The 53,856-nt window shown below is 37.5% G+C and overlaps 1 protein-coding gene across 1 annotated transcript; it reads right to left on the reverse strand.

Moving 5' to 3' along the window:
• Nucleotides 1-49,404: 49,404 nt before the first annotated feature.
• Nucleotides 49,405-53,310, reverse strand: LOC114099372 (patr class I histocompatibility antigen, A-2 alpha chain-like). Its single transcript, XM_071613503.1, has 6 exons — nucleotides 53,232-53,310; nucleotides 52,692-52,958; nucleotides 52,190-52,465; nucleotides 51,304-51,579; nucleotides 51,063-51,177; nucleotides 49,405-50,221 (listed from the first exon to the last, which is right to left on the reverse strand). Exons 1-6 carry the CDS (start codon nucleotides 53,302-53,304, stop codon nucleotides 50,185-50,187), a joined length of 1,044 nt encoding a protein of 347 aa, XP_071469604.1. The 5' UTR covers nucleotides 53,305-53,310; the 3' UTR covers nucleotides 49,405-50,184.
• Nucleotides 53,311-53,856: the final 546 nt, after the last annotated feature.

Genomic DNA, 53,856 nt, shown 5'->3' on the forward strand with positions numbered 1-53,856 from the left:
ATAGTGAAAAGCTGCATATTCATAGGTAGTGATGAATTCTTTTAACTACAAGATCAGAAACAAATGAAAAAGGAAAAAAAATATTTAAAATGTTTTATCCTTTCAGAAAGGAAATAGGCCAATAATTATATGTAAAAGGATAAGAACCAGAGAGAAAATATTTCTTTTCTGAAAGAAGAAAAACTGAGCAACAGCCATGGGAAATAGTGGGGAAAAGTATTGCTAAGGAGAGCGTTATTTCAAAACTTTCCTTGCGTGGCAGATTCAAAATTCTCATCACACTCTCAGAGATTTAAATTACAGTAAACATTTTTTGAGTTATGTTTGGCCTTTCTTTTGAAAAGTTGTGCTAAAATACATTGATTTGCTGTGAGAAGTTCAAGATGCCTAGGATATCCACATCTGAAGGGTATTAATTAGGTCATGCGCACCAGCAGGGGGAGACTCTGCACTTTAGGAGTTCCAGGCGCACTGCTGCTCTCCCTTCCCCTCCCAGGTCTCCCTGGGAAAGGCCAGCAGATCTACCCAGAGCCTGGCAACCAGGTCAGCTGATTTCACTGACTATTCCAGCATATTTTTAGTAAATGACGCTACCTGACCTGTGGGTTTGAATGTTTGAGAAGGACTTCAACTCTGCTTTTGCTTGAAGACTCAGAAGCTAGGAGATTGCTTATATAAAATTACATGCTTAGAAAAGAAACTTTACTGCCTTCCCTATAGTGCAAACCCAAACCCTTTTTCGTACTGTTTTCATAATTCTTTGCCACTGTCAAATGAATTCTTGATACTTCAACAAGTCATATTTTATTTTATAATATATATTTAAAAATTATGAGAAGAATTCATATAGTTTAAATATTAAAGAATAGAGAAGAGTTTTAGTAAAAACAGGAGACCTTCATACATACATAATCATAAAAATATTCATAGATTCTTATTTTCTTGGGTAATTTAAACATGAATGGAATCTTAGTTATGTTAAATGATTCTTTGGGGTTTATCTAAAGATCAATGAATTTGCAAGGATTGAAATTATACAAAGTTTGCCTACTGACCAAAGTGAAATAATATTAGAAATAATTGCAAAAATATATTATTAAATATTTGAAAACTAAAACCCACAGTGCTTTTGAATAAAACATGGGTCAGGGGAGAAAATCAGAAGGGGATTTAAAAAATTATCTTGAGATGAATGGAATAAAACACAATATATCACAATTCATACATCTAAAGCAGTGTTTCAATAAATAATCACAAAATTAAATACACCATCAATGAAGAGAGATTTCAAACCAATGAACTAAGAAACTACCCTAAGAAATTAGAAAACCTTGTATTACTTCCCTTTCCATTGCATTATAAATCCTAAAAAAGCCTCTTTTTAAGGACAAAATAAGAAATTATAAACTTAATATCAACATAAGCCCAAATTAAGCAGAAGAAAGGAAATAATAAAGAATAGAGTGCACATCATTGGCATGGAAATCAGAGAAATGAGAGAAAACTAATTGAAATAAAAATTGATTTTTTTGGAGGTCACTAAAATCGATAAGCTTACAGTGAGACTAACCAGGAAAGAAAAACACAATTTACCAATATGAAGAATGAGAGAAGAGACACCATTGCAGATTGTGCAGAGATTAAAAAACTTATGAAAAACTTTATGCCTATGAATTGGACCACTTAGATGAAATAGGAAAACCCCTTGAAAAATACAACAACTAAATGTCATTCAAGAAAATGCAGTAACTTACCCCACACAGTAGTGAATGCCTGTAATCCTGGCAGCTGAGGCAGGAGGATCTGAATTCAAACCCAGCGTCAGCATCTTAGCAAGGCCCTAAACAACTCAGTGAGACTCTGTCTCAAAGTAAAAAATAAAAAAGATCTGGGGAGTGACTCAGTGGTTAAGTGCCCCTGGGTTCAATCCTACAGTACCCCACCCCCCAAAAAAGGAATAGCCTAAAACAGCCTTGTACCTAATAAATAAATTGAAATTTTAGCTAAAATCCTTTCTTCAAGGATGCTTCAGGTCTTCCCAGGTGATTTAATTGATAAAGTCTTCAAAGCACTTAAAGAAGCCATAACATCATTATATAAATTGTTCCAGAAAATGAAAGAGGAGAGAATACATCTCAACTCTTGTCATCATTAATCTTCTATCCCAATTAAATATACTACAAGAAAACCCTCATGAGCTAATATCCTCATAAACATAGATGAAAAGTTCTCAATGCAATTTTAGTAGATCAAACTCAACAACATATATGAAGAATAATGAAGCACAACTAATCAAGGAATGCAAGGCTGTTTTAGCATGAAAAACTTTATCAAAGTGGTTTATAATACTATTGGAAAAAATGAATGAAACAATCATTAACTCAATTTTTGCAAAAAAGAAAATTTGACAAAGTCAACGTCGATGGAAATACTTACTTAGAAAGTTAGAAATATAAATGTTATCAATCTGAAAAAGGGCTACAAACATCAAACTCAATAATGAAAGAATAAAGCTTTTGCTCTAATATAGAAACTCAGCAAAGAATGTCTGCTGTTCCTACTCCTAGTCAATTGTGAAAAAAGCAAGAGAAGAAATAAGAGATGTGCCAATTGGAAAGGGAAAAGTATGTTTTTTTTTCCATAGGTAACATGATTGACTATAGAACAGGGACTGGCAATTTTTTTTTTTTGTAAATAACAGATATTTTGGGCTTTGTAGTTTAAGACATGAAATCAAGGATTCTATATAGATACTTGTACAATCATCTCAAATGTAACCATTGACAAATGTATAAACCTTTCTTAGCTCATAGATTGTACAAAAACAGGTGGTTGGCTGGATTTGGCCTGCTGACTGTAATTTGTCAGCCCCTACAACAGAGTATCTAATGGAGTCCACAAAAAACAAACAAACAGGATAAAGAAAAAGTGAAACTAGCAATGTTTCAGGTACAAACTCAATGAAAATTAACCTTTTTAACTTATATTTATGTAGTAGTAATGAACTAAAAAAATGAAATTTTTAATTTTAACTTGTAGTATCATCAAAAATAAAAAACATTCAGAGATGAACCTGACAATTTTTATATTGAAAAGTATAAAACATGGTTGAGAGAAATTAAGATAATAAATGGAGAGATATACCATGTTCTTGTAGTGGAAGAATCAATATTGTTAACATAATTCTTCCGTAACTTTTGTATAAAATCAACACAACTGCAATCCAAATACATACAGGATTTATTGAAGACAAATGATGAGCTTATTTTTAAGATTGAATGGATATTCAAAGGTGATATAATAGGAAAAATACTTTTGTAAAAAGAATAAAGGTGGAAGTGTATGATACATGATTTTATGAATTTTTATGTTGTCAACATCAAGATAGTATGGTGTTAGAGGACTACTTACATATATTTCAGCAATATATGCATGTAAACAAGTTTTGACACACCCAAGCAATTTAATGGGGGAAATACTAATCTTCTTTAACAAATAGTGCCAGAACAATTGAATATATGTATATGAAAATTGCAACTAGACTTTCACACAACCAAAAATTAACTTGAAATATATAATATTCCTAAAGAACAGTGAAAAATTTGAAAATTCAATAAGAAAATTGGAGAAAATCTAAGTACTTTCAGCTTGGGCAAAGACTTCTTAACTAACAAACTAACAAACAGAAATAAGAAACTAAAAAATCAACCAGTTTAACTATATCAAAATAAAGACTATTGTTTTTGAAAAAATATATTACAAAATTAAAAAGGCAATCACAAAATGGGAGAAATATTTACCAATGTCTGACAAAGATCTTTTATATTATATATATAAAGAACATGTATGTTCTCAGCAAAAATAGAAAACAACCTGATTATAAGTGGTCAAAGATTTTGAACAGACACTTCATCAAGGAAGATATAAAGATGGTAATTAAGCACATTAGAATATACAATAGCAGCAGACATTATGAAAATGGAAACTAAAACCACAGCAAAATGCTACTATATTGACATTGAAATGGCTACATTAAAGACCACTATACCAAGTATGGACAAGTTTGTGAAATAACTAGAACTCAATTATACTGCTGTTAGAAATGCATCATGGTACCATTACTTTGGAAAACAGTTGGGCAATATTTTAAAAAGTAAAATAAAACATCATGATTCAATCATTTCCCTACTAATTATTTACCCAAGAGAAAGGAAAATAATTTACATAGAAAGACTTGTATGGGCTATTAAGAATTTATTTGTAATAGCCCAAATCCCAGAAACAACTCCAATGTCCATTAACAGGTGAGTAGATAAGGAACTTGTGGCATATTTATACAATGAAATACTGCTAGACAATAGAAAGGAAGACATCATTGACATATACAACAATATGCTTAGGCCTCAAAATAATTAAGCTGAATGAAAGAAGACAAAAAATTAGTTCATATTGTATGATCCAATTTGATACAATTTTAGAAAATACAGACTAATTTATAGTGACAGAAATCAGATTAGTAACTGCTTGTGGGCTGGGGGTGGGGCTGGTTTACAAATGATCTTAGGGAAGTTTTAGAAATGATAGAGATTTTTTTTAAGAGCAAATATATTCATTTTTTTTAAGAATTTAAATTGATTTTTTAAAAAAATGATAGCAGAATGCATTACAATTCTTATTACACATATAGAACACATTTTTTCATATCTCTGGCTGTATATAAAGTTATATTCACACCACTTCATGTCTTCTTAAATGTCCTTTGGATAATGATGTCCATCACATTCCACCATCCTTGCTAACCCCCTGCCCCCTCCCTTCCCCTCCCACCCCTCTGCCCTATCTAGTGTTCATCTATTCCTCCATGCTCCCCCTCCCTGCCTCACTATGAATCATTCCCCTTATATCAGAGAAAACATTCAGCATTGAGAGAAAATTGCAAGAGAGAAAATACAAGAGTGCTAAAAATTAGCATTTCCCTGTAACAGTCATTACAAAATTCTAAGTATTATGTATATATTTATTCAGCAATAGAAGGAAACATATATGAAGTGGGTAGTGAGATGTATTATCTGTCACTGGTAAATTTCTATGGCAATTAATAAACCTATTCTCATGCCCAAGTTACCATTACATATTGCTCTTGAGTAAGGAATACTTATAAACCATCTTGGCTCAAAATATCAGCCATCACTTGTTTTCCCTTTAAATTTTTAAAATTTTTTATTTGTTCTTTTTAGTTACACAAGACAGTATAATCTATTTTGGCATATTTATATGTTTTGCAAATTGTGTAATGCAAAGTAAATCATGCCAAATTTTTCTGATTTGCCACTGGGTGCAGTGAGAGACAGTAAAGGCCTGGCTAACTTAGCTCAGGTCCTGAAGAATTCATGTTCCAAAAATTGTATTGTGCCCTTATTCAAGGCCCAGTATATGCATGGGTCTTAAGACTCAAGGGACTGGCTTCTAGCAGGGGGCTCTTTTGTTGCCACTAGATCAACAGGCAGGCAGCATTGTTCTAATCTCTGCTCAAGTGTGACCTCTACATATCCAGTCCCCTGGTTAATGCAATCTCACTGTTCAAGCTCTACTCCTCTAAGGTATGGAGACAGCAGCTCTGTGTGGCTGGCCCAGAGCTATCCACCACTCTCACTGTCATACCAAACAACTTCAGGTTGTGCTTATTGCCATGGAATTCCCATCTGTTTTCTTTTTTTGGGGAAACCTTCTACAATGTAATTAGTGTATGTTAGATTCATATGCCCAAAAGGTGTCCTGTACAACAGGGTCTTGTTGAAAGTTCTGTTATAGTGACCATACTTTTGAACTATACTTTTCTGATGCTGTTACTTGTGAATAGTTTTGTTCTGATCTTCTTCATATGTTGGAGGATTGGCCAAAGAATGAATTGAGAACCTTGAGAACCTCAGAAAAACAACAATGTTTGTAGAAACAAGAAGCTGTCTGAGCATAGGAAGTGGTTATTTGGTTAGGGTTGTGGTTAAAGAGGAATAATGATGATGTAACTCTTTCCATAAATCACATTTCCAGGAAACTATGACACATAATTCAATACTTTTCTTTCCAGCTAATAAGGCAAAGGAGAGAGGGCAGCATCAGTTGTCTCTGGCAGAATACACTACCAAGAAGGCATAATCAGAGTTTCAAGAGGAGAAATTCCATTAAGATAAAGAATAATAGAAGATTTAGAAGATTTTTGTTAATCTCTGATTTTGTTTTTGAGGTTATTATAAATAAAATTATTGTAATCCATTTCTTTATTTAATGTTCCTTCTTACTACAGTGTAGAAATAGAACTGATATATATACACACACACACACACACATATACAGATTTTGATCATACAAACTTTAAATGTGTTTATTCTAACAATTCTTTTATGGATTCCTTAATCTGACATTTTCTGCAAATACTGTCAAGTCACCTGTGAATAAAGACAGTGATCCCAAATGTGAAAAAAAGAATAATAGAAAATAACAAAGAAAAATTTTCATAAGAAATGCATATAATTAAGAGAAAGTAAAAGTGATATTTTACAGAAAAGAAAACAACAAATTATACAAATTAATGAAAAGAGATCATAAACTTCAATGGAGATACAATCTATAGATTTACAATAATTTTTGCTGAAACTCTTCATAAAATTTAAAAATTAATCAATATTGTGAAATCCTATGGTAAATACATTACATTGTAGTAAATCTTTTCCTGTGCTGTTAATTTTCAAAAGGGCTTTGCCGTTCCATCTAAGGAAGGCTGCCTTCTCCAATCTCTGTGAAAATAATAAAAAAAAATTGTTTGGCTTTGTTTTGCTTTATGTATATATTTAAAGCTGCTTTCAATTTCTGATTGTCTGTTTTATCTAGGTTTTGTTTTGTTTTGTTTTCTTTATCCTTCTTACTCCCTTAAAATGTTTTGTGTTTTTTGATATTATTTTACAATTTTTAAAATTTTAATTTGTTATATATGACAGCAGAATGCATTACAATTCATATTACTCATATAGAGCACGTTTTCATATCTCTGATTGTACACAAAGTAGAGTCACACCATTCATGTCTTCATACATGTAATGTATGAAGTAATGATGTCCATCTCATTCCACCATCTTTCCTACCTCCCAATGCCTTCTCCTTTCCTCTCCCTCCCTTTTCCTGATTTAGAGTTCATCTAATCTTTCATGCCCCCCACCAACTCCGTTATAAATCCTCATCCTTAAGTCAGGGAAAACATTCAGCATTTGTTTTTTTGGGGGGGATTGACTAACTTAGCATTATATTCTCCATCTCTATCCATTTAGCTTCAAATGCCATGATTTTATTCTCTTTTAATGCTGAATAATATTCCATTGTGTATATATACCACATTTTCTTTATCCATTCATCTACTGAAGGGCATCTAGGTTGGTTCCACAATTTAGCTATTGTGAATTGTGCTGCTATAAACATTAATGTGGCTGTGTCCAGTAGTATGATGTTTTTAAGTCCTTTGTGTATAGACCGAGGAGAGGGATAGCTGGGTCTGTGTCTTTCTATCTTCTGAGGTCTTCTTTGATTTTTTTCTTTAGGGTTCTGTAGTTTTCATTGTATAGATCTTTAACCTCTTTCGTTGATTCCCAAGTATTTTATTTTTTTTTTTTTGAGGCTATTAAGAATGGGGTAGTTTTCCTTTCAGAGGATTTGTCACTGATATACAGAAATGCCTTTGATTTATGGGTGTTGATTTTGTATCCTGCTACTATGCTGAATTCATTTATTAGTTCTAGAAGTTCTCTGAAGGAATTTTTTGGGTCTTCCAGGTATAGAATCATATTGTTGGCAAATAGTGCTAATTTGAGTTCTTCTTTACCTATCCATATCCCTTTAATTTCTTTCATTTGTCTAATTGCTCTGACCAGTGTTTCAAGAAGTATGTTAAATAGAAGTGGTGAAAGGTGAAAGGGAGCATCTCTGTCTTGTTCCAGTTTTTAGAGGGAATGCTTTCAATTTTTTTTCCATTTTGATGTTGGCCTGGGTCTTCCCATAGGTAGCTTTTAAAAGGGATTTAAAAATAGCTATGAATGCAAAGATGGGATTTGATAGGATTTGGGCTAATACTACAAGGTCTGTCTCTTTTACTGAGTGACCATGAAGTCCATAATGTGTAATTATTTTTTTCTGGGCCTATTCAAATTCTCTTAAGAGGAAACTCCAAGTAGTTTGCTTTAGAAGATAGATAGCAGGCCACCTAAATGGTATGTCTCCAAGTAAAAAATTGTTTTAGTAAATACCATTTCAAGAACATGGTGAATTTTAGTAGTCACTAAAGATAATATTTATGAGACTCCTCAGTGATATATGAAACTATCCACCATAGATTATGTGTGAAAAAAGATTATAAGACAAAAATTCTAATTCTGTATAAGTTTTATATCTATACTGATGTGTGTATCTATATTTATAATATCAGGAAGGACTTTAATGACATTCATGGGGCTACAAATGACAAATGATAGAAGAACTCTTATATGCTTCCTGGATATCATGTCCTGAATTACATTCCTCTGCCACACCCTTCCACCATGGTGATCTACTTACCTTTCCCAGAGCTATGGAGTCAGTCAACCATGGATGGAAACTCTGAAACCACAGGCCAAATTAGTTTTCTCCTCCATGTTGTTCTTTTCAGGTCTTTTCAACACAGCAGTACAAAAGATGACTAAAACAGTTGGCATTACAGTTTTTCTCAACATTTTTTCTACTTAATATTATGCAACAATGAAACACTAAATTAACTTGTTCACACATGATCTCCTCTTTGTGAAGTAAATTTTTAGGAGTGAGGTTGGTAGATTAAAGGGTCTATGCATATACCATTTTGTTGGATATTGCCAAAACTTTTTATAGCAGGACAACATTCACCTGTCACCAGCAATGCATTGGTTGTCTGTTTCTCTATATCTTTCTCCAGGCAATGGTCATAAAGCTTTCATATTTGATGATTATTACTTACCTAATAAGTATGAAGTGCTAGTTTAAGTGTAGTTTTAATTTGCTTTCTAACATATGCTCCAAATACTTTTGTTTACTTTTTTCTGTGCAAGCCTATTGTATATTTTTATATCAGTATTTTAATTCATATGTCTTAATTTTTGATTCTTCATATTTTAGCAATGCACAGTAAAAATATATTTTCCCAGTTTTTAATTTGCCTTGTGGATTTCCAGAGATCTTTTTATGTTTGCAGTACTAAAGCTTTTGTTTATAAATTTTAAGTAGTTAACTTTATACATCCTGGGGCTGGAGGTAAAGTTCAGTGCGAAAGAGCTTGTCTAGCATATGCAAAGCCCTAGGTTCTATACTATATAAATAAAAAATTATGTGCTTTATTTTTTTATTTTAATTTTTGAACCACAATTAGAAAGATTCTCCTGCATTTAATTTATAAAAAGAATATATCCAAATTTCCTTTTAACAGTTATATAGCTTCATATTTTTACTTTTTGTTCTCATATTAATTCAAAGTTTTTAAATTGTTTCTTGTATGGATACAGTGTTATCTTTTTCCAAGAGCCTACCATTGGTTGCAACACCATTTATTTGAAAAGTTCATTGATTTAATATGTCTCTTTTATTATGTGATAAATCTCCATATGGACTTGAGCTAATTTCAACTTTTCCTTCCTTTATATTAATAAGTATTTTTAGAACAATTTTAGAATTCCAGAAAATTTGAGCCTCTAAAACAGAGTTCCCATTTGCCTCATCTCCTCGTCTATACGCAGATTTTTCCATTATAAACATCTTACATTAGTATGCAACATTTACTACAATTAATGGAAATAATACTAATATATTATTACTATTCAAATCCCATGATTTATTCAGATTGCCTTAGTGTTTACCTACCTAATTTTTTTCTGTTCTAGGATCCCCTCCAGGACCCCACATTACTTTTGTTTGTCACGTTTCTTTAAGTTCCTTGTCTGTGATAGTCTTTAAAGAATTTCCCTGTATTTGATTACCTTGGAAATTTTTAGGAGCACTTGTCAAGTATATTACAAAGTGCTATTAAGTGACATTGAAAAGTTTTTCTTCTTGTTTCTTGCTAGTAATCAATTTTTGTATATTAACATTGTATTCAGTGATCCTATTAAATAAATTCAATTCTTTAAAAAAATGATAGAACTACCACATTTTTCTCCTCTTGATATTGCATTGTCAGATCTAAGACAGATCTAAGGCAAGTGGCCCTGAAAAACTTCAGTTTGGGGAAATTTGCATATGGAGCACCTTACTGAATTTCTCTTCCTTTTCTCCCTCTCCAGCAGGCCTTCATGGTCCTCCTGGGATCATGGCTAGAAACAAAGTTTGTGTTCTTAATTGAGCACTCAAATCCATTTCAATTATTTTGTATATCTTTAGTCATTATACTTCTCCATTCTTACCACTATGTTCTTTTTTTTTTTTAACCTATTTGTCTCATGGATACAAAACAATGACATCATAATTCCTCACAGATAAACAGAAGATGAAATACTATTCCCTAACCCCAATAAGCCTTTTATTTTGAACCCATGACTCCTAAGCTACCCAGGGGAAAGAGAGAGAAGTGTACCAAGGCTTTTGATGAAACAAAAATTTTTTTCAGCTTCGAAGTGTTTGAACCTGTAAGATTTTGAAGTAAATCTAACTGAATAAAATTTCAGATGCCTCAGATGATTGTGAGGGCTGTAAAGTGCATCATCTCTTCAAATAACCAGCACCTGAATTATACTGAATCTGGCAAAGAACATCCATCTGTGCATTCATGTGGTATCAATCAAATACTATCAGGCATAAGAAACAAAAAGAGAAGAAAGAGCCCTTTCCCACTCATGACAGAAAGGGGGAGGTGACATCAGTTGAAGGTGTGCATGGCCAGGGCCCTATGCAATTACTTCTTTAGAAGAATTCAGTGGGTGGTTTAACAATGGTCCAGTGCCTACCAGAGGAAGTTGGCATAAATTCCCTTCCAGGCCTCAAAGTAGCACAGTTGTTCCTCTGTCCCATCATTCTGAGGTTTGATTGCCTGAGTTTCAATTCAGGTTCCACCTCTTACTAAAAATGTAGCCTTAGGGAACTATTCAACCCCTTCATGCTACAATGTCCTAATTGGTAAAATGAAAAGGGGAAGTAATAAAATAGATCTACTTCACTGCATCTCAGATAAAGTAAGCCAATTAATAGAGTAAAAGCACTTAGGAGAGTGTCTGAAACATATTAATAAGTGTTCAATAAATATTAGGCATTATCATAATAATTATTAATTATGATCATCATCAGGGCAATATTATTAATTATGATCATCATCACAATATCTATTTTTCTCACCACCTTTACTGATAAGGATCCCACACATCTTGAAAGAAATTCTCAGGGTCACAAGTCAAAAGAAACCTGCATTTATTTATTTTTGGTGGGAATGGGGAGGAAAGGAGGGATATGAAAAGAATAAAAATTTTGTGTTTTAGATTCTAAAAACTTTCCCAGGCACTTCCAGAAGACTAATCAGCTCCCAGACACATCTAGGTCCATTCCCTCACCCCCATCCTGGTTTCTTTCCCACCTTGTCCCATCCTAGAATTTGTTGGTTGACTCTGAAACTGCAAAGATCAGATTCACACCAGTGCAGTTGATTTGTGGGCTTACTGACAGTTTAGTAAGCAGATCCATAAAGAAATGAAGTGTCTTCTGTGTTTCCAGAAGTGAAGACACTTTAAAATGTTTGTGTTGAAAATTATCCTTCCCCTTCAATCCTGTGGGTCTAAGCCATCCTTGGTTCAAGTCCTAGCCCAGGATGATGACCTAGAGCACAAAGTCCCAGCCTTTCCCCTGCTGAGCCCTCACTCCTCTATGCATATGGAAACTGTTCCCAACAAAGCAGCAGATTCCCCTGGAAGGCACACCAATGCCCTCTGTGCTGTCTACAATTCCTGACTCTAATCCCCAAACTCTGTCACCCACTCTTCTCTAGTCATTCTTGGTGACAAGCAACCTGTGCAGAAGGTGGGTGTAAACTATGCCAAAATGAGACACTGGATACTTCCCTCTCCAGCCAGTTAGAACCATGGAGCAGGTAGCATGGATTGTCTTTGTCAGACTAAGCCATGAAGAACTATGGGAAGGACACTTAATTATAAGGAAAGAAAAATCTATTCATTAGTGAAGACAATAAAATACTAATTCATATATTTAATAAGGATTGTAAAGAATCAAAGAGAATACTACAAAGCTTTTTTTGAGAGCACAAAAGTAGATGATTTCTATGTTCCCAGAGAGGAATGTAATATACACATTTAATGCAGTTTCATTCAACATCTACATGGATTTTTAAAAGTTAATATTGTTTTCCTAATTGTCAGTCTGACAACTGACTATCTGTACACAGTTATTCGAGTCCTCCACAGTAGAGAGAAACTTTTAAAAATAATTAGCTTTCTTCCTACTACATTGCTTAATTTTCAAAAATGTACTTTTCATATTATTTTGCTGTTTTATATGGAGATATTTTTATTAATTAATTAATTTTTCATTTATATATGATAGCAGAATGCATTACAATTCTCATTATACATATAGAGCACAATTTTTCATATCTCTGGGTTTATACACAGTATATTCACACCAAATTGTGTCTTCATACCTGTACTTTGGATAATAATGATCATCACATTCCACCATCATGAATAACCCCATGCCCCCTCCCTTCCCCTCCAACCCCTCTGCCCTATCTAGAGTTCATCTATTCCTCACATGCTCCCTATATGGAGATAATTTATTCTGATGTCTCTAATGGCAATATTAATAATAGTAGTTTGGTGTATAAAGAACTAAATCCTAAAGATAGTTTCAGGGTAGAAGGAGAAAAAAAAAAAAACCACCACAAAAGAAACCACCTTTCAGAGTGGCTTACAGCCCAGCCTTTCTCTGATGAACCACAACCCACCACTACCTCATCTCCTCCAAGAGAGCACAGCTGAACTAGAACTTATCAACATGAAGCCTTTGCAGAAGTTGTGTTTAAGTGAAGCAACAACTTGTTATTGAACATGTTCTTTCCAGCCAATAAGGATCAATGTAGGGCACATCTTTTGCCTCTGGTGGACTAAGCTGTCAAGAAAACTCACAGGAACGAAGCTACTGTGCAGAGAAAAGGTGTTTCTTCTCACAATACCAATAAAATCTAGTACATAAGAAACAAAGAATATAACAAATTTTTATTAATATATTCCATATGATATGAAGAACTGAAAAATTAATCCAAAATCCTGAATAGAAGTAAAAGTTAAATACATATGAAGTTCTAAAATTAACAATGTTTCAAAAAATCAATAGTAATGATGAAGAGGCTATCAATTATGTAAAAAATGTTTAATTAATTATATAAAGTCTAAGAATCACTGCTGCTTGGAATGCTTTACTGGTATCAGTCACAATAACTTCAGCTTCAAAATGGCAGCAGATTTGTTCTATACTAGGGGCCCATTAATATACTGAAACACAGGAGCTTTATCCTCCAGTCTTTGGCTGAAAGGTTTTACAAATTTGGTCATTTCCCATTATATAACCAAATTTTTTTTGCTTATATTCCTTTTTTCTTTATTTTTTTTTCTTTTTTAAAAATTTTTATTGTTGGTTGTTCAAAACATTACATAGTTCTTGATATATCATATTTCACACTTTGATTCAAGTGGGTTATGAACTCCCATTTTTACCCCGTATAAAGATTGCAGAATCACATCAGTTACACATCCATTGATTTACATATTGCCATACTAGTGTCTGTTGTATTCTGCTGCCTTTCCTATCCTCTACTATCCCCCCTCCCCTCCCCTCCCCTCTTCTCTCTCTACCCCCTCTACTGTAATTCATTTCTCCCCCTTGTATTATTTTTCCCTTTCCCCTCCCTTCCTCTTGTATGTAATTTTGTATAAACCTGAGGGTCTCCTTCCATTTCCATGCAATTTCCCTTCTCTCTCCCTTTCCCTCCCACCTCTCATCCCTGTTTAATGTTAATCTTCTTCTCAAGCTCTTCGTCCCTACTCTGTTCTTAGTTACTCTCCTTATATCATAGAAGACATTTGGCATTTGTTTTTTAGGGATTGGCTAGCTTCACTTAGCATAATCTGCTCTAATGCCATCCATTTCCCTGCAAATTCTATGATTTTGTCATTTTTTAATGCAGAGTAATACTCCATTGTGTATAAATGCCACATTATTTTTATCCATTCATCCATTGAAGGGCATCTAGGTTGGTTCCACAGTCTAGCTATTGTGAATTGTGCTGCTATGAACATCGATGTAGCAGTGTCCCTGTAGCATGCTCTTTTTAGGTCTTTAGGGAATAGACCGAGAAGGGGAATAGCTGGGTCAAATGGTGGCTCCATTCCCAGCTTTCCAAGAAATCTCCATACTGCTTTCCAAATTGGCTGCACCAATTTGGAGTCCCACCAGCAATGTACAAGTGTACCCTTTACCCCACATCCTCGCCAGCACTTGTTGTTTGACTTCATAATGGCTGCCAACCTTACTGGAGTGAGATGGTATCTTAGGGTGGTTTTGATTTGCATTTCTCTGACTGCTACAGATAGTGAGCATTTTTTCATGTACTTGTCGATTGATTGTATGTTCTCCTCTGAGAAGTGTCTGTTCAGGTCCTTGGCCCATTTGTTGATTGGGTTATTTGTTATCTTATTGTCTAATTTTTTGAGTTCTTTGTATACTCTGGATATTAGGGCTCTATCTGAAGTGTGAGGAGTAAAGATTTGTTCCCAGGATATAGGCTCCCTATTTACCTCTCTTATTGTTTCTTTTGCTGAGAAAAAAACTTTTTAGTTTGAGTAAGTCCCATTTGTTGATTCTAGTTATTAACTCTTGTGCTATGGGTGTCCTATTGAGGAATTTGGAGCCCGACCCCACAGTAGGTAGATCGTAGCCAACTTTTTCTTCTATCAGACGGCGTGTCTCTGATTTGATATCAAGCTCCTTGATCCATTTTGAGTTAACTTTTGTGCATGGTGAGAGAAAGGGATTCAGTTTCATTTTGTTGCATATGGATTTCCAGTTTTCCCAGCACCATTTGTTGAAGATGCTATCCTTCCTCCATTGCATGCTTTTAGCTCCTTTATCAAATATAAGATAGTTGTAGTTTTGTGGATTGGTTTCTGTGTCCTCTATTCTGTAACATTGGTCCACCCGCCTGTTTTGGTACCAGTACCATGCTGTTTTTGTTACTATTGCTCTGTAGTATAGTTTGAAGTCTGGTATCACTATACCGCCTGATTCACTCTTCCTACTTAGAATTGCTTTTGCTATTCTGGGTCTTTTATTTTTCCAAATGAATTTCATGATTGCTTTTCTATTTCTGCGAGGAATGCCGTTGGGATTTTAATTGGCATTGCATTAAACCTATAGAGTACTTTTGGTAATATGGCCATTTTAATGATATTAGTTCTGCCTATCCATGAATAAGGTATATCTTTCCACCTTTCTAAGGTCTTCTTCTATTTCTCTCTTTAGGGTTCTGTAGTTTTCGTTGTATAGTTCTTTCACCTCTTTTGTTAGGTTGATTCCCAAGTATTTTATTTTTGTTTTTGAAGATATTGTGAATGGGGTGGTTGTTCTCATTACCATTTCAGAGGATTTGTCACTGATATACAGGAATGCCTTTGATTTATGCCTGTTGATTTTATATCCTGCCACTTTGCTGAATTCGTTTGCTAGCTCTAGAAGTTTCTTGGTAGAACCTTTTGGGTCTGCTAGTTATAGAATCATGTCACCCACAATGTGATAATTTAAGTTCTTCTTTTCCTATCTTTATGCCTTTAATTTCTTTTGTCTGTCTAATTGCTCTGGCCAGTGAGGCTTCACCATTTGCTGTTTGCCTTCAGGAAATGTCCAGAAGTGGCCAGTAATGCTCCTTACACTTTCATGTCAAAAGTCTACTTCCTTACGTGATATTTACGAATGTAAACACTACAGAAATGAAGAACAGTGGTTTCCACAGGTTTAGGCAAGTGAGGAAGTGAGCATGGGGAATGGGAGAGAAGTAACTATGGCTGTAAAGGGGGCAACATAATCCTTGTGGATACAGTAAGGTTCTGTAATATCCAGGTTGTGATTTTACAGTGCAGTGTATTCATATGTTGCCATATGGGGATGTTGGGTACAGGGCACATAAGATCTCATTGTATCATTTGCTACAATTGTAAATACAACTTCAAGCATTCAAATTAACAAGTTTAAATGATGTAAAGGATCCCCAATATAACAATAAATTGTAACATAAGAATAATATCACATGCTTTCTGAATACAGTTGTCCCTAGAGAACTGGTTCCAGGACCCTCTATGTATACCAAAGTCCGTTGCTCAAGTCCCTTAAAGAAAATGGCACAGTATTTGCATATAAGCTACACATACCCTCCTGTGTGATTTAAATCATCTTTAGGTTTTATATAATACCTAATACAGTATAAATGCTATGTTATTGCATACTATTTAGGGAAAATATTGAGGGAGAAAAGTGTATGTGATCAGGACAGGTGCAGTTTTTCTGAATATTTCTGATCAATAATTGATTGTATCATTTATTAAAAATGAATATTGATAAAAGCACAATAAAGACATGGGACACAATAAGGATTATTTAAAATACAGTGTCAAGTAACCTGTGTGAAATTTTAAAATTTAAACTTGTAATAAGTTCACTTTTTATAAAAGCCAGAGATGGCTGCTTTAGAAAAAAAGAGTGAAATATGCATTAAAGTGGCCTCAATGATTGTCTCATAATGAAGACTTCCCATCATTTTCATTGACCTGCAAAAAAAGTAGTGTGATTTTTTTTAAATTAAAAAAATGTGGCTCACTGTACTTTTCCTGGCCTTGGATTTTATGAGATACAATACTCCAATATCCAGTATTCTCAGGGAGAGGTAGCGGGTTGTTGAGAACTATTGTACACAATAAGTCATTCCAAGGAGGCACCACTAGTTCCTGGTTACATGGAATGTATATGAAGATTTTATCCTGGGTCAAGACTTAAGTTGTAAAATAGAACTTTATCACTTAGCTACTAATGTTTTATTTCCAGTGTTGAAGATGGAAGATCACTTAGTCTATTTTTTCCTCCCTTAATGGGTATTTCTATATTCTAAGGATATCTATAAAAAACTTCAATAAATCTTATGTAGAATTGTTCCTGTCTACATAAGGAATGACCCACTCTCCCTACTCCTGATTCATATGCAAAACAAGGATTTCTACTTTTCTGCCCTTACCTGGGAATTGGCAAGTCTAGATTATTTCAAAGTTGTCCACCTGTATTAGGGGCACAGGCACCATGCCAGGCTTTCAGTGAAGTGTTTGCCTGGTGCTATCAGGGGGCTGACTCATAATGTCACATATATTGTCATTAATCAGGGCATGGGGGAAACAGTTAGTGAATACACAGTGATGAAAACTAACTATAGGATTTATAGTCTAATTTCTAGAACTTGTACTTTCTACCCAAAGAGTAGAAGAGCACTAACAGTGTATTGGCAAGCTCCTGATCCAGTGACTTACTTATGCAAGAATAACTTCAACAAATAATGGCTTTGCCTTGCTTCCAATAGATAATTGGAAAAGAATCCATAAGCAGGCTATTTTTTTAAAGTTAATATTGCTTAGTCATATTGAGAAATTATTGTTCTCTGGGATAGTTAAATGTTTTTATTTATATTTTTGGTGAAATTGGTAGTTTTTAAAACATTTTATTTTACTTTCTGTGTTTTTTATTCATGCATTATAGTTATATAGAATATTAAGGTTAATTTTAACAAAATTATACAAACATGAAATATAATCTTCTCCAATTCATTCCTCAGTTTTTCTCCTTTCCCTTCCTTCTACTCTCATCCCCCTGTGCCTTTTCCTCTCCTGAAATTTCTTCTATTTATGTTTTTTTTTTTTCTGTGAATCTTTTTTTTTTTTTAAATTTTTTTTATTTTTTTAATTTTTTATTGTTGGCTGTTCAAAACATTACATAGTTCTTGATATATCATATTTCACAATTTGATTCAAGTGGGTTATGAGCTCCCATTTTTACCCCATATACAGATTGCAGAATCACATTTTTTTAAATTAGTGCCTTGTGGATATACACAAGGATAAATTCACTGTGGCATATTCGTATATGTAGATAGGAAAGTTTGGTCAGATTCACTCCACGGTTCCATTTCCTGTGTCTCTTCCCTCCCTCTCAGTCTCCTTCCTTTACTCCACTGATCTCTTTTCTATTCTCAGGGGACTTCCCCCTGCTTTCTCCACTTATCTTGCTCTAGTTTCCATATATGAGAGAAAACATTTGACTTTTGACTTTCTGGGTCTGGCATTTTTCACTTAGCCTGATGTTCTCCATTTCCATCCATTTACCAGCAAATCTAATTATTTCATTCATCATGATGGCTGAGTTAAACTCCATTGTGTGTGTGTGTGTGTATGTGTGTGTTTATATATGTGTACATATATGTACACATATATACTATATGTATGTATATATGTGTATATATAACACTTTTTCTTTATCCATTTGTCTGTTGATTATTTTACTAAAATGGGCATGTGGCCCATTTTAGTAAAATAAAAATTAATGCTGATTAATATTTATCATGTTCCAGGAAATGGCTAAGTACTCACATTGGAGTCTTCAACTTCTCCAATTTGGTGATGAAGAAATAGAAGATCAAAAGAGTAAACACTTGACCAAAGCATGGATTAGGCCAAACTTCTGATCTCTTGGCTATGAACATCCCACTATATAAGTCTATTTAACTAGTTGAGCTCCAGTGTAACTCTGATTGGATTTTTTTTCCCTTGGAGGGGTATTGGAAGAGAAAATATTGCATTGAAGTGTTTGGAATTCATAGAGTGAAGGTCCACTAAACTTTAATTCAGATACTCTGATGATTTCAGATAAACAAATATTTTTAATTCCTGGTCTTAGCACTTAGGCAGAACTAGGTTTGAATCCTAAAAATCTCTTGGATTGATTAAGGTTATTAATTCTTAGTGTACTACACACTTATTAATTAGTTTGACAAATATTTATTGAGTGCATATAACTATCATAGGTGCTGCAGACTCAGCAGTTATTCAAAATGCAAATCTATTATCAAAATTAATTGCTCCTGGAGGTGCTGCTTTGTCAGAGCAAAATAATCAGTATGGTAATATGGCTTTCCCTAAAATTGTACTGTGACAATCAGCAGGTGTGATCATGGATTTTTTCAGTTTCCATCTCGTGCATCACAGGTACTAATGCATCACTAGCAGGGAGAATCTAGCACCAGAATTATAGCATTAGAGTCATTTCCTTCTCTTTTAAAGCTGACAAGGTACTCCCACAGATGCATGCAAGACATCCCTCAGCTAACACCAATTACTTGGATCCTTATTCTTCACTCAGCTTTGCAACCTCAAAATGTGACTCCTTGGCTCTCTGCCTGGCATAATTTATTTCTTTCCACAAAATTTCATTGCCATAAGCTGTCCTGCTCCTTATACTCTTTCTCCTCAAGTCCTGGGCTGAGATCAGAACATTGTGGCAACTATGTCTGCAGAAGACAAGTGATGCTGCTCCACTCTCCATCCTTATTTGTTGAACAGAAAGGCTGATGAAGAAATTTGGATTCTCAGAAAGCTTGTATTTCTCAAAATGCATCAATGCAAAAAGCTGTAATGCCTTCCCAAATAGGAATTAGCCTGAAATGAGACATATGAGGCATATTCTAGGTTTGAGGATTGAGCCCGCAGGTGCTGTCTCTGAAAAAAAGAGAAGGCACATTTCTTCTAAAGGGATCAATCTTTCCCACTTCCTCAAGTGATATTTTCTGGTATAATTATGAGAATATTAGTGATCAGTAAATCCAAATCCTCCATTCTAGTGTCACTTCCTACCTTATGGCTACACTGGGATTGCCAAAATGACATCCTGATTGCTTTTCCATCTTATCTGCGGATAGACAACTCATTTGCCTTTGTGGGTAGTTCTAGTCTGTACATTCCCTCTCATTCCTTAAAGAACACAGGACTCCTCTCCTGAGGTGCATCATTCATCCTTTGTTGCTCCTGTGATATAATTTCATTATCTCTTCTTTGCCCCTTCTATTCCCTTAATCACCATGAAAAAATTCCTCTTTTAATGATTGAAACTATCTCTCACATACACAGAAAACTCAAATTTTAATTTTTAATGTTATTATGGGATTGTAAAACATTTAAATAATTTTGTCAAACTTTGGAAACTTATTGTCCCACCAATTTGTGCTCCATGTTGCTTTTTAAACAATTTTATTACAATACTTGCTGCATTGTATTATAGTAAGTTTATATTGGCTCTAAACTGCTAGGAAATGAGATCTACAGATCCCATTCATACATGTAATGTATCACCTTGAAGGATGCTTTGTATGATTATAGCACTAATACATTTAAAAATAAGTTTATATTCTCCAAAGAGAAAAAAAAAATGTGTTTTTCTTTTTGACCTCAGGATGCAATCTTCATTTTTTTATTATCACTTCCCCAAATGGCATAGAATGTTATTTGAAGAGTTGTTATAAAGATCAAATGACATAATTGGAAAATATCTAACCAGGACCAGCAACTGTTGATTTCACTTTTCAGTATTGGCCCTACACTTCCTTCCGGTAACCTGCAGGTGGGAGATGGTCCTCAATCAATCTCTCTTTTGTTTAAGACTTCTCACCACCAAGAATTCAATTTTCTACCAGTAATGAGATACTAGCATCATAATAATTTGCCTGCCATTTAATTCTGGATAGGGGTTTTCCAAGTATGCCCCCAAAAGAACAAATAAACTGATTCTAGCATTCTACAGATATCCAAACCACGCTTAAAAATGAAGAGGAGTTTTGGTACTCACATAGCCATATCCTGTTCCTTTCCACAAACTCCATATATTGGCTCTTCCTCTCGCTGCAAAACTCATAACCCACCCCTACACCACATTCTCACAGGCTTGAAACCAGACATCTTGGGGTTATTATAATACTATTATTTGCTGGAGATGATTAAATGACTTCAAATATTGGTTGTGTAGGAAGGAAACAGACAAATCATAGAGATGTTTATATTGTGCTTTTGTCCAGAAAATTTACCTGCTTCCATCTGAAGAAAAGAGCAGGGTCCAGAAGAGATAAATAAGTTGAGGTTAAGGGTTAAACCAACTAATTCAATAGTGATACTTTGCATGTATTTGGAAGGGTACAAGGGTTTCAGCACTACCAGACTTACCAGTAACTCACCATCACCCCTAACTCTACTCTTAATGCTCTTTTTATACTTATGTGACACCTGTACTAGTACTGGTCAGCTTTCCATTTTTGTAATGATAGTCCTGACACAGGCTACTTAGGGGAAAAGGAGGTTTATTTAGCTCATATTTTTGGAGAATCAAGGGCACAGTGCCTATATTGCCTAAGCTCTGGCCAAGTCCCCATAGCACTTGGCAGGTAGTGGATGGCAGTGATAGGAACCTATGTCAAAGCTAGTGGTAACTTCTCAAGCCAAGAAGAAGAAAGAAAGAGAGGGCTGGGGTGGGTGGGCCAGGCTTGTTCCTTTTAAAACAACTTCTTACAAAGGAGTCACATGAAAACTACTAATGGTCACCAGTCACCAGTGACACAAGCTTTTCAACTAGGCCCCAACTCTTGATGGTTCCATAACACCTTTCAACACCACCACCCTGGGGAGCAAGCCTCCAATCTACCTGGACAGTTGGGAGATACTCAAATCATAGCAATGCTAGGTTGCGAAGAATTGATTTTTGCTGTTTTATGTTTGCAGATTTCGGTTCACAACCTTCCTACAGAAGTCATTGCTCTGCCAGATTCTCAGCCTGTAACACAGCAGGCCCTCCCTGCACGTCTTCCCTGTCCAAAACCATTCTGCAGTTTGCATGTTCACATCCATCAATCTGGACATCTTAGACTAAGCCACCTCACCATCCCTCCTGAACTGCTCTTGCTCATGTGGTTCCTGCTGGTTCCTTTCCTTCTGCTCTGCCTTTGAATAATGTCTTCCTCTTTTCTGCTTCAAGTCTCACTTTCTCAAATAAATGAGCAACATTTTCAAGTTTTCTCTAAAAACTTCAATGAAAGTTATTTTCAATTGCTAATAGACTAGAGATTTTATCAGAGAATGAAGTTGAATTCAGATGAATTCTTTTTTTTTTGGATACTTTGTAATGAACATGTGGCTGTTGACTTTCTTTCTGTTAATTTCCCAAACATTAGACCAACCTTGATTTCCCACGAGGGATAAAACCAGTGTGAAGAGATATAGCTTGCTTTCTGTGTTTTTGCAGTTGATTTCCTAGTATTCTGTGCAGATCTCTGAGACTAGGTTCATGATGCATTTTGGCTGCTGTTCTCTTCCTTGTGATGTCTTTGCCTGTCTTGGAAGAAGCAAAGGCATAAGCAAGAAGAAAGTGGGGCAAATCTTTAAAGCTCTAAACAAACAAAAGATTCAATCCATAAGCATATTTCAATGAAAAGTGTCCTTTAAGAATGAAAAGTAAATAAACAGATTTCCAGATAAGCCTAAAATAAAAGAATCAGTTACTAAGTGACTAAGTGAAATTTGTAAATGAATTCTTTGATTTGAAGGCAAATGATGCCAAATCAAACTCAAATATTCAGAAAAGCAAAGAGCAGCAGATGTGCCATTTATCTGGCTAAATGCAAAGGACTATTTCCTTTTTATACCCTTTTCCATTTATGTAAGAAATATATATATATATATATATATATATATATATATATATATATATATATATATATATATATGTTTTTAGTGTAATAAACCAAATTGTAACATTTTTGTGGACATTGAAACCTGCATAGGTATATTAAATATAAATTAATAATATTAAAATTGGGTACAGAGGGAAGGTTGAAGACTTGCAAGATTTCTATATTCATGTGAATGAATGCACTGTTAAATGAACGTAGAATGAAATGTTATGATGAATACATAATCTTAAGTAAAATTTGTATGAATATAATGCAAAACAATATTGCTAACAAGAAAATTAAAATGGGTTTCTAAAAACAATTTAAATAATTTAAGAAATCATTTTTATTTTGAAGGACAGTATTTGTGGATAGATTGCTTTTACTTATCAGCCTTTTTCTGTTAGTTATTGAGGTATATCATCCCAATTTTTTCTGGACTACATTGTTTCTAACAAGTATTATGCTGTTGATCAAACTGTTGTTTCCTGGGTATTTGTTATAGGTGTTGGTTTGTAACAAATCATTACAAAACATAGCAACTTAAACTTACAGGCATTTATTATCTTTCTTTTATGTGAATGATGTTCAATAATTGGCTTAGCTGGGTGTGTCTACCTCTGAGTATCTCATGAATTTGCAATTAAGATACTGGCCAGAACTGGCAGGCTTGATTAGCATGTAAGGACCTCCTTCATAGCTCATACCTCCTGACCATGTGGGAATCTCCTGAAATGATGAGCCACTAACATGTGCTTACCCAGGAAGGGCTGATCCAAGAGATAACAGAGCCAACAGGAAGTCCCAGTTCATTCTCTGTGGATGCATACCATCATTTCTGGTTTATTATCTCTGATAAAAATGAGGTTAGTAAGTCCAGTGTCATTCCTGAGGAAGGGAATTATCTCTTGCTCTTGAGTATCAAGGAATCTGTGTTCAGTTTTTGAAAACCACCATGGTCATCCTTGTTTCTTCTCTTTCTTCTTGGTACTGGGGATTGAACCCAGAGGCACATAATCACTGCACCATATCCCCAGTCTTTTAAAAAAAGTTTTTATTTTGAGACAGTTTCTCACCTAGTTGTTCAGAACCTCACCAAGTTGCTGAGGCAGGCTTTGAACTCATAATCAGCCTGCCTTAGCCTCCCAAGCCTCTGGGTTTACAGGTATGTGCCAACACACCTACCTCTAATCATCCTTATGACCACAAACTTTATGTATTCTTACCACAGGTACAATAAACTGTGTTATACAAAGGCTCTAAAAATCTCATTTCATCACATACTCAATGTAAAGTCTAGATTCTCGTCCTCTGAACCAGGTCCAGGTACAAATGCTGCTCCTTAAATGAATTGATGTGAGTGCAGCTCTTCACATGTGGTTCATGAAAGTGTACTCTCTGCACCCTAGCATACACAATACACAATACTAGGACATAGAAAATCATTCTTGACTTTTTAATTCAGGGTAATTGAGAGGCACAAAGGAGCCCCAGATCTTCAGCATTGTTCAAACACAGCCAGGTAAATGTTGGAGGTTTCTTAATTAGGTCTAAGTGTTATTTTTTCCTGACAGTAGTTTCTGGTTCTTGGCTCTATGTCACTCTTGGTGATGCACTTAAAAAAATGAATATGCAGTTATATAGCTTCTTGACTGCTAAGAGCCAAGTATATGATGCATGGCATTTTTGGTTGAAAGGTGATGCCAGCTAGCCATTGAGATGATATGATTATGTTAAGATTTACATTCATATGGATATTGGACTCCTGCTGTTCACCTAGGCCTGCTACGGGACTCCTGGAGAGTTCCCATTAGTTGGGGAAGTACAGTAGGAGGGAGTTCCGGGGGAGAAACTCTGGCAGTTCCAGGAGGAGGCCGCGTGGGTGGATCGGAAATCTTCCCGGGTGCGTACCGGACATTGCCGGCAGTTTCAAAAAAATAAAGTTTGTTCCTGCTTGAGTGGCTCGTGATTTTGTGCCCAGCCAGACTGCGGCACTTGACTGCTTCTTGCTAATAGATCTTGGTGGCTCTCTAAGTTTCTTTTCATTTCATACTGCCTCCGTCCCATGCATTAAAAAAGTCACAGTCTTTCTTTTACTTTAGTTCTCCTAAAGCATCCTTTCAAAGTTCTTCTAAGTCTCCTGATTGACCAATTCCAAGCTACTCCATCCTTTTGAAGTTTTGTTAGGGCAGTACCTATTTCAAGTGCTAATGTCTGTTGTAGGTATGTATTATTGTGGAACAAATGGTACAAAATATTCATTCAGTCTTTTAAAAAAAGAAATCTCATTGATAATAACATGGATGAATCAGGAGATGTTATGCTAAATGAAATAAGCCAGATCCAGAAAGACTGCATGACCTCACCCTATGTGGAATCTGGTGTGGGGCAAGGTATTGGTCAAAGAGAACTAGCTTTAAGTTACACAAGATGAAAAAGTGCTGGGGATGCAATCTATGAACATACAGCATTGTCACTCTAGTTAATAATACTCCATTATTTACTTGAAATATGCTAAGAGGGGAAATCTTAAGAATTTTAACCACACACACAAAAAGGAAAAGAAAGAAGGAAAAATTGTCAATATTTACTCTGTTGAATTTGTCAGTCATTTTACTCCTATTTTCTATGTGTCTCATTTTTTAGTTCCTAAATTCTTCCTGTATTTATTCTGCATGCATCAAGTGAATATTTTATAGTATACTAATTCCCTTAATTGTTTTTCCCTAGAGTTTTCTCAATGTTCACTTGGAGGACTTACCAGATACATCTGGTCTTACTAGAAACCACTTTGGAAACTACTGTATAGGAACATAGCAATGCGACCTCTATACCTCTGTTTTCTCTTCTTCCTCTTTCAATGATTAGTACTAAACATATCCTACCTGAATATGTCAGACACCTCATGTATATTTTTAAAAAATATTATTTATTTATTTATTAGGTGTAGATGGACACAACACAATAACTTTATTTTTATGTGGTGCTGAGGATCGAACTCAGGCCCCATCCATGCTAGTTGAGCACTCTACCACTAAGCCACAATCCCAGCCCCCCTCATTTATATTATAAAATTATACCTTTATATAATTAAGGAAAATTTTTGTTTATATGCCTTCAAAGACTCTGATCTTTTCTACAATACAGTCTATCATTAATCCCTTCTCAAATTCAGTGTATTTTATATCTCAGACATTTTATTCCTTGGAAGTTTTATTTTGATATCTTATGTATCTTTCATGCCTTTTATGTAACTTATTGAATGTATGTCATACACTTACCATAAGCATTTTTAAAATCATCAGCTTTTAATCTTAACCTTACTGTCAGTTCCAGGTTAGTTCTGATTGATGCTTTTCTCTGTCTTCTAAATTGCATTTTTTTGAGTTTTTATTAGTTTATTTTCTTAATTTATAACTATAAATGGGGAATTTATTTAAGACCAGGTATTTTTGTTGTATTTCTTTATTTTCACTTGGTTCTGGCCATGTTTTATTTATTTATTTATTTTTTATTTCCCAATGGTATCGCTTCTTTTTTTTTTTTACAATGAATATTTTTTTTATTGGTTGTTCAAAACATTACAAAGCTCTTGACATATCATATTTCATACATTGGATTCAAGTTGGTTATGAACTCCCAATTTTACCCCAAATACAGATTGATTGCATTTTCTTGCTCTCATTTTTTTCTGGGTTACTTTTAATCTGATGCCAGACATTATGAGTTAACCAAGTTAGTACTAGACATTTATTTACACCATAACTTCTTTTAGCAAATTGAGTTATTCAGAACCTATTTCATCTTTTTTGTTCTGTCTTTTAGAATTTCTTAAGTAAATCAGAAAGTGTTTAGTGTAGGCTGAGTATTCACCACTACAGACAGGAGACCCTTCTGAGTATTCTATCCAATGCCCAGAAAACGATGAGCCTTCTCAATATTGCTAGTGGAAACAGACACTGTCATTGGCTCTGTGTATCCCCAGGTACCATTTTTCCCTCTTGTCATTTTGGGTCATTCTTTCCCTCTCCTTGGATAATTTTCTAATGTGCCTTTACTGAGGAGCTGAGGACTGAGGGGAGCCTCCTGCTGACCTCCATTGCTTTTATTTTCAATGACCTTCTCTAGGTGCCTTCATTTCACATTCTCACTGCCCTGAACTCCTGGAATTAACAACTTTCTCACCTCAACTCACTGAGAGAGCTGGCCTGCTAGAGCTCCTCCTCCCTGCACTGTGTCCTGGACACTCTGGAGGAAGACAGATGGACAATGGCAGGCCTCACCTTGTCAATCCCTTTTTCTTAGAGACTGCAGTCTTTGGGGCCTTGTTGTGCAATCTGAAGAACTATCTACTTTCGCATATATTTTTGTGTTTAAGGTGTGAGAATAAATCTGTTTTTCTTTTCCTTCCATTGTGGTGTTTGCTGCTTGGGAGGCTCTTTTAGGGCAGCACCTGTATTTGCAGGGAAGAAACTGCTGTCTCTTCAACTGACTGCTAACATTCCTCCTCCTCCTCCTCCTCCCCCCCCCCACCCTTCCTTCTTCTTCCTTTTATTTTATTTCTTTATTTCAAATAAAGCCTTCAAACAAACAATAGATACCTATTCAACCAGCCAAAGCTGCACAGCTCCTCTTTTAGGGGATTTAGAATAAACTTTATATTTTGATGCTAAATTCTCTACCTTCTTCCTTACCAGACACAACAAAATACATACAGATATGGTAATAAGCAAGTAAGCTTCTACCTTACCTTGTCCACATGGGGAGCATTCCAGTAAAGATGTGCCCATATGTTGAGCCCTTGCATCTGCTAGGAACAGTTTGGGTATCAGATAGTTATACATCAGTTTGAGTAGCAAGGCAGCTACACTGGCAGGGTGTTTGAATTTGTGAGAATTCAAAGATAAACAACTGATGAATGTCAAGGACACTCTCCCTATGTGCATGTACTACAAAATATAAAATTAACATTAATGTCACACCATTTGTGGATCCAAAGACATCTTAGAGATCTGGGGTTCTTAATCCTAGCAAGAGACAAAGATAGGAAGAAAACTGATGAGATCATCATTTTATCATATGACTTTGCCACTCTGCTCATCTGAGAACATAAATTGGAGTAGAGGAAAGCTGGACTCCAAATTGAACTATCAGATAATTTGATACATGTTATTTAGAATTCATTCAGTGGATCTCAGGTGCCTGTGATAGGCTGGATCAAGTTCCTTTGGTTCACTGTTCTAGAAACTGATGTTAGCAATTCCATTGTTCACCCTCTGCTCCAGCACTTGAACTCTCTTAATACTGTAGGGAAATTCCATACTTATAAAACATCAGAAGAAGGCATAATTTTTTTCCTTGCATAAAAGAGGAACATTCACTTTTCTCAACATTATTGCATTTGAGCATTTGCCAGGCTTGGGCTCTACTAGTCAGGTGACCACATGTACCAGGCCCACAACCTGTACAGACACAAGAAGCTGGCACTGTGCAGAATGACTTTCAAAGGTAGCATTAGTGGCAACAGTTATGTCCAGATTCCATCCATGAGCATCAGTGACAGGAGTCCTTGCTGTAGATTCCAGAGGGCAGCATCAGGTCTCAGTGGCATCTGAGTCCAGCACCAGGATCAATGCTTCTTAACTGAGGGAAGGATCATGGATTGTTTCTGGTGCTGTGGTGTCAAGCCTGGTTCTCTGACTTTATTCAAAACTAAATTAGCTCTCCAAACACATATATAATTTCCTTTATGCTTAAACTAGAAAAACTGGCACTTTTTTTTTTTCTGAAAGAAGTGACAGGTAAATCAGGTTTGGGAGTGATTTCAGAGAGCATTATTGGGAGATTTACATTATGCTGAGCTGAGAGTCACCTCTTAAATCTTCCATCTGCCTGTACCTGCTGGGACACAAAATGACACTTATCAATGCACAGTCTGGAATCCTGCTCTACCTTCTTACCACTGCAGTAAGAAGTGTGATCTGCAGAGCAGCAGAACCAGCACCACCTTCTCTTAAATATGCAATCTCCTGCTCAACTCCAGAACATCTGCTCCTTAAAGTGACATACAGGGGATCCCAATGCAGGAAAGTCTGGGACTCCCTGTTCTACCAGCTTCTAGTTGTGGGGCCAGAACTCTGCAGTCTGCTGGGGCCTGATCAGGTCACTTACACTGAGCTCCAGGCTCAGTCCTTCTTCCCTTTCTCCTCTGCTGCCAATCTCTCCCTTGATGACCTCATCAGTTCTCAAGGCTTTAGCTATCATTTAAATGGCAATACTTCCTAGATATCATTCCCTCGTCTAAATATTTCCACATTCATCTGTTCCTCTGCCAACTGGCCCCCTCACCTGCATTTCTAGTGCTCCTCACAGCACAGCTTCTCCTACACTGAGAGCCTGCTCTGCATTCAGTTATCCACACCTGTGCCCTGCAGAGTTCTCCCTGTATCTGTGAAGAGCAGCTCCATCATTCTTTCACAGACCAAACTCACTTGTGTCTTGCTCAACTCCTCTTTGCCATACCTCAGATTTAGTCCATCAGGAAATGCTGTCAAGTCCACCTTCAATGTTCTGTAGAAACCAGTCACTTTCACAACCCAGGTGATGTTAGGGACATGTCTGTTCTGGAGGACTCACTAGTTCCTACACTTTCCCACCTCCTCACCTGCCCCTGTACTCTCCATACTGTTCTCAGCAGAGCAGCCAGAGTGAGCTCTTGAAAGAAGTTTCCCACTGTCTGTCTTTGCCCCATGCTGCCTCACTCGCAGTAGGAGTCCTTCCAAAACCTCAGGTCCACATGTCCTGTACTCATAACTTCCTCATAATGACTCTGGTCCAGTCACTCAAGCCTCCTTGTTCTTCCAGAATGCATAGACATGAGCTTGCTCTAGTGCATTACCACTGATAGCTCCCCCTGCCTAGAAAACCATTCCCAGAATCTTCCTGTTCTTCTAATCTGCCACCTTCCCCAAAGGCCCACTGCAACCCTAGAGAAATAGTCATCTTCCCTGTGCCCACACACCAGCACTCTGGATCACATTCCCTGTAACACTGACCACCTCCTAACATGAACACTTTCCTTACTCTGCTTAGTGTATATCATCTGCCTGTTACCAGTAAAACTCAGACTCCACAAAAATAGAAATTTTACTGTTTTAGTTCCAAGATAGGTCAGAAATGCAAAAATTGTTTGTCATATACACAGTATATGACAGCACTCAAAAGCACCTCCCTAACCTAGTGACAATATCTTCATTAATGGAATCTCAGAACAAAGGCTTCTCTGTGGCAGCTGCAGAACAAGGTCTCTCACACTGAGGGTCTGGTTTGCCTGGGCTTTTCTCTCCAATGATGCTTGTCCTCCCCTCTTCAACCCTGGCTAAACCTAGGCTCATCCTGTTTCTCAGCCAAACAAAAATATAATTAGACTCTGATTCATAAATCTGTGGATCTGGATAGGAGCCAGCAGGGGGACTACTAGGATTATTGGCAGGAAGAGGCATAGGTGAGTAGAAAAAATGGAAAACTAGCAGGAATGTATCTAAGATGAAAAGTCATGACATCCTTCCTCTATGCAAGTCCCACAGTGTGATTCATTTGAAAGATTGAGGAAAAGATGGGAAATTCAATTCAGGAAACAGCCCTGGAATGAGGCCAACAGCTGGCCAGGGAAAATTTAATTTTTGATGACACAGAATCCCACATGTACCGGGATTGCCCTGTGTTTGTGGAGACACTTTTGGGGACAATGGCTTCTGTTGCTGTCAGAGGCAGGAGACATACAAAGGAGAATGACACCAGAACTCACACTAAAGAACAAGAATAGGAAATATCCTCCCACAGAAACAAAGAAACAAAACTCAACACAAGAAAAAGCTTTAAACAAATCTTAAAAGCTAAGAGTCAGAGCCAGGCCTGATCTTAGGCTGACCCAACCACACAAAGCTCTCGCTGCCCAAGATCCTGAAGACTGGGCAAAACCTAGACAAGGTCAAAGTCCCTGTGTTCACTTGTTGTGGTGGCACTGAGGGAAAAGGACAAAGCAGAATGGAAGATGACCCCTGAGGACTGACTCAAAGCCCACAATGGAATGGCACTGATTGGGCACAAACTGTCCACACTCAGCTCCTCACAGCCTTCACCTGTCCCCACCTGCAAAGAACCCAGCACAGAAAACAATGGAATCTGCAAAGTTCTCATGTTTTTATTCTTCCATCAAGTGTTAGGAGCCTTTTTCTATCCAGGTAGTTGACAGTGGTGATGCCCCTGGTGTCCTGGCTAAGTCACCATGATGTAGAAACACATAAGGGAATGGAACAGGGGAGATGTGGAAGCTGAGGATAATCTGAGGCCAGGTGTGTGTGTGAGGACTTCAGCAAGGAGAACCAATGATGCTGATTGGCCTCTCTAAAATCCCAACACCCAAAGGGAATGAGAAATGGGGCCACATCCTGAGTGTCCAGGCAGAAGGATCTGACTAATGTTGGGAGAGGGGAAGTGAAACTTTGAGGAGATGGGGAATCTCTCCCACCCCAGAATCCTTCTGGTCTAGAACCTGAGATTCATGTCCTGGGTATTGGAGCTTTACCTTGACACTGATCCTCTTGGGTCCAGTGCTGTTTGTCACACTGTCTTTTTGAATCCTTACCCAGGGGCTAATTCAGCCATTGTCAACATTTTGGCTTTGGACCTCTATACTCTCCTTGAAATTAGTGTGAACTGCAAAGGTAATATTGCTTTTGTGAATTATATCTGTATGCTTACAGTATATGAAAATAAACCATTTAAAAGATTTTAATGCATTTAGAATAATAACCCACTGCTTGTCAACAGTTTTTTTTTTTTTTTACACATTTTGCAAGTCATTTTTTGCCTGTCTCATTAGACGACCCCTGGATTGTTATACATACTTCTGCACTTAATCTGTGCAAACTGAAGTGAGTGGAAAAAAATCTGGCCTCACACATTTTGTAGGAGGAATGTTTTAATAACTTTGTCAGATAACTGACTATGCAACGTGGATATTACATTAAAATGACACATGTGTTAACTTTAATATTTCCCACGTCCCCTGTAGGCGATGGACTCAGGGTCACTCTGTGTTAATTGGGCTGGCTGGCAACTAAAAGACCACAGAAACACAGAAATACCCTTCGTGGGGCTTAGGGATGGCTCTGAGACCTCAGGTGTCAGCTCCCACACTGGAGAGCAAGAGGAGCAAAGAAGGCCCGAGAGAGCCAGCATACCCTGAGCCCTTCTATTTGTTAGGGAAAAGACATTCCATAGAATATTCCATCCAAATAAGGCAAGGAATTGTGTTACAACAAACAGGGGGTGTAGCCAGTCCCATTGGGTGACGCCCAATCCCAGAGCTGCACTTCCTTGTCCAGTGAAGGTAAGGCCCACTGGCTTCACACTGCATGCAATGCCAGTTCAACACCTTCATTATTCAAGGCTAAGGGGGCAAGCTCAGCTCCTATTCAGGGCGGCCCCCAACACTTAAAGGTTCTTTGAAATATGGAACTTGAAACACTCACCAATAGCTCATATTCTGTCATGTTAAAATATATATATGTCTATCTTTCACATTGAATAGATCTCGTGCTAATATATGAGTATAGAAAAAGCAATATATTGTTTTCTCAAATTATATTCTTTTTACAGTGTTGCATACTTAAGAGCAGATGATCAAAAGCCATATTTGATAATATTATTACAGAGGCCTCAGAAAAGGATGTACGTATTCAGAAACTGTCAGATTTAGGGTGGTGGGTAGAAGTCCTTCAAAATTCTTTCTCTTCAGAGCTTCTATTCTATCACTGTCAAATATACTGCCAGTGCGTTATCTTGAAGGAACAAGCTCACACTTAGTTTTGAGACAGTGTCAGGCAACAATTTTAGAAATCACACTTTCTGTGTCATGCATTCTTTCAAGTAAAATGGTATTCCCTAAAAAAGCAGTCAATACAGCTCATAAAATGGTTTTGCTGACACAAACATTCTATTTGGAATGCACTGAAAGTGATACACATGGGCTTTCCATTTAATCATATGAGATATTTTGAAAATGAGGACCCTAGAATAAATAATTGATAAAGTTAACAATTTCGAACAATCTCACCAGGACATGTTTAATTGCAACTGACTTTTTTGTCTTCTGCAACTAAGAGGTGATGTAGAGAACAATAACTGTGTTAGCTTCCATTCTGCAAGTTTTACTTTCATGCAAATAATGTCTGGGTAGCATTATAAAATTGGCTTGTGACTCTTGTGACAGTGAGTATCTAAGCACACCCAAATATTCCACAGACCACTTTGAGCACTGCTGCTCGGAAAACCCAGGAGAGTTCCCAACTGTCCCCATCCTCTTTGCCTCTTCATTATGTCCAGATCATCTCCTGAGCTGTATTCTCTGGTGCTCTGCCCTGGAGGACAAGCCACCCCCTAAATATTTGATGCCACAACTGTCCTTTTTCTGGGAACAGAGATGAAGGGACATGTTTCTCTTTGCTATTGGTAACAGTTTGTGGGTGAAGGCACCAGAGAGATAATCACTCATAACCTCTTATGGAAGCCTGTGTCCATATCAGGGCACACCAGTCTCCATGAGAAATAATATTGGCTCTTTTCATTTTAAGTGGGTGTAGTGGTGCAGTTACTGTAGTCTGTGAGGTTGCTGTATCAAAAATGCAACAAACCGGGTGGCTTATTAACAACAGATATTTGTTTCTCACAGATCTGGAGACTGAAAAATCCAAGATGGAGGTGCTAACACTTCATTCCTAGTGAGAGAAACTTCCTCATAGACAGCCATCTTCTCACTACATCCTCAGAGGGCTACTGGCCACAGCAGCTCTCTGGATTCTGCTTTAGGAGGTCCTAATTCTAGTCATGAGGGTCATTACTAATTATCATGAGAGTCATGACTAATTATAATCAGCCTTTATATGTATTTAGAAGGGACCTAAGCTTAGTCTGGCAGCAGTACTGTTGGTAAGAATACTATGTAGTGATGAAATTGTTGTATCTCTGCACCTTCTAATAAGGTAGCCACTACTTGCATGTGTCTATTTAGCATTTAAATGTGGCTGGCCAACTAAACAGTTGAATTTTAATTTTTTTTTGTGAATTGAAACATAAATAACTATGTCTAGTTCACTGTTACTATTGATGACAGTGCATATCTAGTGTATTCTTAATATTCAGTCTCCTACCCACAAAGATACACTTGACTCCTGGATGGAAGTCAGTTAAAATATCCTTATATGAAAACTGGGGCTTTGGTTGGATGATATGGGGGATGAATAAGGAAGTAGGATTTCACTCTAGATTGGGTGGTGTCCAGAAGAGGGAGATTATGGGATGAAATGAATAAGTAAATCTTAGCCATAGTAAGTACAGACTTGAGCAGGAATAAATTTGTAAAGAAGGTGCTGTCACCAATTCACAGTAGCTAAATTATGGAACCAACCTTGATGCTCTTTGGTAGATAAATGGATAGAGAAACTTTGGTATATATACACAAAGGAACATTACTCATGACATTTGCATGTGAATGGATGAAGTTAGAGAATATAATGCTAAGTGAAGCAAGCCAATCCCAAAAAACCAAAGGCCAAATATTTGCTTTGATATGAGGATGCTGACTCATAATGGTGATGGGCTGGGGTGGGGGAAGGAGCATGAGAAGAACGGAGGAACTTTAGGTAGAGCAAAGGGGAGGGAGGGGGCAGGGGGTTAGAATGATGGTGGAATGAGTTAGACATCATTACCTAAGTACCCAAATAAGACGCGATGGAGTGAAAATAATTTGTGTACAATCAGTAACTTGAAAAATTGTGCTCTATATGTGTAATATGAAATGAATTGCATTCTGCCATAACATAAGACAAATTAGAATAAAAAAGTTGCTATTATTCATATCCACCTATATAGGAAGCTGGCTAGTGTTCTGTTAATTGCAAAATTCCTAAACTTTTTAAGGTGCTTAGAAAAAGTTGTTATGTACTACTTTTGTTTTACCTTATTTTGTGTGTTTCAGAATGAACTTGTCTGACATTGCTTCTTAGTATGCCTTTTGTCCAACAGGGAATACCATGGCCTCACTATATGCACCACAATAGCTCTTAACAACTCTGACCCCTAGCTCTAAGTGCCAGAGCAGTTCCCATATGTCAGGATCTGATTTTCTTCTTTCTTAAATTCAATATTCTGTAGTGCTTACATTCCTAATCAAAATGAATAAGAATATCAGCATACAACTTGGTAAAGAAGAAAGGCACAAATTGAAAAAATATATTAACAATAATTTATTTCACCTGCATTGTCACAAGAGACATGCATATTCAGCAGACATTACAAAAATAAATTAAACATCCCTATTGACTTCTGTAGTGAGTAAGGTTCATGGGTTCATGAAAACAGATAAGCAGGACACCTCAGAGTACCCTGGCCACAATTCTTTCTCAATAACATCTAAAATATGCAAAAACAGTTATGGAATTTAATGCTTCTTCTAGCTATTAGTTGTATCTATTTGCATTCATTCTAATTGTGGTTTAGAAATTGAAAACTGCATCTTTAATTTTTTAGAACCTACTTTAGGTAACATTGAACTTACACTCAGTAAAATACAGGAAATTTATAGCAGCGTGTTTCCATTTAACCACCCTTCTGTAATATCACTATGTATACTACATCAGTGTTCATTGTAAACCTAGCCAGACAGTGTAATACATTGTGCTATAAAAGTCATCTGTCCTTTTACATATTAAAAAATAATATATGTAAAATATTGTCATGTTCTATTGCTAGTTATTCCTTTCTGTACAAATTAGTTACCATCTTTGACTATTAAACTTTAGGCTTTTCTTCATTTCAAATTACATGTGGTGAAAGACTGCTAGCAAGGAATCCTGTCAAATTTTATTCATCAGATAAATACTTTGTTTTGCTCTTTTTGTCTATGAAGAGATTGATGTGAAATAAAATTCACTAATTTGGGGTGTAAAGTTGTTTTGAATCATTTACCACCACTATGACCAGAATATGTTCTTATGTACCCTTGTCCTAAACTCTGAACTCTTCTGCTTTCTTGTGTGACCCTCTCCTCTACTCCAGCTCCAGGTGATCACCAATCTGCTTTCTGAATAGAATTTTGAATATGCTGAAATTTCATGTACATGCAACCATATAGTATATAATCTTTGCTATAACAGTTATTTTAAGCTTTGTTATGTTATTGTGTGTGCATTAATATTTCATTCATTTTTAATACTGGATATTACTGAAATAATAGTTATTGTTTGGTATTGTCACAACTCTCTTTAACATTATCCATTCTAGTTGAGGTGAGGTGGTATCTCATTGTGATTTTAATTTGTACATCTTTGGAGACTATTGATGGTGAGCATCTTTTCAATAATTATTAGGGACTTGTCTAGCTTAGCCTCTGAACTCTTCTTGACATTTCTTGTCCATGGAGGTAAGGGCTGGTTGTCTCATTATTGAATTGGAAATGTTCTCCTTATATTCTGGATACTGGCTGTATAACAAATATATTTCCTGCAAAAAGTTTTTCTTCTTTTCTGTGGTTTGTGTTTTCATCTCCTTTACTATGGTTATTAAAAGTTGGCATTAAGCATGATTCAATCCATTTCATCACTTTTGTTTTATATTTTGTACCTTTTGCTTTATACTTTATGTAGTCAAAATTTTGTTAACACAATTTCAATAATTTTTCCTCTATGTTTGTAAAATGATGTTCAGTAGCTTTATTGCATTAGATATGTTGTGATTTAAATCTTGATTATGATGTGACAAAATGATTGAGTTCATTTCCTTTTCCCATATGGATGTCCAGGTGTTCCTGTAACATGTGTTGAAACCCTACGTTTTCTCCATTGAATTATCTTGGCAATTTTTTAAAAAATGTGATCTATGTGTCTGTTCTTACATCAATGCCATGTTTTGCTCATTACTGTGATTTCATAAGTCTTAGAATAAACTATTTTAAGCTTTCCAACTTCGTTCTTAATTTTCAAAATGATTTATATATTTTAGGGTGCTATAACATTGATCTTGAGTGTCCCCCACACATTGGCTTGATCCCCAAACCATGATTCTATTGGGAGGTGCTGGAACATTTAGGATTTGGGCCTAATGGATGGAAGTTAGGTTCCTGGGGGCTGTGCCCTTGGAGGGGTTATTGGGAACCCAGCCCATTCTTGCTTCTGTAACTGATAAATGGCTTCTATGATGTGAATGATTTCCTCTTCTGTGAAGTCCCATTGAAACCCACCTTTTGAAATGAAACTTGATTACTCACTTCTGTTGACAGGTGAAACCAGAGTTTCTTTACTTATGCTGGTGAGTGGGCTGCAGAAGGTTGCAGGTCTCTGCAGCTGAGAAGTGTTTCAGCTCTTAATAGTGAGCTGTGTCTTCCAGTGATAAAGCAGACCAGAGCAGCTCACAATCAATTTCTCCTTCTTTCCAGATTTTTTTTGGGGGTACTGGGGATTGAACCCAGGAGCACTTAACCACTGATTCGTATCCTCAGCTCTTTTTATCTATTTTGAGATAGAGTCTCCTGATTTCAAGAATGAAATCCACGGACTAAGATGAGTGGTGTAAGAATAGGATTAATTAAAGAATAGAAACAATAATAGAACTCTTATAGCACAAGAGAGAACCCCATAACACATTTTTCCCTCCTCATAGTGTGCTAATCTAAGGGTTTATATAGCACTTGTGTCACTGCTATTGGCCTAAACTTATGCTAATTAAGATTTTTTTTTAAAAAAACTATACTGTTATTGGTTCAAACTCATGCTAATTAGTGTTTGGAAAAGTACTAATACTTTTGGTCCAAACTTATGCTAATTAGGGTTTGGAAACATACTAAGGCTGCTTTCATTCTTGTCTGCCCCACTTTCATTTTCTTATTGCAGGTCAGGAAGCAGGAGATGGAGTTGTGGATGGCATATGATTGTGGTTCCAGGCTGTAGCACTGCATGAAGTGGCCTTCTGTAGCAGGCAACAGTACCATGTTCCAACCTGTCTTCCCAAGGATGGCAGGTTGTCCTATCATAGCTCAGAGTGGCTCAGGACCACCATCCCTGCATGGTGGCTCCACAGGGCTGCCTGCTATGCTTGATGTCTGGGCTCCAATCCTCCCAGCAACCTCTCTGACACTCTACCTCTTTACTGCCTCTTCTGGGTGGTACTACTAGGTTGGCTGTGTGGCTTGACAGCCAGGGAGCCATATCACCACCATAGCATTTGTTTTGCTACAGGTCCCAAAGCAATGGATGAAAATAATGAAACTTCCAAGGCCAAATTGAAGAGCAACTCCTTCCTGAGATGCTTCTTTTTCTCTCTGTTAATAGGTACAAACTGCTAGTTTAGGATTCTGTAATCATGTTGGCTCAGCAGCTATGGCAGGAAAGGGGGAAGATAAGGATACTTGTATGAGAAAGACTTGAAACCTAGATTTCTGTACTGTATAAAAGATACTGAGAACAAAGGGATGGGCTCAGCCTTTGGAAAAGACTGCAGTGAGTCTGCAAATGTGCTTCATAAACCTTGCTCTTCTGTATCTCAAAGTGCCATTTGTCCCTCTCTGTTGCCATAATTTCCCATAACAAATAAAGCTTTCCCCCCTCATAATATATATTAATAATATAAATCCAGACATTAGTCACAATTATGGAATACTGACAAACACATAGGTATTAAACCTTTCCTTACACATTTAAAAAGCAACATGTCCATTGAAAAATAGACCGGTTTGGATGCTGTTTGGATTACAAATGAGGGTCTATGAACATCAAAGAATCCATGCATGGTTTAACATTAACATTAATTTTTATATTTTGTTGTACATGGTAATATTTCTAGGTAGAGTATTCATACCATTCATTAATTCTTCTGCTTGCTACTTTTTTTGTTTGTTTGTTTTTACCTGTCCACAGAAGTCCAAAAAGATCTGGTTATATTGCTGCCTTGCTACCCAAACTGGTGTATCAACAGTTGCTGTCCAAATTGTTCTTAGCAGATTCAAGGACTTGACATATGTGCACACCTTTTCTTGTCTCTTACCCACATGGACAAAGTAAGATAGATGCTTACTTGCTTACTCTCACCATTTCTGAATGTATCTTGTTGACCTGGTAACAAACAGGACAGAGAATTTAGAATTGCAATGAGTAAAATGACTAGAACTAACAAAGGTACCTAAGGATACACAACACAAATTAAGAGTGTCTGTTTTCAATAGCAGTACTGGAAAGTCTCATACTTTTCCGGGCATTGAACAGAATATTCAGGAGGATCTCATGTCCAAACTGGTAAAAAATTAGTCTGCACTAAACACTTTCTGGTTTACCTAAAAAATGATAAAAGACAGAACACAAAGAACCAAACAGGTCTTGAATGACTTCATTTGTCCCAGTAATAAATGCTGAAAAATGTAAATGACATACAAAAATATTGGTACCTAACTTGGTTAAGTCAGAATGTCTGACATTAAATTAAAAGCCACCAAGAATACAATGAAAACGAGAAAATGCAATTCAGAAAGCAGATAAAAACAATCAGTCTAGCCCAGAACTGACATTAAGCTTAAAATGAAAAATGAGTGACAGCATATTCAGTAATTTACATAAGAGACATGAAAGATACATAAAAAAACAAAAATGAAATTTGCAAGAATAAAACTTATGAGATGTAGAATATGCTGGTGATGGTAGACTCTGTGTTGTACAACAGAGGAGTGTCTTTGAAGGCACCTAAATAAAAAATTCCCTTAAATACATAAAGGTATAATATTTATATGTATTTTTGTGGATAACATTCAGTCAGGATATGTTTAATATTAAGCACACAAAGAGGAAGAAGAGCAAATAGAACTATAGAGGTGGCATTTTTATATTTCACTGAAATTGAGTTAGTAGTTTCCAAAGTGGTTTCTAGTAAGATCAGATGTATACGCTAGATCCTTCAAGCAACCATTAAGTAGACTCTAGAAAAAAATGATTAAGAGAATTAACATACTACAAAATATCCATGTGACACATGCAGACTATGTTAGGGAGAACAGAATAAAAACATATAAGACACATGGAAATCAAATGGTTAAATGACAGACAAATTCAACTGTATAAATATTAACATTAAGTGGAAGTGGAATGACCAAGCCAATCACAAGGCCTGATTATTGCTTTAGGCAAAAGAATAAGACCAGACTATGCTGGAGGAGTCATACTTCACAGTTACAAGTACATTAAAATCTCATTGATATATTAACAGCAACCATGATAAACCTGGAGTACTTACACAAATATTAAAAAAAAAATAGCCTATAATGGGAGTAGTGATAAACAGGGACATTTTGAAATGATGCATTAGGCAGCTTTCCATCACTGTGACAAAACACCTAAGGTAATCAATATATAAATTGGAAAGTCTACTTTTGGCTCACAGTTTCAGAAATTGCATTCCATGCGTAGCTGGTCCTGCTGCCTTGTAACCCGTGGCCTAATAAGCATCACACTAGGGAACACTTGGTGGAAAAAAATTGAACCCCTCATACTAGCCAGGGAGCAAATAGAGAAAAATAAGAAAAATCAGGGTCCCTAAATTTTCATCAAGGGCATGACCCAAAGAAGGGGACTTTCTCTCACCAGGACTCTACTCTTAAAGGCTCCACCTTCTCCACCTTCTCCCTATGGTACCATGAAGTAGTGATCATGCCTTTAACACACAGGTCTGTGGCGGACACTTATATAAACCATAGCAAATGATAAAATGTAAATTCAACAGACAGAACAATGCAAAATATATGTGCACCTAATAAACAAGGACTAAAATATAGCCATACATCACATAATAATGATTTTGATCAATAATATTCCTATAAAATTATATAACCTAGCAACATTCTGACTCTCTTAGTTTGTATAAGTACACTTTAAGATACCACATAATACTGAAATGACTAAATAATGTATTTCTCAGTATTCCTGTCAGTAAGCAACACAAAATTATACAGAACAACAAACTTGGTGGAAATGCAGAGAAATGCAAAATCCAGAAATACTAGTTGAAGACCTCTTCAATATTCCACACTCAATGATGAATAAAACTACTAAGCAAAGGATAAAAACAAATTTGAACAACACTGTCGGCCATCTAAACCTAGAGGGCTTCTGTAAACACTCCTCTCAGTAACATTTGAATACATATTTTTTAGAGTGCATGTGGAACATTCTTCAGGATGCACCACATGCTACTCTGTAAGAGAAATATTAATCCATTTTAAACCATAGAAATAAATACAACTGAGGTTTTCAAGATGGTGGAATATAGATCACTTTCCTGGCTGCTCTGTGGAGCGAAATCAAGAAAGCAGACAGGCAGCTTCTCAGCAAGGTGGGTGAAAAAAAAGTGTGGGGACTTTCCTGGAATTTAAAACTGGACATTCAAAGCAGATTGGGGACTCAGGAAGTTGGATACAATAAGATGAGGAAGAAATCCCCAGCGGCACAGCCACTGCAGCTGCTGGGCCAGAAGTACAAGGCAGAGTGGTCTCTTTATCCTCATAGTGGAGGGATAAGGGAATTATAAGAACCCGAATTTTGGGTAGGCCCAGGAAATTTCTGGGTATGGAGTGTTAGAGATCAAGGACATTATCCTGCAAACCTGAAAGAAATGCTGCCCAATATCAATGTGTGGGTAAAGAAGCTGCCATCTCTTCAGGTGGCATGTGGAAGACAAAGGAAGGAACAATTTTGCAGTTGCTGCATGGAGACTGGGGGCTGAAGGGGCCAATTCCTGGGAAACCCGAGTTTGGCACAAAATACAGGCAGGTAAACACACACTGCACAACACAGAGTGTGTTTAAGTGACCAGGAGAACAACAAACATGGAAAGAGATTTACACAGAGGACAACAGGTCTTGGAAGCCCACCTGGCTCTACCTCTCCCCCTCCAGTTCCACTGTTTACAGAACTAGCTGGGAAAGATGCATCTGACTGAGAACTTGGAAGGCAGGGGTGGAAAAGATTTTTGGAGACTGAACTGGAGACCAGGAAACACGGGGTCTGAAGGTGATGTAGAGGATTAAGAATTAACTCTCCCACCACAAAAGTGGAACCCAGGGGAGATCCCTGGGGTACAATCTTCCATCATGGACCAGCAAGTACTGGGCACTGGAGGTGCACGGAATTAAAATCTCCAAATCAACTGGCATTCAGTGAAGAGCCTGGAGCCCACTTAAGCCTAAAATCTGCTTCCAGGAATTCAGCCTATGGGATTACCTTTTTCACTCCAGCAATCCACAGAATGGAGAATCATGCTCCAGATGACCCCATCTAAAACTACTGAGAAGAGAAGCTGAGAATATTCTGAACTCCAATGGAAAGAATTCTTTAACTTTTCATCAAAATCTTTATTTTTCATTTTTCTCTGTTTAATTGTGACTTTAATGGTACAAAGACATTTATACATATTTATAAATGTTTTTTCTCATTTCTAGTGTTTTTGAAGCCAGTTATTTTTCATGATTAGTTTTTTTTCTGAACTAACATACTTTAGGTTTTTAAAATATTCTTTTATTTAAAAATTTTAAAAAATTTTGTTATATATTTTTTCTCCTACCAGTTTTCCTTAATTTGGTCTTTTCTTCTGCTAACAGCCAATCTCTATTGTTTTTCTCTTTCACTCTTCTTTAATTTGTTATTTCCTTTTTCCTCCTCCCTCACAATTATCACATCCAATATCACTTCTTTTCTTTCCCTGTCCACTACTTGAAAATGTAAACATTTTTGCAAACTTGCAAGTTTTTTAAAATATTATTTATTTATTTATTTTTGTGGTGCTAAGGATCAAACCCAGTGTCTCACCTGGGCTAGGCAAATTCTCTACCACTGAGACCTAGCCCCAGCCCTGAACTTTCTGTTTTTTATTATAGGCATAAACTGGTCATATCATTTCTGTTTATTGTGATAATTAACATTGTAGACATCCTAGTAAAAAATACTTTGTTTAATGATGTAAACTGTTTGCATTGGTTGTTGTTATTTATTTTCTCCCCATAAACAGTGAGGTATTAGAAATCTTCAGTGACACTATAAGTCCATAGGGTAGAAACTCTATCACCTCAGATCCATACCATTAGGTAGACACACACACAACATGAATAATTAAGGGAACAAATCACCCCAAACAAACCAAGATACTCCAGTAACCAAATCCATTGACACCACAGTGGAAAAAATGTTAGGGAAGGTGCTTAGAAAGTATATAGTTAATCTGATTTGTAAAGTAAAGGATGTTATAAGGAATGAAATCAGAGAGAAAATACAAGAAATAAAAGATCACTTCAATAAAGAGGAAGAGACTCTGAAAAAAAGTAGAAATCTCAAAATGAAGGAAATTAAAAATTCATTAGAAAGCATCACCAACAGACTAGAGCACTTCAAAGACAGAAACTCATGCAATAAATACAAAATATATAATCTTTTTTTTTTGAATTTTGAATATATTTCTATTCTTAGGAGCAAACTTTTTAAATTTTGATTTTATTTTTTTTTACTTTTTATTATTGGTTGTTCAAAACATTACATAGTTCTTGACATATCATATTTCATATATTTGATTCAAGTGGGTTATGAACTCCCATTTGACCATAGATAGATGTTGAGAAACCATGACTAGACCTTCCAAGATCTATGGGATAACATGAAAATATTTAAGATTTATCAGGATAGATGAAGGTGCAGAGATAAAAACCAAGGGAATGAACAATTTTTTTTCAATGAAATAATATTAGAAAATTTCCCAAACATAAAGAACAAAATAGAAAATAAAATACAAGAGGCTTACAGGACCCCAAATGTACAAAATCACAACAAACCCACACCAAGGCACAATATAATGAAAATGCCTATTATGCAGGATAAGGATAGAATTTTAAAGGTTGAGAGAGGGAAAATATCATATTTCATATAGGTGAAACCAATTTGGATTTCAGCTTATTTCTCAATCTAGACCCTTAAAGCTAGGAGGTCCTAGAACAACATGGTTGAAGCTCTGTAAGAAAATGGATGCCAACCAAGAATCCTATGTCCAGCAAAATTAAGCATCAGATTTGAAGATGAAATAAAAACCTTCTATGATTAACAAAAGTTAAAAGAATTCACAACTAGAAAGCCTGCAATACAGAATATACTCAGCAAAATATTCCATAAGAAGGAAATGAAAAAAAAAAAAAACACTGAAAACCAGCAAAGGGAGGAACTACACTAAAGGAAATGTCAATCAAAGGAGAAACTAAGTCAAGTTAAAAACTAGAAACATACCCAAATGATCATATCTAAATAATAACCTTGAATGTTAATGACCTAAACTCATCACTCAAAAGACACAGACTGATAGATTGGATTAAAAAACAAGACCCAACAATATGCTAAGAGACTCACCTCTTAGACAAAGACATCCATAGACTGAAAGTGAAAGGATGGGTATAAACATATAACTCACAAGGATGTATAAACAACAGGGGCTTCTTCCCTCATATCAGATAAAGTGAGCTTCAAGCCAAAGTTAATCAGAAGGGACATACAAGGCCATTTTATACTGCTCAAGGGAATTATATATCAACAAGACATAACAATTATAAATATTTTTGCAAACAATGGAGCATCAGCATCTACATACATCAAACAAACCCTTCTCAATTTCAAGAATTAAATAGACCATAACACAATAATACTGGGGAACTTTAACATGCCTCTGTCACCACTGGACAGCTCCTCCAAACAAATGCTAAATAAAGAAGATATAGAAGTAAAAATAAAATTGATAATTTAGACTTAACAGACATATATAGAATATTTCATCCATCATCAGCGAATACACCTTTTTCTCAGTAGCACATGGATCCTTCTCTAGTACAGACCATGTTATGCAAGCTATCATATATGTTTGCATGCAATTATAATATTAATTCAACATATTTTTAGCATCTGTAGGGTGATTTTGATAGCTCTCTTTCCATTGATATTAATTTTTGCATTCTTGCTTTTTTCTTGATTAGACTTGTTTGATTTTTATCAACTTTTAGCTGTATTATTTCTTCTCTAGTTTATATATTTCTGGTCCTACTCTTAAATTTTCCTCCCTACTATATAATTTGAAAATAATCTGATTATTAAGCTAGTTTCTTTCTGATACAAATACTGTAAGTTATAAATGCTTATCTGAGTGCCGTTTCATCCCAGAAATCTTGATACATTAAGCTTTCATTATCACTTAGTTCAAAGCACTTTTTATTTACTTTTCTCTTTCTTCCTTGACCTCTGAGATATTCATAAGTGTGATGTATGATTTTGAAGAGAGTTGACCTGTAAGGGTGGGGTTCTACAGATCTTAAGGTGATTGGTTTTTAATGTAATAAATCATGCAGGAAACACAGTCTGCATGATTTCATATTTTTTTAAAGAGAGAGAGAATTTATTTTATTTTATTTTAGTTTAGTTTTTGGTGGACACAATATCTTTATTTTATTTTTATGTGGTGCTGAGGATCGAACCCAGTGCTCCGCACATGCCAGGTGAGTGTGTTACCACTTGAGCCACATCCCCAGCCCAATTTCATATTTTTAATAAAGCTTTGCAAATGCTTTTTATATTGATTGTATAGGTTGCATAGATGTCAAAACTGATCAAATTGCATACTTCAAATATGTACATTTTATTGTACTTCAATTTTACCTCAATACATTTATGGAAAAAAAGAAATAATACAAAAATGTTTTCTGACCACAATAAAATGAAATTAGTAATCAATCAAATAATACAAGAAGTAGGGAAAATCACAAATGTATGGAAACTTTATAAACACTCCAGAATAGTCAATGGCTTAAGAAAATTAAAATAAAGCTAGGAAACACTCTGAAATTAATGAAAATAAAGAAAAAATACATCATATTTATGAGACACTAATAAAGGAGCACTTAGAGTGAAATTCATAGCAGTAAATTTATATCTGTAAATGCCTGCATTAAAAAGGAAGAGCAAACTAAACCCCAAACAGGTATAGAAAACAAAACAGTGAAGAAATAGCAGAATATAATAGCAAGAAATAGTAGAAAATAATAAAGAACAGAGAAGCTATCAATGGAACCAAAAAGAATACTTTGAAAAGATGAACAAAAATTGACAAATTGTTAGCTGGATACACTAAATAAAAGAATAATAAAAGAATTAGGAACAGAAAAGAGAGAGGATGCAATATTACTTACTTTGCAAAAATAAAAACAATTTGAACTCTGCTGTGAAAAATTGGGTGCCAAAAAATTAGAGTGCATACATAAAATGGACAAATGGTAGATAGACAAGAAACTAATAATGTTGACTTAAGAAGAAATAGACATTCTGAATATAACTAGAACAAGTGAAGACACTGAATTAGTAATAATATATTTTATAAAAATACCTACAAAGAAAACCCTTCTCCAAATGACTTTACTGGTGAATTATACCAATTATTGATGACAGCTCAGGATCCTGGCTCACTATGGGAATTCTAGAGTTTGACTGCTTGGTTTTGGATCTTGGCTCCATCATTTGTGGGTTGTGAGACCCTGGGAAAGTTTCTGAGCCCTTCGTGTCTCTGCTTCACCTTCTGTACAATGGGGATGACGCTGACTGTTGTACTGAATGTTCACTTGGTTAAAAAGTGACTGTGGTTAAAATAGCACAAACATAAAAATTAGATACTCTGGTAAAGTCAATAATTATTCAGACATGTGACTTTTTTAAACTGTTGTGTGTATTTCACAGGACATGGTCATGACTGGGAGAGAGACCTAAGATGCCAGGGTTTTGTGAGCTGTTGGGGGAGGTATCCACATCAGGCAGTAATGGCTTCTGCAGCTGCAGGCACAGAAACTGAATGAGGGAAATTAAAGGATAAAAATACAGAAACAGCCCTCTTTCCTCAAGTGGAAAATGAAGGAAACAGGAAAAGTCAGGGCACCCTCCACTGGTCACCTTAGAGCTGTTCTTATATCTAAGGTAGCTATGACCCAACACAAACCCCCTCATCTTCCTAGGCTCAGCTTTCTCTCCTGACTTTGCCTTCTTGTGGCTCACAGTGGCCTTCAGCATTTAAATGTGTTCTTTGTATAGTGCAGGATGCTGTGAGAATTTAAGTTGTTTATATAGTGTTTGTTAATAATCATAGGAATTTTCCTATCACATGGAGGAGAAAAGTGGGTAACAGATTACTACAGAGCTCGTGTCCTTGGTTTCTCTTCAGTAGGAGAAGTGATCCTGGATCTGGTCACTGCTCACCCAAAGCTCTTGGTCTCTGAGGATGGGGCACATGTGACCATGGTAGATTTTGCTAGGCCAATGCTCATTCTAAAAGCATTGGAGGGAGGGGGAGAAAGAACCCCTATGTGCCTAGTTGTGGGGTTTTCCTTCTGTACCTGGCTTATTTCATTTAGTATAATGTCCTCCTGAATCATCCAGTTATTGCAAATTAAAATTTTTCTCTTTTTTAAAGGCTGAAAAAATATTTTGTTATGATTTTTTCAAGCAATAAGTATCTACAACAGACATTTCCAAGCAACTGTGGTCCCATCATTAAAAAAAAACCAAAAAAACAAACAAACAAAAAAAACCAGAAACAAAAACAAAAACTTTAAAGGACGGAGAGTAGCATTGGAACAGGGCAATGGGTATACCTTAAAGGACTTTGAAGAGGCTTTTTAGGAGAAACTTGATTAGGAGAAACAGAACTTCAATGTAAGGGACAGAGACAGTGCAAAATTCAAAGATACTTATAGAGCCCTCTAGTTCTCTGAGCAAGAAGCAGTGAAGAACTTATGGAATTGCAAACACAGACTGCATTTCATTGAGATAAAAATAGTGGATCACCAAGAGTGCAAAACAGATCTCACTGTGTAGAACCAAGAAATCAAACTATTCTGGGAAGAGAACTAAAACTGAGTTCTAATCAAGAAACCTCCAGCATTTGCCTAGCATATTTAAACATAGCTGTATACCAGGGGCTCCTTTGTGCCTTTGTGATGTTGTGCTGGCTGTGATCCAGAATTAAGTTACATAAAAAATGCTGAGATCCAACACTTTAACTTTGTTGCTTGCCACAGGAGTGCAAGCTTCATGAAAGAAGTTTCAGTTCATAAGAAATTGCTAGTGAGTTTTACATTAAAGAGACAGACTCTCATTACCTTTAACAGAGCTCCCAGATGGCTTCTCCTAGCTCCTGCCTCCAGCCACCTACTGCAGTGGGTGGCAGTGGAAAGGTTTACAGAAGAGACTAGCAAGAGAAGGAGAGCACCAGGGAATGAGCTTTTATTGGGGAACAAAAAATTCAAGGGAAAATCCCATCCAATGAAGGTTAAGGGGGGCAGCATCCCAAGGTCAAGGACGATGATTGGGTCTTCAGGTCAGTGGCCAGGCATGCCTCTGTACGGACAAACACTCAGACCTGGGCAAGGGTGGGGAATGGCTCAGACACAGCTGTGTTTAAGTGCCTCTCACCCAGCCAGGGAGGTAACTCAAATCACGTGCAAGGATGGCCTCCCACAGTTGCTGATCCCAAAAAGAAAGTGTTGAGCCTTTTATCACTGAAACAAATTCTAATGGTAGAATTTTTTTACTTTCCCTAATCTTGTTGAGAATGTTCTTTTCAATACTCAGAGCCCTAGAGATTTTAACTTGACATTATATTGAATTAAAAAAATGCTTTTCCTACATCCTTTGGAATGAACTTATGATTTTCACCATCATTCTGTTAATGTGGTGATATGGATTTTTGTTTTATTGTAAAACAAAAGACCAACCTTAATTTCCCATGACATGATAAAACCACCATGGACAGATATATACTGCTTTTTGCATATTTTTGGAGCAAGTTCTAGAATTAATCTTGTTAAGGACAGTGAAACTGCTGGATGGAGAAAATGAAAACCTAAGAGGAATTTATCTAGGATGAGAAATCATAAGATCCTTCTTCTCTGGGACTCTCATATCTGGTCCCTTTAAAAATACTGCAGAAATGATGGAAAATATAATCCAGAAAACTGCCCTGGGTTTTGTGGGAAAATCACAGGAGAAAGGATTTCTGCTGCTCTCAAAGAGAGACACCCAAAGAAGAATGAGACCAGAACTCATACTTAATAATAAGAATAGGGATAATTCTCCATAGAAACTGAGAAACAAAAAAAGATGGGAGCACAAGGTCAGCCTCAGGTCTCAGCCTACGTTAACCCACTCAATGTGATGCCCTCCCTGCCCATGGTCCTGGAAACAGGACCTGCCCTGGTGATGCCTGAGCCCCTGTCATCACAGGTCCTGGTGGGATGAGGTTCAGTTGAATGGATGGGTCTAAGGACCAGGGAAGATGATCCAGCTGAGGAGTGACCACATCAAACCTACGATGGACTATCACAGATTGGGTGCTGCTCTGTCCACCTTCAGCTCCTTTCATCTTTCTCCTGTCCCCACCAGAGGTAGAGTCAGCACAGCAAACGTGGATTCTGGAAGGTTTGGGGTTTTATTTTCTCTCAGAAATTTGAGGAATCCTCTTTTCATGTAATTAACCCACAACCATAATTCATGGCACAAATGTAAAATACAAATCAATATACACATTCTCTTTTCCAAAAGGCAAGGAAAAAGCTACAGCCCAGGGCAACATAAAGCTACCAGGAATGAAGACATCCCAGTCCCATATTTGCTTCATAGGAAAGTTAATTGAGGAAGAGAACAGGACAGTGTAGGGAGGGGTCTTGGTGATCAAAGATGTGTGCCTGTCTCCATTTCCTTATAATCTGATGACAGGAACACAGACACATAGACACAGTTAATTGCCAGCTGCACAAAGAGAAGTTGGGACCTCTTGAAACTGCAGCAGGGAGCAGGAAGAGAACTGAAGAAATCCTGTATTACTCAGTTGAAAGAAAATACTGTAAAAGAAAGTATTATGAACAAATTCAGATAAGTCATTGTAATGAAGACACTCTGGACAACCCATTAAACACTTAAAATGTCAGAAATTGCTGGGACAGTCCCTGTAACTCAGAGTCTCCCCATACCTCAACTCTTCTCCCTCAAGGCCCTCCAGGGTCTCACCTTTTTAACCAGTGAGAGACACATCAGAGCCCTGGGAACTGTCATTACCTGAGCAGAGCAAAAACAGAACCTGGTCAGAGTCCACAGGAGACGTGGCTAATGGATGAATTATGGGTGGATCAGCTCCCCCATGGCTTTCCACTACAGTCACCCAGGTGTCTCGGAGATCAGTGTTCTTCATACTTACAGGCAGCTGGAGCATAGGTGTCTGGTTGTACACCTGTGGGAAGAAAGCCGCCTGTGAGAGAGCAGCTTGGAAACAGGTCTGAGAGGTGCCCCCTAGTCCTGGACACTGGGGAAGTCTCCAGAACTGTGACTGTAGATGTAGGAAAGGATCAGGAGACAAGAAGAAAATAGATAGGTAAGGATGAAGATAGTTACTTTCCTGGAGTTCTGTCTTCACCAGGAAAATTCCCCTCTGGCCTCTAAATGCTGGGAATCAGGCCCCTATCACCACAAAAAACAAGGATATATTTGTCCTTTAATTTCTGTGCAATTTACAGAGAGTAAATGGGATACCATGTTGGATAAGGACACATATAGATATTACTTCCCATTAACAAGGCAGGGAACATTATCAGGAACTGCCACGTAGGAACTGAGCACAACACCTTAGCCTTGAGGGATGGAGGTGTGGAACTGGCTTCTGTTGCGCACAAAAGCTGGTGGACCTCACCTTTGCTAGCCTGGGGACTGCAGCTCTGGGAGTGGATGTTACCCTGTTCTCCTTTAACACTACCCTTTCTGCCTTATTTGGATGAAATGTTCTTCTGAACACCCTCCCCCAATAAAAACCAAGGTTTGGGGCATGCTCCTTCTCTGTTGCCTGCCTCCCTTGCTTTTCTCTTGCCCTTACTTGTGTTAGCTTTGCAGTTGAGACAGAAGAACCATTCTGAAAGGCCCCCCAAAAGTCTAAATGTTTGTGTGTCTTGTCGTGCCAGCCCAATTCACCCTAGTGAACTGGCTTTTTGTAGCCCATGTAGGACATGGGCTAAAACACACTTCTACCAGGTACTTCAAGCCACCAGTGGGACAAAATTTCAGACCCTGCCTTTTCCTACCAGTTTTTCTTCTTCCACAAGACAAAAGCGACCACAGCTCCAGTGACAGCAGCTCCAAGGAGAATCACACCGGCAACAATTCCCAAGATGGGGATGGTGGGCTGAGGAGGTGGCTCTTGGAGGGGAAGGGAAGTTAGATGAGGGGACCTGATCCCCAGCTCTCAGTCCCTACCCTGCTGAGGGTCTCCAGAAAGCCTCCTGTTTTCCTGACAACAGGCTCTGGGCCCTCATCCCTCCTTACCCCATCTCAGGGTGAGGGGCTCAGGCAGCCCCTCATGATGCACATGGCAGGTGTATCTCTGCTCCTCCCCAGCAGGCACCACTATAGCGGCCCATTTCTGGAAGTTTCCATCCCCTGCAGGCCTGGTCTCCACAAGTTCCACGTCTTGGGTTTGGTCCTCTCCATCCCGATGCCAAGTCAGGGTGATCTCCTTAGGGTAGAAGCCCAGGGCCCAGCATCTCAGAGTGACATCTCCTTCAGGGATAGGGTGGTGAGTCACATGTGTCTTCGGGGGGTCTGAGGGAAAGAACAGGGAAATTCCGACATTTTGGCATTTCCTCTTGGGCCACTGAAGCAGTGCTCACATGACTATCACATGACCATCCTGAGTGATAGACAACATGATTCACGTGGGCAAGAGAGCACAAAATCTAGACACAAGCCAGGATGCAGGCTTCAGCACAATCTATTCCTTGGAAAGTTCTAGAATCAGATTGAGATAACCCAGTGGAAGAGTCTTCAGGTCCCTGACAGAGACTTCAGATTCTGGTCTTGATAGAGGTTGGGACATGTGGAAAAGCTGGAGTCAGACCTCCAAGGATGTTAGGCTGGAATGAACCTGACAGTCTATCCTTGATGCCAAGACTGCTGATGGGAACCTGTGGTCAGGTATTTATTGCCTTTCCCACCAGCCAGGGAGAGAGCGACCAGATCCCTTCCTTGTCCTCAGAGAAAGCAGCCTTCAGTTCCTCTCTAGTACAGAACTTGGGAATCCAGGCTCACACCCTCCCCTCTGGACTATGAGCAGGGTGATGCTCTACAGTGGGCACCATTCTCCTCCCCTCCTCCTGGGAACTGCTAGAGAGATCTACAGGAGATGGGGCAGGTGTTCAGCAGCTGCTCATACCTGTGCGCAGCAGCGACTCCTTCCCTTTCTCCAGGTAGCCTGCAAGATACTTCCAGCAATCTTCTTCCAAGTAGGCCCTGAAGCTCTCTGCGTCACCAGCTGCCTCCCACTTCCTCTTGGTGATCTCAGCCACCGCATCTGCGGTGGTCCAGGAGCTCAGGTCTTCATTCAGGGCGATGTAATCCGCGCCATCATAGGCGTCCTGAAGGTACCCGCGGAGGAGGCGCCCATCTGTCCCCATGTCGCAGCCATACATCCTCTGGAAGGTGTGAGAGCCTGTCCCCGGCCCTGTCAGCCATGGTCTATCCCCGCCCACCCCGAGGGTTTTTTCCTAAACTGAAAACGAAACCGGTCACAGTGCCCAAGGGCGCTTTTTGGGTAGAGGGTCCCCGCGAGTCCCTCAGCCTTGGGGTAAAACTCGGCCTGGAAATCCTGACGACTCGGGATCGTCTGTGAGGGACATGAGGGGTCGCGACCTCTTACAGGGGCCGGGGTCACTCACCGCCTGCGCTCTGGTTGTAGTAGCCACGCAGGGTGTTGAGGCTCACTTGGTGACTCTGTAAGTTGCACTTGGAGGTCTGTGTCTCCCGTTCCCAATACTCTGGCCCCATCTTCTCCATCCAGGACGCCCGCGGCTCCATCCTCAGACTCTTGGCGTCGCTGTCGAAGCGCACGAACTGCGTGTCGTCCACGTAGCCCACGGAGATGAAGCGGGGCTCTCCGCCCGGCCGGGACACGGAGGTGTCGAAATACCTCAGGGAGTGGGAGCCTGGGGAAGGGAGCCACTGAGACCACCCAACCAGGTCCCAGGTTGACTACCCCAGGAGGAGAAGAGCGGGCTCCAGAGACGCTAAGGGGGCGGTGGGAGCAGAAGGGCAGGACGTAGGGGCGGGAGTGGAGGGAAGGGAAGGACCGCGCCGTGCTGGGGAGGGTCTGGGCTGGGGGCGGCGGGGACGCACCTTCCCCAGGTCCTTAGTGCTCACTGGATGGTCCCCTCGCTCCTCCCACCTGGAGGCTATTTCCCTCTCAATCCTGTGCTCACCCGCCCAAGTGTCCCTCAGGGCCAAGGCCCCCAAGAGCAGGAGGAGCAGCATTAGGGGCGCCAGCACCCTCATCCTGCAGCTCTGTGGAGATTCTGCGACTTGGAGTGGGGGCGGGGGGAGGTCGCTGTGGACTTTAAAATTCAAACCGCAGTGACAAAGATTGGCTTCTTTAGGAGAAGACGACATGGGAGTGAGAACTGTGGACCAGTCAGGAGTGTCCAGGCAGAAGGACCTGGACCAGGTTGGAAGGAGAAAAAGTGAAACTCAGAGAAGACAGGGAATCCTCAGCGCTCCCTGTCCACACCCCAGGCACAGCTCTAGACCCTGAGAGCCACGCCCAGGGCTGGGAGTTTGCCCTGAACACTCCTCCTTACTAATCATTCTTTGTCTCACCATCCCTTGATTTCTGACTCAGGGTGTAAAATCAGCAGTTCTCAAACATTTTGGTTTCAGGATCTTTTTATGCTCTTAGAAAGTAGTGTGCACTCCAGAGGTAGGTAGATTTATGTGGGTTATGTCTATCAATATTTGCCATATTAGAAGTTAATGCCATTTTTCAGATATTTTTATTTCTCCTGAATGTTAATAACTAATTGCATGTTACTTAACTAATTGCATGAAAAA

The sequence above is a fragment of the Marmota flaviventris genome, chromosome 6 (genome assembly GCF_047511675.1).
Source record: "Marmota flaviventris isolate mMarFla1 chromosome 6, mMarFla1.hap1, whole genome shotgun sequence".
Taxonomy (NCBI): domain Eukaryota; kingdom Metazoa; phylum Chordata; class Mammalia; order Rodentia; family Sciuridae; genus Marmota; species Marmota flaviventris.

What these genes read in the sequence shown, in the direction of transcription:
- LOC114099372 (XM_071613503.1), bottom strand. Translation starts at nt 53,304, where the DNA reads ATGAGGGTGCTGGCGCCCCTAATGCTGCTCCTCCTGCTCTTGGGGGCC. An exon ending in CTACAACCAGAGCGCAGGCG is followed by an intron (nt 52,466 to 52,691) that starts GTGAGTGACCCC and finishes GGCCGGGGACAG; the next exon opens with GCTCTCACACCTTCCAGAGG. An exon ending in GCCCCTCACCCTGAGATGGG is followed by an intron (nt 51,178 to 51,303) that starts GTAAGGAGGGAT and finishes TTCCCCTCCAAG; the next exon opens with AGCCACCTCCTCAGCCCACC.